This window comes from Chelonoidis abingdonii, chromosome 2, assembly GCF_003597395.2.
Source record: "Chelonoidis abingdonii isolate Lonesome George chromosome 2, CheloAbing_2.0, whole genome shotgun sequence".
In the NCBI taxonomy this organism is placed as follows: Eukaryota; Metazoa; Chordata; order Testudines; family Testudinidae; genus Chelonoidis; species Chelonoidis abingdonii.
The window spans coordinates 233775836-233847849 of NC_133770.1; the positions used below are offsets into that span (position 1 = coordinate 233775836).

Here is a 72014-nt window from a genome sequence, read left to right on the forward strand (position 1 = left end):
TGGACTGGGGCAGGGGGTTGGGGTGCAGACTCTTGGAAGGAGTTAGGGTGTGGAAGGGTGTTCCAACCTGGGGTTGGGTGCTGGAGGGGGTTTGGGGTGCCAGCTCCAGCTAGGCGGCACCTACCTCAGGTCACTCTCTGCCTGCCCTGGCTCCACATAGCTCCCAGAAGGCTCCTCCTAGGCAGATGGGCCAGGTGGCTCTGTGTGCTGCCTGTGCCAGCAGGTGCCACCTCACATTGGCCAATGAGAGTTGCGGAGCCAGGGCAGTGCGCGGAGCTTCCCTGATTGCCCCTCTGATTAGGGGTTGCAGGGAAATGCTGGCCGCTTCCGGGAGCCACGGCAGGCAGGGAGCCTGCCTTAGTTCCGCTGTGCCACTGACTGTACTTTTAACAGCCCAGTGGTCAGTGGTGATGACCAGAGCTGCCAGGGTCCCCTTTTGACAAGGCATTCCAGTCAAAAACGGGACACCTGGCAACCCTAATACACGGGCACACATACCCAAGAGGCAATCAGGCACACCCATGGGGTGAGCAGGCACGTCCACGGGTGGACAGATCTATACATACACACAGGGGTAGGCAGGTGCATACACCCATGCACACCATCCCCACAAAGGGGCAGATGCGTGCAAACACACGCGGGGACAGGCAGAAACATACATGGGTGCCTGTGCGCACACGCGCGAGTGCGCACACACACACAGAGGAGTGAGTGCTCATACATGAGCAGGGGGGCATATGCACAAGGGTGCTGGAACAATCTATATAGTGGGGCTGTTGAGAGCCATTGAACCACACTTTAAACGAGGGGTAGGCAACCTGCGGCACGCGAACTGATTTTCAGTAGCACTCACACAGCCCAGGTGCTGGCCACCGGTCCAGGGGGCTTTGCATTTTAAATGAAGCTTCTTAAACATTTTAAAAACCTTATTTACTTTATATACAACAATAGTTTGATTATATATTATAGACTTATAGAAAGAGCCCTTCTAATAACGTTAAAATGTATTACCAGCACATGAAACCTTAAATCAGAGTGACTAAAAGAAGACTCGGCACACCACCTCTGAAAGGTGGCCGACCCCTGCTTTAAACCCTGTATATAATGGAAACCACTCCAAGCCAGGGGTGCAGCAGGACCCCCAGTTCCAGCACCTATGCATCTGGATGCACGCCTACAACAGGCAGCTGCTCAATCACACACAGCAGCAGACAGGGATGTGCAAACACACCGCTGCAGGCAGGGTGGTGAACGCACACACACAAACGGGAGCAGGTGCGCGCGCAATCACACAAGGTTCGAGCGCGGGCAGCCCACACACACATTGGGCGGGTCCAGCGAAGGGGGCGGGGCTATGGGGGCTGGTCCAGTCCTGCTCCTGCCGTTGCCATGGCAGCCTGGCTGCGGAAGTGCTCTGCGGCGCTTCCCTCCAGCCGCAGGTCCGCGGGGAGCGGCTCCCTCCGCGCTGCTGACGATGGCGGACGGCGGGGAAGCCGCGGGCCAGCAGGCAGAGGCGGCGGTTGGCGGGGCTCGGCGGGATAAAGGGCCCCGGGCTAATGCCCGGCCACCCTCGGCCCGGGACTTACAGGTGCGGAAGGGCCGGGGCGATATTTGGGAATGATGACCGACAGCCCAGTGGCGCCTCCCCGACAGGTGCCGTGTTGTCCGGTCCCGTCCCGGCGGCTGCGGCGCTCCGGGCTGCTGGGCGGGGGAGGCTGGCCTGGGCAAGGCCGGTTTGTGCGGTGAGAGGCAGGGTGTCTGTCCTTTCCATGCACACCCCTGGCATCCTGCCCCACGGGGTTGTAACGTGCCACATGGTGTGGAGTGATCCGCCAGGCGGAGGCAGGTGGCTGGCTTTGTGTCACACTCCTTCCCTCACAAGACCCACATTTTTCAGGACTTAATAGCCCTGCCTGATGAGGCTGCCAGCTCTTGTTTGCAAGGCCAGAATAAAGCTGCTTAATGCAAAACCCCTCTTGTACCAATGAGCCTGGCTTTCAAACACTAGAGCAGAGGTTCCCAAACTTGGTTCGTGGCTTGTTCTGGGTAAGCCCCCGGCAGGCTGCGAGACACTTGGTTTACCTGAGTGTCTGCAGGTATGGCTGCTCGCAGCTCTCAGTGGCCGCAGTTTGCCTGGGAACCCCTGTGCTAGAGCAAGGGGTCAGCAACCTCTGGCACGCGGCTCGCCAGGTGCGAACCCTGGCGGGCCAGGCCAGTTTGTTTACGTGCTGCGTTGGCAGGTTTGGCTGATCGCAGCTCCCACTGGCCGCAGTTCACCATCCCAGGTCAATGTGGGTGGCAAGAAGCCGCAGCCAGCACATCCCGCACTGCTTTCGGCAGCCCCCATTAGCCTGGGACAGCGAACCGCGGCCAATGGGAGCTGCGATCGGCCAAACCTGCCGATGCGGCAGGTAAACAAACTGGCCTGGCCCGCCAGGATGCTTACCCTGGCGTGTCACATGCCAGAGATTGCTGACCCCTGTACTAGAGCAATGGAGAGGTCCCTCAGCCTGCAGAGAGTTTGGTTTCCATTGTTAGCTTCCTGCAAAGAAATGCTATAAAATCTCAGCTGTAACCATTTGTTTATCAGCATTAATTTTCCCCACCAACTTGAAAACTATGAAATGCTTCCAAATATTCTTTAAAACCATGTCTATGCTTTCCCATGCTTGCAGCAGCATGTAGGGTATGTGTAGCCAGGGGTCCTGGTGCTGGGTGCGCCAACAACCCTGGCTTGAAGTGGTTTTCTTGGTATACAGCTTTGTTCAATGGCTTTCAGCACCCCTACTACAAAAATTGTTCCAATGCCACTGCGTGTAGCTACATGCCACACACTCACTGGTGTATAGCTACATCTGGCAGTGAAAGTCTCCAGCAGAGAGCTGCTGGCATGTAAAGATCTTGGGCATGTAAAGAGCTGTGTAGGGTATATAGGGCCTTCTGCTCTACTCAGCCATTCCCCATTGTCTACACTGCTGTTTTATACCCATGCTAATTGGGCATGCTGTGTCTACTCTATGCAATACCAGAGTGTAGACCTACCTTTAGCTATCTATTATTTAAGTAAAAGAAAGGTGAAACTGTAGGCAGTGTTACTGTTTTTGTTTAATTACACATAAGGCCAATACATTGCTGGCCAGTCCTGACCATTTTTCCTTTTTACTTACTAATATTAGGTTTGCACATTAATTATTGTTGATAAAGTCTATGAGTCTATTGAGACTAACATTTTTAACTGAAGCATACAGTAGTTACATTCATCTTCAGTTTTCCAGACTGTTGATGATCGGACTTGTAGTTAAGCAGGCTTTTTGAGTAGATGGTCTTTCATGGTGTTAAATTTATCTGAAATAAAAGTTCCCTTTTTAACTAGCACAAATCTGTAGAATGCATATTAGGTTTGAGATACTGGATGTCTTTTAAAAGTTCTATTGCAATCTCACTACTCTGTGTATGATTTTCTTAATAGCCTCAGTTCTTCAACTAGTTTACTTTCCTGGATAACGAGTGGCTCATCACAATACTTATTCCAGTATTAAATACTGTGATTCTAAAACAGTTTGTCTTGCAAAGGGCTCTCTTTATTCAAATGTTTGTTTGTAAGACAAACTATAGTAGAATTGTAGCCCTGCACCACCGTGTGGTGAAATGTTAATATCACTCCAGAGAAAAGCAGAATCAAATTTTAGAACTCTGTTTTGAGATGAAAATTTTAATATTTACAAACACTAAATACAACTTCATTAAAGGCAGTAGAAATCAAGCTACCAAAAATGTCATATTTGGTATCCCTTCGCATACTGTTCTTAAAGCTGAATCTGCCAGAGAAATGGCAGCATCTAGGGCAAGGATAGGCAACCTATGGCACGTGAGTTGATTTTCAGTGGCACTCACACTGCCCGGGTCCTAGCCACCGGTCCGGGGGGCTCTGCATTTTAATTTAATTTTAAATGAAGCTTCTTGAACATTTTAAAAATCTTATTTACTTTACATACAACAATAATTTAGTTATATATTATAGACTTATAGAAAGAGACCTTCCAAAATGTTAAAATGTATTACTGGCACGCGAGACCTTAAATGAGAGTGAATAAATGAAGACTCGACTCGGCTCAGCACTTCTGAAAGGTTGCTGACCCCTGATCTAGGGCTATCCATGGGAAAAGCCTTTCTAATACAGGTTATTATGCTTGGGTGTAAGCCTTTAAGCATTTGCTGAAGGCAGTGTTAAACACATGCTTAAGTGCTTTGCTGAATTGGGATCTTAATATTAGTACATTCTGTCATGGTTGTAAACATGTTATATAAGAACTGAAAAATATAAATTAAAAGCTATTACTGTTATGTTCTCTAACAACCTTATTGAAAGTAATGTGGCCTATTGTTTCACATAAATATAGAATATCTTTGTCTTAACCTTTTACAAGTAATGTGAATGCTTTCTGTGTATTCTGAACAGATGCTTCTGTATAAAAATCTTGTCATTCTTTGCTAGTGTAGCCTTATTACATACTTAATGAGGTAATTCAGACTTGTGTTTAATATGTAAATAAATACATGTGTATATATTTCAGAGTACAGGTATCCAGACAAATATTTATGAGTATCTAAATAATGTCACTCGTGTTTCTAAAACAATGCATACAGTGTTTATTCTCTTGTTCTTTGTATAGTTTGTATCTCTAGTCTTATAGATTTTCTAAAAAATCTGGTATTGTATGTAGTTGGCTTTGGCTGGGTTATATGAAGATGAAGTTAAAGGCAAGTTATCCCATTCTGACACACCACCAGCTACAGTGTTCGGTAACCCAAGAGTACCAGTTCAGAGGTAAGAAGTGCTTTGTACATTATGATTAGTAATTTATTTGACCTCTGTAATATCTGTTTCAGTTTACTAACCCTGCTTTTGTCACAACATTCAGAAATTTGATCTCAAAGAGGTATTATATTCCAATGCTTATTTAAAAAGCTATAACAACACAGGAGAGTAAAGTGGGGAACCCTATAATACTACGTCCACTCTGCTTCCTTAGGAAGTGTTTGTAGCATATGTTTATTTATCGAGTGGTCTTCATTCTGCAGCTGTTCCCAACCACTTTATGTTTCTGTTAGATGCTGGCAAAAGGCTTAAAGTTAAATGCAGAAGTAGTTATGTTGTCACACAGATTTGGACATATGACCTGTGTTCTTTTGGGGGAACAACTGTTAGGAGCAGGAGCAATTCAGATGGAAGACTATGCCTAAGTACCTTTTCAGGGTCAGGAAATCACAGTGCTCATGTCAACATGAGGACTATGATCCATGACCGTTAAGTCCTATCCAAAATTATCCCTGAGCAGCATCTGCAATAGGAGAATTGGCAAGTATCCTCTAAGATTCTTGATGGGAACAAAGAACTTGGGTGGACAACCTCTGTGTGGTAGAGGAATTGAATATATTTTTCTCTGTTTTTCTGGCATGTTTAGGTGCCTATGGCCAACAAGAGTTTGCTTTAAGTACTTAGGGTTCACATAACAGAATATATGGAGACTCATAATAGCACTCTGAAATAAACTTTAAAAAAATCTTGCCAAGTTTAAATTAATCAAATACAAAACAACTGAACAGTAAGATGTGTTTGTTTTTTTTTAAATCCAGTCTATATGTGGCAAGTGACTGGGACATGATGAACCAAACACAAGGCTCGTGTGTCTTTCTAAAAAGGCCCCATCCATACAGATGTGTCAATGTGAATCCTGTTTTTAAAAAATGAGTATATACCAGCGGACATCTCCATGACTGATGACAAACCTACAGTCCATTTGTGCATATGGATCTCTGGAAAGATGAAATTCAGCCCAAGGCTGGATACTTGGGGGACAATAATAATTGTTTCTGGTTGAGATCACCAATCTAGGATGGTTAACCATCTACAGATATCACTATTAAAAAGCTGCTTGCTAATACATACCACAGTTATTATACTTACTTCCTATTCCATGTAGGGAATAGGTTGGTACTGTATCCTGAATGCTTCAGAATGGTATATATTGGCAAACTCTAGCTCTTTATTGGCAATCATATACCATGACTCAGATGAATCTCTTTTAGAAAGAAAAGATGCCCTCTTAACACATTGTTAAATAATTCCTAATTTGGATAGATTGTAGTCTACATCAATTGTCAAAGTTCCATTGAAGTCAGTGGAGCTATGGCTGTTTGCACCAGTAGTGGACCTATCCCATGGATGTGAAGTTAGTGCAGTGGTTCTGATTCCTTATTTCAAAGTATCTTTTAAATTCATTCTAAATGTTTACTGTAAACCTTTGTAATGTTGGCTTTAAGAATATTTTTGAATTCATGTAATAAACAGAAAGAAATAGGGGAAACTACTGCTTGTAAGCTCTTTGGGAGCAATGTCTGTCTTTTTGGTCTATGTACAGCACCTATCACAATGGGGTCCGGGTTCATGACTGGGGCTCCTAGCACTTTGGTAATACAAATAAATAATAATAATGCTGCTTGGTCCCATTGCAGGTTCAAGTACTACAAAGCCAGTTTTCAAATTTAATTGAAGGTTAAGGGCCAGATTCTGCAACCCTTATTCACATTGAATGTTACCTACTGATGTTAGTGAGGCCTCTTGTGGAGTAAATTGTTATTCAGCATGCATAAGGGCACTGCTGTACGGCCCTAAATGAGCTCCCCTCCATTCTTTCCTTGCTACATGATGAATATTTGGAACTATTTACTGTGGCCAAAAGAACATATGTCGTTACAGTGTGTCAGCAACTTAGAATTATTTTATAAAATACTTAAACAGTTAGCCTGAATGGAGCCCATCAGGTCAGAACTTTTGAGAGACCTTATTTTCACTCTTTTTTTTTTTTAAAGTGTATTAAAAAACTAGCTATTTTACATAGTCATAAAGTGTGACGTTCTTGTTACAATGGATATACTATGCAGTGTATATATCAGTAATGTTTTTAATAAAACTGAATTTTTTTAAAATATTTGTTGGCAGTCTAAAAATTGACTCTTTCAGAAGCTTGAGAAAACCAGAAAGAAGCATGAGTGATGATAAAGAAAACCAAAGGTACTGTAAAAACAGAGGCTTATTTATCTATAACAATTATGAATAGAATATTAATCTAGATTTTATTTTTTTTCATTCATACATTTTTTCTTTCTTCATAATGGTGTTGATCTTAGTCTTTGCTCTAAGTGGTAACATAAGGGCTGTTGCGTGACTCATTAGAGGGAAATGGTGACATGGGGTATGGAGGATAGCCTTCCCTATTTAAAATAAAATGCTTTGTCCAATTTTCAAACTGTAAACTGAATCTTTAAGAATGGAAGCCTACAGTTCAGAATCTCTTTGTTTTTACATGTAATAGAAACCCCGGAGCAGCGGCGGGCTCAGCCTGCCACCACTCTGGGGTTCCTGCTGCTGGCCCCTGCCAGCTGGGGTCCCACTCAGCACCTGCTGCTGGCCTGGGGGAAGGAACCCCAGGTTGGCAGCGGGCAGAGACCCTGGCTGGCAGGAGCCGGCGACCAAACCCCAGAGCAGCGGCGGGCTGAGCCACTCAGCCCACCACCACACTGGGCTTTCCACCGGTCCCTCTCGGGTCCTGCTGCTGGCCTGGGTGAAGGAACCCCAGATGGTAGCGGGCTGAGACCCCAGCTGGCAGGAGCTAGCAGCCAAAGCCCCAGAGCATGGTGGGCTGAGACGCTCAGCCTGCCACCGCTCTGGGGTTCCTGCTGCTGGCACCTTGCCAGCCGGGGTCCCGCCGCCGGTCCCTCTCAGTGCCCGCTGCTGGCCTGGGTGAAGGAATCCCAGTCTGGCAGCAGGTTGAGACCCTGGCTCGTAGGAGCCAGCGGCCAAACCCCAAAGCAGGGGCGGGCAGAGATGCTTAGTCCACCACCGAAACCCCAGAGCTGGGCGGGCTGACCTGCTCAGCCTGCCGTCGCTCTGGGGTTCCAGCTGCTGGCCCCTTACCAGCCATGGTCCCCGCCGCAGCCCTACTCACCTTGCTTCTGGTTGGAGTTCCAGCACAAGCCCCCTGCCAGACAAGGTCCAGGCCTCCGGCCCTGCTCAGCCCTACCAGCAGCCAGTTTCACTCACCTCAGCTGCTGATCTAGGGTTCCAGCCAGTTAACAACTGATCACTCAGAAGCCTGTGTGTAACTTAAAAGTATCCAAATACGTGCCATCAGACACTGGAAAACTCAGCAAGGAAAAGCAAGGGCAAGGATCACGCTAAACTAATAAGATCTGCATTTTAATTTAATTTTAAATAAAGCTTCTGAAACATTTTGAAAACCTTGTTTACTTTACATATAACAATAGTTTGGTTATATATTATAGACTTATAGAGAGACCTTGTAAAAACCGTTAAAATGTATTAACGCACGCGAAGCCTTAAATTAGAATGTATACATGAAGACTCGGGACACCACTGCTGAAAGGTTGCCGACCCCTGGTTTATAGACATCAGTGTTGAGATAGCAGAATCAGTTTTATTCTACTGAGCAGCAGCAGATTGACTTGTTTTATCCTGAGTCAACTCACCTTGCCTCCTATACTTAAATAGTATACCCAAAGAGAATAGGAAGCATTCAGCATTTTATTAGCTGTTTAAAATCAAATCAAACAGAACATAAATCAGAGATGCTACAGCTTGGCAATATGTCATATCTAGCTATCTAAATTTGGATAGCGTCCATCACCATGGTGTCTAAGCATATATTAGCCCCTAGTACTTCTAGTCTCTTAATCTTACTTTCTGACATTTATATAACTTCTGATTACAGATAATAAAACTACTAAATAATATACTCTATGAAATGGATCTCATGCAAGGGCTAGAAATTAGTCTATTTTGAAAATAAACTAGATGTTTAGTACTGTTTGTTTTATCCAATGGTTTTCTCTGAAGTTATTGCAGACTCTAAAGTGCCTCAGAATATAAATTAATTTTTGTTAAAAAAAAAAAAAAGAAAAAAAAAAAGAACTAACATTGTTAAAAATGTGACCATAATTGCCCATTAAGCCTAAGATCTCACTTTGGTGCTATTTTTAGTTGTTGTACATCAATTCTACAAAGGCAGTGTTAATTGTGCATCTGATTTTCAAATGCATTTGCATTTCATCAGACCAGCCATAGTCTCGTGCACAGAACCTCCCAGTGGAGATTATTCTTTCCAGGAGCTGGTGGAATCCACACAAGATAAGGAATGTAAAGTCACAGCTATTTCAGGACTGTGTTCGCTATAAAATATGATCGTGGCTCCTAACCTCTAGGAACCTCTATACCTTTGTAGGTCCACTGTAACAATTCTTTTAGTAATGCTTCTTTGTGTATTGAGAAAACCAGAACTGGGTGGAATGCTTCTGTGATCAAAGTGAAGAGGTTTTGTGCCAGAATTTGGCACTATTTGTTTACTGAGCTTTTTTTATTGAAAAATGGGTGTCCATCAATTACTTCAGAAGGATTCAAGTATCAGAGGGGTAGCCGTGTTAGTCTGGATCTGTAAAAGCAGCAGAGAATCCTGTGGCACCTTATAGACTAACAGACGTTTTGGAGCGTGAGCAGCAAGCTGCGTCCGACGAAGTGGGTATTCACCCACGAAAGCTCACGCTCCAAAACGTCTGTTAGTCTATAAGGTGCCACAGGATTCTCTGCTGCTTTTTCAGAAGGATTGTCACTGATGAACATTATTGTTTAAAGATTTTACTCAGGTGACTCAGAATATAGCGGACTACAGATTGTTGGGCCTTCTAATAATAGGAATCCCAGTAAAATTGTTGGTGAACTTTTCAAAGAGGCGAAAGAACATGGGGCAGTTCCACTGGATGAAGCTACAAGAGCCTCAGGTGATTTTAGTAAAGCTAAAGTAAGTATAAAAAAGATAGTTTGGTAAAAACCAAATCAATTAGTTATTTTTGCATAAAGGGCTTATTGTCTTGTAAATTATATTACTAATACTTGCAAATATTCAATTTCCAATCCTAACATTTCATAGTACACTGACTGCTTAGCATGGTTATAATTTCTAACTCCCTGATTTGCTAATTAGAAGGCATATCAATTAGAACATTGTGTGTTTGTGTTAACTAAAGAAGCAGGCTTGTTCACATTTTAATTTATATCCTGCACCCCATTAAATATCTTTGTAAATTGTTTCATGTATCTATTCAGACTGTTTAAATTTTTTAATTAAATTTCTTTTAAATATTTTATCAGTCATTTTCAGGTGGTGGATACAGATTGGGTGACTCATCCCGGACACGCTCTGAATATATATATGGAGAAAATCAGAATGGGCAAGATGTAAGTAAAATGTTGAATAGCAGAAAATAGTGTTACATATCCTGCAATGTTTGAAGCCCAAGTTGTCAAGATAATGTTTTTATATAACAATAGTATTATTTATAATGAATAGCTATAGAGCCATGTAATGTACATTTTAAGAATAATTTCTTAAAGCCAAAGGGTCTACATGGACAAGAATACATAGATTATGAAGTACATAAGCTCTGCTGGTAGAGGAAAGAAGTGTCTGACGAAGACTGACTGGGTCCAGTGTTGTGAAAAGAAAGGATTGTATTACTGTGAGTGCTCTGTGGCTCTAATCTGAGTTGCAAAGTACTCCTTTGAAATTAAACGCTTAATTTTGTGAGGAGGTGCCTACCATATTTCAAGGCTCTGTAGGCATTAGTTGTGTTGATTCAGCCCTATTAAGCATCTCACAACAATTCATAACTTGCAATTTTGTGTGTTGTCTTTATTCCCTGTGAAATAGAAAACTGAGTGTCATTGATGATAAGGTACTGGAATTCTCACTAGCTAGATAAGATCCTTCTAAAGTTGATATTGTGTAGGAAGAAAATAAATATTGTATTTGACTAATTTTAAGTCCAATTTAGGGTGAAGAGAAAACAACCGAAATAGTTCTACTTTATAAAAGTTTCTTTATAAAAGTGGCATCACAGTATGCTTTGTTGTAGCTCAGTGATTTCTGTGTCAATTTATAGTTAGAAAGATGTATCTTTTCCTCTCAGCTTTGCATATTATTTGCCCAGTGAGAGTCAAACAGGATTCTTTCCATATCATGCATCATCACCAATAATAAATGTTCTGACATCCAAATTGGGCCCTCACCTACACCTTTGAAAGTGCTGGGCTTGTTTGACAAATTGAGTAGAACAGAAGAGTTGTTTCCTGATCGCCATTGTTTTCAGCAGACTCAGATAGGTGTGACTGATAGGAGCTTAATAAACAACTTCGTTGATGCACAAGATGGACAAAACATCAGCAGTAATTGAATCTTAGCTGAGGTTGATCGGCAGTCCTAACAGGAATAAAGAATAGTAAAGCTTACTTTTGCCACCAAAGAGAGCAGACATGACTCTGAATATACACAGGGAATAGAATTGTGAACTAAGATGATGCCATTTTTATATAGTCACTTCAGAGTAAAACTACACTACAATATCATCAGTAAAACTAAATTAACACTAAAGCATCTTTCTCTCTCTGGTGCCATTCAGGCTCCTGTGCTAGGTCATCTCTTTGTCCTTTGGGCTCAAGATAGCTGCATATGATTTCAGCTAACACCTCTAACAAATCTAATTCTCTGCCTCTAATTTTCATCCCTCTGTCCATCTCTTCAACTATGTTTGATATACTTATGTGAATGTCCTCCTGCCATTTCAAACTCATTTCCTCCAACCCTGAACTTTTCTCCTAATCTTTCTTCTTTTTCTTTTCTTCTCTAACACCATTGTCAACTCCACAACTCTCCCATATTTGTAACCTCGGTGTTATCTTTGACTTCTCCTGCTCTTTCCGCACCCTAACTAGTGTTAAGTTCTGTCATTTCTTCCTTTCTAAGGGCTTGTCTACACGGAAAATTAGTGTGTGGCAAACCAGTGTGTGAATGAACAGCATACTAGCCTGTTGCACACTAAGTCCCAGTGTGGATCCTGCTACATCATACCAACAGTTCTGTAGTGTGCTTTGACGTACTGCTGTTTGAAACAGGTTGTATTAAGCAACAGTAAATCAAAGCACACGACAGAACTTTTAGTAAACAGTAGCAGGGTCCTCATGGCCTGCTGCTGTGCAGTGGGCTAGTGCACTCTGCATTCACACTCTGCATTTCTGAACAAGTCCTGTGTTTGCAAGTGCTAAAAAAACAAAATTCAGCTATAGCCAGTGTTAAAACCCTTGTCTGTGCGTTTGTCATATTCATCTTCCTTCCTGCAACCACTTCCTCTGTGGTCTTCGGAATTCTCACCTCTATCTCCCTCCCATCTATTCAAAACACCATTGCTAATGTCTTCTTTATCTGCATCTACTCTGCTTTTATAATTGTCCCCTTCAGTCCTTTTGCTGGATTTTCTTACTGCATCAGGTTTCTCATCCTTGCCTTTAAGGTTCTGCATAATTTTGCCCTGTCCTTATCTCTACTTTTCTTTCTTCCTATGCTCTTGCATGCTCCTTTTCTGCGCTATAAATCATTTCTCTCTGCTCCTCCCTCATTCTCCTTTTCTTGCTGTATGCCTCATCATTTATGCTTTTCCCAAGCTTGGGAGAAATCTCTTGCTTCTTCTTGTAAATCCAGACTTCCACATATTTCTTCTGTTAACCCTGAATTGTTCTTACCAACTTTCCCTGGCAGTAAGTCACACTCTCTCACCCAGACATTTTCCTGAATGTTTTCCTCATCTGTTTTAGAATGCAAGCTCTTCTGGGCAGGAATGTCTTCTTTTATGTTTTGTAAAGGATTGCATAATTGTTTTTAGTCTTGTATAAATACTTAAGTAATCTCAGCTCCCTACCTGTCATTTCTCATTCAGTATTGAAAGGCTGACTCCTACCTCCGGTAAATCCATGAGCCTAGCCTCGATCACTCACTTGTCTGAAAATTTAACAAGTACCTTCATGCTTTCTCTCATGGTGTCATTTTCCCTGTAAACATCTGCAAAACAAACTCATTATTATATTTCAAATCCCTCTTTAAAAATCTCCTTTGCCTTGAGGCCTACAGAAAATATGACAATGGTTAGGCTGCTGGGTATGCTGAGAATACACATCATACATACCTATCTTGCTGATCAATATGTCTCATTGTTTCCTTGTACTCTCCAGTCAGTTTGTCTGTACCCATCTATTGTTTCTTAGATTGTAAGGTCTTGGGGGCAGGCAGGGTCTGTATTTTTGTTCTGTATTTGTACAGTGTCTGTCACAGTGGGGTCCTAGTCCATGACTTGGGGCTACTAGGTGTTACAATAAAAATAACAATGATAAAGCTAGTTATGGGAATTAGTAACTGTAACTCTTGCAGATTACTATTACTATTCTAATCGTTTGTGGAATAAAGCAAGTTTATGGGCGCTAAGTCAATTTTAAACAAAAACAGTATTCACTATTTTGAAAGCTTTTCATCACCTGTTAAGCCTAGCATACTATTGTTAGCATATATTTTCTGTGTGCCTTGTATTTTATCTGTTAGCTATGTCACTGATAAAAGTCAAGGCTTATTATAAAGTTCAAGGTTCCCAGTCTGTCTGAGATCTCAGTACCACTAAGTTTGTAATCTCAACTGTAGCAACAGTGCAAATGTTACTAGAAGTCAATATCACTTTGTCTGAGGGAATCTAAAAATGACAGTCCAAAATCTCTCACAAAAACTAATACAGTGTTTTTATTTCTTTTGCCTTCTATCTTATGTTTCTGCGTTTTGCTACAAACTATGTTTTGTTTTAGATTCAGTTCTCTAATCTTTGCCAATATGTACAAAGCTAACAAAAAAGATCAGCAGATAATTGCTTTAGGAATTTTTTCATTTAGTTTTTTCTTATACTTTCTTTGTTCAATAGGTTCAAATTTTGCTTAAACTGTGGAGGAATGGTTTCAGTTTAGATGATGGAGAGTTGAGAACTTACACAGACCCAACAAATGCTCAGTTTCTTGAGTCTGTTAAAAGAGGGTAAGTTATAATGGTGGTTATTTTGCTGACTTTATCAGAGCAATCAGGTGGAGAGAGGGAAATAGTAATAAAACAGTGATGAATATTAAAAAAGTGTCTAACCTTTCTGCAGTGTAGAGCAACTGAGTACTGAAGCATTAAATAATCCTTCTACCAGAAACAAAATTGATGTTACTGCTGAGATACAGACAGTGTACAGTAAGTCCTCGCTTAACGTAGTTATGTTCCTGAAAAATACTACTTTAAGCGAAATGATGTTAAGCGAATCCAATTTCCCCATAAGAATTAATGGAAACTGCGGGGGAAAATGGGGAGTAGGGGGGTTAGGTTCGGTTCCAGGGAAATTTTTTTGCCAGACAAAAGGCTATATAGATATATCTTTCTGTATATATCTATATCTATCAGGGATCAGCAACCTTTGGCACGCAGCCTGCCAGGGTAAGCACTGGCCTGGAGTAGAAAACCACGCCCAGTGGGAGCTGCGATCGGCCGAACCTGTGGATGTGGCAGGTAAACAAACCAATCCGGCCTGCCAGGGTAAGCTCCAGGGTAAGCACCCTGGCAGGCCGGATTGGTTTGTTTACCTGCCACGTCCACAGATTCAGCCGATCACAGCTCCCACTGGCCGTGGTTTGCCACTCCAGGCCAATGGGGACTGCGGGAAGCAGTGAGGGATGTGCTGGCTGCCGCTTCCCATCAGCAGGTAAACAAACAGTCCCGACGTGCCAGGGTGCTTACCCTGGCAAGCTGCATGCCAAAGGTTGCCGATCCCTGATAGATATAGATATCTATACACACACAGTATAAGTTTTAAACAAACAATTTAATACTTTACACAGCAATGATGATTGTGAAGCTTGGTTGGGGTGGTGAAGTCAGAGGCTAGAAAAGGGTGAGATATTTCCCAGGGAATGCCTTACTGCGAAATGATGATGAACTAGCACTCTGCTGAGCCCTCTATGGTTAACACATTGTTCTTCATGTAGCCTCACAGTCTCCAAGGCTACATCTTCACTATCCGCCATATCGGCGGGTAGCAATCGATTGCTCGGGGATCGATATATCGTGTCTCATCTAGACGCAATATATCGATCCCCGAACGCGCTTATATCGATTCCGGAACTCCTCCAACTTGAATGGAGTTGCGGAATCAACAGGGGGAGCCGCGGACATCGATCCCGCGCCGTGAGGACGGTGAGTAATTCGATCTTAGATACTTCGACTTCAGCTACATTATTCACGTAGCTGAAGTTGCGTATCTAAGATCGATTTTTTTCCCCCGTAGTGTAGACCAGCCCCAAGGCAGCACAAATGGAGGGAGGGGAGACAGCATGGCAGAGAGAGAGAGAAACACACATGGTGTGTGTTTCTGAGAGAGAGAGAGAGACGGACGCACATTGCCCCTTTAAGTACACTGACCCCGCTCCAAGTACATTGCCTTTTTAAGTAGATCAGCAAGTTGAGGCAGCAGCTGCTGCCAGCAAGCTCCCTCCGTCCCCACCTGCTCTGGAGATAAGGTACAGGAGAGTAGGGGGACAGACACCCTGACATTAGCACCCCTCTTCCCCACCCCGCTTTGCACAGCAAACAGGAGGCTCCTGGGAGCAGCTCCAAAGCAGAGGGCAGGAGCAGCACAGGGCAGTGTGGGGAGGGACAGCAGAACTGCCCAGCAATTGATAGCCTGCCTGGCGGCTGCCACACAAAGAACTTAGGGGAGCAGGTAGCTGATGGGGGGCTGCTGGTTCACCCTGGTTTCAAGCCCCTACCAGCTCGCTCCAACAGGCTGCTCTTTCTGCAAGCAGTGGCCGAAGCAGGCGTCTGCCAAACAACGTTATAAGGGACCATTGTGCAACTTTAAACTAGCATGTTCTCTAATTGATCAGCAACATAACAATGAAACAACATTAACGAGGATGACTTTAAGTGAGGAGTTACTGTATATTGTCATAGGGACCTCTTTGCAATGGATCAAAAGGCATTTATGCCTCCTGGAATTTTATAAGGATTGATATCGTACGCTTTCTTAATTTCCTGCTATCCTGAAAACTTTTTTTGTGATGGGAGAAGGACTGCACTATGGGACTATTCCATAAACTGACTATTTATTATGCAGTAGCTGCACTGGGGACACCTCTGAAGCCTAAATGTTAGCGAGCATTATCTGCATATATACACACCCATTGCCACTCCATGCAAAGTATTTGTGTGCAAATATGCTCAGATAATCTACATAAGGGGTGTGCTTTTAGTTCCTGCTGTGCAGAATACAGGTGCACATCTGTGCTTTTTACAGTCAGAAGAAAATATCTGAAGTTTTATTATTAAAATATGATATTCACCATATTTTTATGATGGTTAAATACTATAAAAGCAAATTGTACATTAATTCAATCTCTTAGGGCTTATATACATAGCACTGGCAAAATGTGCCAGAGAGTGGAATTTATAAAATGCTCTAACTACTCCTTGGAAACCTACTGATTCGCTCTAAAAGGTGCCTAATTCTCATCGGACTATGATAATGTGAACTACATCTCTACCCCGATACAACTTGGTCCTCGAGAGACAAAAACATCTCACCATGGTATAGGTGAGACCACGTTATATTGAACTTGCTTTGGCCCTCCCTGCCCCTTGTTCCCTGCCTGACCCCTCCAGAGACTCCCATCCCTAATCACCCTCAGGGCCCCACCCCCTACCCAACCCCCCCCTGTTCCCTGACTGCTTCGACCCCTATCCTTGCACCCGACAGGCACTCTCTGGCAGCGGCGGGAAGCAGAGCAGCCCGGCCCCAGCCCACTCCACTCCGCTACCTCCCAGCCACGACGCTCTGCTTCCCGCTGTCAGGAAGTGCGGGGAGGTTGGGGAAAGAACGCCCCGCCGCACTCACCTGCAGCGGGAAGTGGAGCGATGCGGCCCCAGCCTGCTCCACTTTCCATGCCCTGGCCTCAGCCTTGTCGCTGGAGGTGGGGCAGAGGGGCGGAGTGGGGAAAGGTCCTGCACTCACTTGTGGCAAGAGGAGGAGCACTGTGGCTGGGAGCTGGCAGAGTGGAGCTGGCTGCGGCCAGGCTGCTCCACTTCCTGCCACCAGTGAGTGCGGGGGGGTTGGGGAAAGGATGCCCTCCACACTCACCTGCAGCGGGAAGTGGAGTGACGTGGCCCCTGCCTGCCCCGCTCTGCAAACTCCCAGCTGTGGCGCTCCGATTCCCATCACAGGTGAGTATGAGGGCCATCCTTTCCCCAACCACCCCACACTCACCTGTGGTGGGAAGCGGAGTGCCACGCCTGGGAGGTGGCAGAGTGGAACGGGCTGGGGCCGGGCTGCTCCACTTCCACTGCTACCGGTGAGTGTAGGGGGGATCCCTTCCTCCAAACCTCCTCCCTCGAGTGACATGGCTGTGGCTGTGGCGAGGAAAGCAGAATGGGCTGCTCCCGGCCCCCTGCTAATCCTCAGGGCCCCCAAAAGTGCCCCCCCCACAGCTCCTGCCTCCCAGACATTGGAGGGGGAGCCCCTGAGAGCCTGCAAGACCCTCTGCCCCTTATCCAACCCCTCAGCCCCGGCCTGACCAGGCACCCTTAACACGCTGCTCAGAGCAGCATGTCAGAGCTTTACCACATTATATGCGAACCCACGTTATATCGAGGTAGAGGTGTAATTTCCTTTTAGAGCATGCCAGCAGAGTTTACATGGAGCAGTTAGAGTGCAGCATGTTAGAGCACTCTACAAGTCACACACCCTATGATATGTAGTCAAATGCTAAGATTGGGTCTCCACCTGGCCTGTGCCACAAATAACATAATACTTCAGTATGATGGCCATCTCCAGCAGTAGGCTTAGAAGTGCCAACTGAGATTCAAAATAATTTACGGCTTATTCACTGCAACAAATGCCTCCTTCTTTTTGAATATTCATATTATGCCAGGCTGAGCAAAACAGGTGTGGTTATTCCTTAACATGAATAATATTTTAATTAGGACTGTCAAGCGATTAAAAAAATTGTGTGATTTAATAGCACTGTTAAACAATAATAGAATACCATTTATTTAAATATTTTAGATACACCGCTACCTCGATATAACACCACCCGATATAACATGAATTTGGATATAACACGGTAAAGCAGTGCTCCGGGGGGTGGGGTGGGGGGGCAGTGCTGTGCACTCCGGTGGATCAAAGCAAGTTCAATATAACACGGTTTCATCTAAAACGCGGTAAGATTTTTTGGCTCCCAAGGATAGCGTTATATCGAGGCAGAGGTGAATTTATACATTTTCAAATATATTGATTGCAATTACAACACAATATAAAGTGTACAGAGCTCACTTTATATTTTTGATTACAAGTATTTGCACTGTAAAAAAAACAAAAGAAATAGTATTTCTTAATTCACCTAATACAAGTACTGTAGTACAATCTCTTTATCATAAAAGATGAACTTACAAAAGTAGAATTATGTACAAAAAAACTGCATTCAGAAATAAAACTGTGTAAAATTTTAAAGCCTACAGGTCCTCTCAGTCCTTCTTCTTGTTCAGCCAATTGATAAGACAAACAAGTGTATTTACATTTACAGAGAGTAATGCTGCCCTCTTATTTACATCACCAGAAAGTGAGAATAGGCATTTGCATGGCTCTTTTGTAGCTAGCATTGCAAAGTATTTATGTGCCAGATTCGCTAAAGATTCATATGTCCCTTCATGCTTCAACCACCATTGCAGGGGACATGTGTCCATGCTGATGATGGATTCTGCTCGATAACAAGCCAAAGCAGTTTTTATGTCTGTTATTGTATATGTATATATTAGATTGCATCCCTTTTCCCTCCACCCTTTAGACACTGATTGTTATCTGAGATTGTAAGATCTTCAGGGTAGAGGTTGTGTCTTTGTATGTATTTGTACAGCAACTAGCACAGTGGGGCGATGTTACTAATGGAGGACCCTGGGTGCTACTGCAATATAATAATCAGTTGATTATTTCTCAAGGCGTTTTTCCTCACTTGAATTGGATTATGATTCCTGTTAACGACTATGATTGACAGGCAAAAAAAATGTATTGTATTAGAGTGGGGGGGGACCTCCAGCCCATACTTGATTTAATCCAGCCTGCAGCAAGTCTCCAACCCGAACCTCAGTGCCCTCTCCTCCCACACCCTGCAGCTCCTGGTCGGAGGGGTGATCAGGGAAGCTCCATATGCTGCCTCCAGCACCAGCTTCACAGCTCCCATTGGCCGGGAACCACAGCCAATGGGAGCTGTGGGCGCAGCACCTGCAGGCATGGACAGCATGCACCGCACAGAGCCCCCATCTGCCCCTCCGCCTAGGGACCGCACATGCCGGCCACTTCCGGGAGCAGTGTGGGGCTAGGGCAGGCAGGAAGCCTGCCTTAGCCCTGCTGCACAGCCAACCTTGAGCTGCCTCAGGTAAGTGCCACGTGGCCAGAGCCCGCACCCCAAGCCCCCTGCCACACCTTAACTCCCTCCCAGACTCTGCATCACAATCCCCAGGTCTCAACTCCCTCTCGTATCCAAACTCTCTCTCCCAGATCCTGCACCCCAACCCGTACCCCAGTTTGAAACCCCCCTTCCTGCACCCTGACTCCCTCCCCCAGGTCAAAACTGCCTCCCACACCCTAATTCCCTCTCAGGCCCCCAACTCCCTTCTCCTGCCCTGAGCTCCCTCCTGCACCCCAAACTCCTCATCCCCAGCCCCACTCCAGAGTCTGCATCCCCAGCTGGAACCTTCACTCCCTTCTGCACCCCAACCCCCTGTTCCAGGCTGTACCCTGAACCCCTCATTTCTGGCCCTATCCCGGAGCCTAGGGGAAGCCCAGAGGCCTCACCTCCCACTGTGGGGCTGTGTGTGGCCCACAACTGATTTTTTTTTTTCCTTGTAGGTCTGTGGCCCCTCAAAGAAAAAAGGTTCCCCACCCTTGCATTAGAGATTACTTGAGAAAACCTTAAAAATGTTTGATTTAATGAAGAATTATAATATTATAATTCCAGCAACTATTTTTAGACATTATTTCTAAATTCTGTTCCTCTTGATTATTTTTTAAATTCTCAAACAAAATATTAAAAATATCTATGTATGGGCAATATTCCATCTCACTTTTTTTAAAACACAGAACTCCCCAGTAACTTCATCTACTTGAACATCATTTGCAAAATGTAGCTATTAAGATTATACACTCATTCATTGTATTAGTGCACCCTAGATTTCAACTTGTGACTTAATAATGAACTACATGAATTATATATCCATTAGTCTTTATTTTTAACTCCAGCTCTATAAAAAGTAGGTGCAATTGGATTCCTCTGCATTTTGATACAGATAGGGCACTAGTTTCCACTCTTTATTAAAATATTGTTTAGGCTCTTGTAGGATCCATACTGAAATGTTTTACTGTACTGTAATTGGGAATTTCTACTGTGTACTTTAAGGAGACAGCTAAAATGATTTATTTTTATATTTAAGAGAGATTCCTTTGGAACTTCAACGGTTGGTGCATGGTGGCCAAGTTAACTTAGATATGGAAGACCACCAAGAACAAGAATATGTAAAGCCTAGATTGAAATTCAAAGCTTTCAGTGGAGAAGGACAAAAGCTTGGAAGGTAAAAATAAATTTAACAAATTAATGTTCTCTTCTGTCATGCACATGTGAAATTTGCAATTAAAGAGAAGCATAGGGCTCAGGATGACTGCAAAAATACATTTTATTTTTCTATTTTCTATATTTGTTTTCTATGATGCTATTTTAAATAGAGCTTTCAGACACTGATTTTAATTGAGTTATGGGAGACTTCTGGAGAAGGTAACTCAGTGCACTTTCCACTTAACAGCAGTTAGTACCAGAAGTGTTTACTGATCAGTCTTGGTCAGAGAATGTAGTGAATGAAAACCAATACTTTATGCACAAGTCAAATACATCAAAACTTAAGAGTTAGAAGATCGTAGAATTAAGCTTGCCTTTGCAATGTAATTCTGTCCCATTGTGCGTATGCCTTATTTTACAGTTTTCAAGGCTGCAGAGAGTGTTTTGGGGGTCTGAAACTGATGTCCCCATCCAGATAAAAAAACACTACCATGGAAATGAAAGAGTTTAAGAAGAGGAGAGAGGGTGGGGGTAGGGGTCAGCGAGGCCCCAGGCCTGTGTGGTTGCTGCCTTCCCCACAGGCAGGGATGCTCTTCTCTGCACATAGCCTGGTCTTGCCTCTCTCTGAACTCTAGCCCTGCCACTAGCGGGAGTAGTATCCCTGACCTTACTCCTTCCTTTGGGCTCTCAGCATGGTAGGGCGCCTGAAGCCTGCATGATGATGCCAACAATGGTGACTGTGGGTTCTGGGCCTGGCTGAGATGGTCAATTCGCTCCCTGCTTATTGATGGGAAGCATCACACCTGAGCGGCATTGCAATCCCGTTCACTATGTTGCAACTCCTCTTCACTCAAATTTGACTCGGCCGTCTCTTTGTCATTTTGTGGGCCCCCTCAAACAGGGGCCCTAGGACAAACTGCCTCTTCCCCCCTTCCCATCTATGGCAGCCCTCCTTAATTACATGATCACATACTCATTTTTTTTTGTTTGGGGGGGGATGTTCATGGGAACAGCAGAAGTTGCATCCTTGAAACCAGGGTGATACCCCTCCCAAATTTCAAATCCCTGCTTCAAAACATGGAGTTGCCATAGTTAACGTTTGTTTTTTGTTCTTTTTTTGTTTTTTTGTTTTTTAACACTGGCAAAACAACATATTTTACTCTTATCTTTATTCTCAGATGTGGCTCAACCATTTTTGCTAAAAGTTTACAAAAAATTCAGCCTGAAGTGGACACCCAGCATGGAACATATCACCCTGAATGCTTAACATTTGGCTAAGTTATAGGCAACTAAAAACAGGATCTTACAATGGATAGGGTGACCATATTTCCCAAAGGAAAAACAGGACATTACCTGGGGCTTGCCTGAGCCCTGCTGCCTGGGGTTGACAGCCGGAGCCTCTCTTCCCCTCTCCCATGTGGGGTTTGCCCTAACCTTTCCCTCCCAGGGCAGGGCTGACAGACCTAGCCCCACCACCCAGGGCTGGGGCTGAAGTCTGAGCCCTGCTGCCCAGGTCTGACATAGCGAGCCTTCCACCACCACTCCACACCCCCCATCCTCTCCCCCAGCCCCATGTGGGGCTCACCCAAGCCTTTTCCCCCTCTCCACAGCACAGGCCTGACAACCCTAGCCCCACCACCCAGGGCTGGGGCTGACAGCCCAAGGTCTGACGTCTGATGTCGTCACTTCCCCTCTCCCCGCCCCCCCCAAAAAACAAGAAAACAACTTTTCCTCTGCTTTGGCAAAACTGCATTTGTCCCATTAGCTTTCGTGACAAATGCACGTCTTTGCCACAAATGTCAGGACATGCTGGACAGGCTTAAAAAGGGGACTGTCCCAGCCAAAACTGGAACGTTTTGGGGCAACGTTAACAAAGAGTGGTGCTACCAATTCTGCCTATAATCACTGGGAAAAAATGTAAGCAGTATGTTAAGATTATTCAGATTTAAACTTGCTGTTTTATTACTGTTTCTAGAGTACAATGAAGTGGAATTTGACATTCATAGTGGAATGTCATTCTAATCTGCCAGATCAGTTTACCTAGACACTTGATAAATTAATTTATACATAGACTTGTCCTTCTGTTATTAAGGAAATGTAGCTGATTAAAAGTAATGGATTTATTGCCATGCAGATTAAAGCCCTTCTTTTATTGTTTGAATGGGTGGAATGGTGAGAGCCGCAGTATAGGATTCCGCGTGCCACCTTGCCACTATGCCTCAGCCCTGATCTGGAAGGACCACAGTTTGTACATTTAAAACAAAAAGAACGAGGAGTACTTGTGGTACCTTAGAGACTAACATATTTATTAGAGCATAAGCTTTCATGGGCTAAAATCCACTTCATCAGGTGCATGCAGTGGAAAATACAGTAGGAAGATAGAGAGAGAGAGAGAGAACATGGAAAAAATGGGGGTGTCATGCCAACTCTAACGAGACTAATCAATTAAGATGGGCTGTTATAAGCTGGAGAAAAAAAACTTTTGTAGTGATAATCAGGATGGCTCATTTCAAACAGTTGACAAGAAGGTGTGAGTAACAGTAAGGGGAAAATTAGCATGGGGAAAGAGTTTTTAATTTGTGTAATGACCCATCTACGCCCGGTCTTTGTTCAGGCCTAATTTAATGGTGTCCAGTTTGCAAATTAATTCCAGTTCTGCAGTTTCTTGTTGGAGTCTGTTTTTGAAGTTTTTTTGTTGAAGAATTTGCCACTTTTAGGTCTGTAATTGAGTATCCAGGGAGGCTGAAGTGTTCTCCAGCTGGTTTTTGAATGTTATATTTCTTGATGTCTGATTTGTATCCATTTATTCTTTTACGTAGAGACTGTCTGGTTTGGCCAATGTACATGGCAGAGGGGCACTGTTGGCACGTGATGGCATATATCACATTGGTAGATGTGCAGGTGAACGAGCCCCTGATGGTGTGGCTGATGTGATTAGGTCCTATGATGATGTCCCTTGAATAGATATGTGGACAGAGTTGGCAACGGGCTCTGTTGCAAGGATAGGTTCCTGGGTTAGTGTTTTTGTTGTGTGGTTGGTAGTGAGTATTTGCTTTAGGTTGGGGGCTGTCTATAAGCGAGGACTGGCCCGTCTCCCAAAATCTGTGAGAGTGAGGGATCGTCCTTCAGGATAGGTTGTAGATCCTTGATGATGCACTGGAGAGGTTTTAGTTGGGGGCTGTAGGTGACAGCTAGTGGCATTCTGCTACTTTCTTTGTTGGGCCTGTCTTGTAATAGGTGACTTCTGGGTATTCTTCCTGCTCTGTCAATCTGTTTCTTCACTTCAGCAGGTGGGTACTGTAGTTTTAAGAACGCTTGATAGAGATCTTGTAGGTGTTTATTTGTCTCTGTCTGAAGGATTGGAGCAGATGCAGTTGTATCTTAGAGCTTGGCTGTGGACAATGGATCGTGTGATGTGGTCTGGATGAAAGCTGGAGGCATGTAGGTAAGTATAGTGGTCAGTAGGTTTGTGGTATAGGGTGGTGTTTATGTGACCATAGCTTATGAGCACTATAGTGTCCAGGAAGTGGATTTCTTGTGTGGACTGGTCCAGGCTGAGGTTGATGGTGGGATGGAAAGTGTTGAAATCAGGGTGGAATTTCTCAAGGGCTTCTTTTTCATGAGTCCAGATGATGAAGATGTCATCAGTGTAGTGCAAGTAGAGATGAGGTGTTAGGGGACGAGAGCTGAGGAAACATTGTTCTAAGTCAGCCATAAAAATGTTTGGCATACTGTGGGGCCATGTGGATACTCATAGCAGTGCCACTGACTTGAAAGTATACATTGTCCCCAAATGTGAAATAATTGTGGGTGAGGACAAGTCCTTCACACTTAAGTCTTGATCATTGTTAATTCCTTGCTGTCTCACGTGAGACTGCCAAAAACTTTGCCTTCTTTGTTGTAGATTTTAAGGAAGGCACCAGTTCAATAGGAATTTGACGGAGACCATTAATTCATTCAACTTTATAGCTGTTAGTACTTGGTCTGTATTTGATCCAATGATCAGTATAAATAGCAAACTTTATATTCCATTACTAATTCCCTGAGCCATCCAACCTCCATCCTTCTCTATTACTTTCTGCTTTTAGTCTGATATTTCTCTATCACTTTTCATAGTCTGACACTTGACCAAGTTCCTGATGGGATTTCTTTATGGCAGCAATTAAAGCATCTATTGGCTGAAATGCCAGTGTCAGAAATATTGTGATATAATGTATGAACTGGTAACACCTTTGATTATAAGACTCCCAGCTACACTATTGACAGGTGTAGTTTCCTTAAACAGGAGAGAGAGTCATTTGAGAGTCCCACTTGATTTATTTGATACAAAATGAATATGAACAATAAATTGCATGATTTTAAAACCTGAATTCCAATGAAATCCTGGTGAGAGCTTCAAATGCTGCCACAAAAAGCTGAAGTACTTAGATAATAATAGTTGTTGAAACATAAGCAGTAATGTTAAAGCAGCTGACATGTGCCTTTGGATTGCTTAGTCTGGTATCTGGGGGCAAGAATATGTGGATGATAAAATTCTAAACAGTTACATAGTAGTGCAACTACAAAATATGTTCTAGTGACTGAGCTTCTGAGATGTGACAGTCAGCTTTCATCCCTAATCAGACTTGAGATATTATACCTTTTTAGACAAGGCTCTAAAACCTGTTCAAGGTAACTCAGCAAGAGTAAGCAGCAACAAATATACTTGTAACATTCTGTCATCAAGCTTTTCTGTAACACAGATTCATAGGCTCCAGAGCAACCTTGTAGACTAACTCAGTAATGTCTAGCAGTTGAATAGTAAACACCTCAACTGCTTGATGCTCACCAGGTTGTATAATGTGCATTAATTTTGTCAGCAAGGCAGTTCTGATACCTTTTTGGAAATAGCTTAATTCATTCTTAACTATGTAAAATAGATCTTATTACAGTATAAAATAAATATGTAACATATCTAAGATCACATAAGCAGATTTGTTTGATTACAACAGGCAATAGCTACATGTTGTTGTTGATTCAAAACTCCTCATCCGTTTCTCACTCTCCAAGTCTTCCTTCTTTGCACTTAACTGACATATTCAAATGAATTTGCTGAAAAACCTTTCATTTGCAGGTAAGATGTGTGGGATGTAAGTGTCAAAAGCTGGTTCCATTAATTGCATGGGTTTTTGATTTGGAGCTTTCAGTATAAACCAGTGGTAGGCAACCAGCGGCCCACGGACTGCATGCAGCCTGTCAGGGTAATCCACTAACGGGCCACCAGACAGTTTATTTACATTTGCACGGCCATCCGCAGCTCCCACTGGCCGCAGTTCGCCATTCCTGCAGCTCCCATTGGCTAGGAAGGGCAAACTGTGGCCACTAGGAGCTGTGGGCGGCCATGCAAATGTAAACAAACTGTCTTGCAGCCCACTAGCGGATTACCGTGACAGGCCACAGGTTGCCCACCACTGGTATAAGCTATAAGCCATGTCTGATTACTGACATGACAAACAGGGGTGGCTCCAGGGCCCAGCACGCCAAGTGCGAGCTTGGGGCGGCAAGCCGCTGGGGGCGCTCTGCTGGTGCCACGAGGACGGCAGGCAGGCTGCCTCCAGTGGTTTGCTTGCAGAGGGTCCGCTGGTCCTGCGGCTTCGGCAGACCTCCCACAGGCGTGCCTGCAGAGGGCCCGCTGATCCCGTGGTTTCGGTGGACCTCCCGTAGGCACGCCGCGAGAGGCAGCCTGCCTGCCATGCTTGGGGCTGCAAAATCCCTAGAGCCGCCCCTGATGACAAACTTGAGTAATGTTCTCTCTCGCTTTCTCTGTCCCCAGCATCTTTGCACATTTCATGCCACTCAGATATCTTAAACCAGAATGATTTTTCTTCCATTTTAGAAAATACTTTCATAATTTTCATCAAGACTGTCTTGAGCTCTGTGTGTTACCAGCTGTTGGCACCAGGAAGATTTTTATTCTTCCAAAAATTTCAGATCTGTTTTCCTCCTGCATTGCATCCCAGTTCTCTTAGCTTCCATAACTTGTTAAGCATTATGGGCCAAATTTATCATGTTGTAACCACGTTGACTTAAATGGAGTTCAATTTTGGACACAGGTTTTATTCAATATTGATCAGAAAAATATCTGTAGATAGAAAGGGAAAATTACCTAATGCTTAACACTCTTCATCACTTCCTAATCCCTGCTACTTCATTTAGTACCAAATTGTAGCTGGTCCTGTGCTCGAGGAGGAGAGGGAACCTCTTTGCAGTGCACCACTTTCTTCCCAAGGCAGGTAAATCTTTTAAGAGAAATAAATGGACCTGCAGTGTGGTGTTAGAAAAGCTACTTGTACTTTGGTCTCTAAAGACCACAGAACCCACACTAAATAATGTGTTGCTTATATGGTTCAACACATTTTTATTAGGCAGTAATATATAGCAGGAATCTGGGTTGTGCTTGCACAGTCCATTTTGTCATCTTAGTACTGAAGCAGGAGTGGAGGAAGAGGTGTGCTACAGGTGATCTCATTAAACCTCCAGGAAATATTCCATTATAAACACCTATTTCTACATTACAGAATTCCTTAAAATGCTGTCAAGTGAAATTTTTGTATATTGTCAATGGGTAAACAAAGTTTGAAAAGAATTGGGTGGGTACTTCTTAAAATTAGACAGGTATAAAATTATTACTTGAGTTAGCTATAGAATCATAGAAATGTAGGACTGGAAGGGACCTGTGCTGAGGCAGAACCAAATATACCAAACGAGCGTTTGTCTAACCTGTTAAAAACATCCTATGATGGGGATTCCACAAGCTGTGTCGATAACCTATTCCAGTACTGAACTATCCTTATAAATAGCTTTTCATAATATCTAACCTAAATCTCCCTTGCAGCAGATTAAGTCCGTTACTTCTTGCTCTGCTTTCAGTGGAGCTGGAGAACAACTGATCACCATGCTATTTATAACAGCCCTTAACATATTTGAAGACTGTTTTCAGGTCCCCCCCACTCAGTCTTCATTTCTCAAGACTAAACATTCCCAGTTTTATTAACCTGACCTCATAGGTCCAGTTTTCTAAACCTTTTATCATTTTTGTTGCTCTCTATTTTGTCCACATCTCTGCTAAAGTGAGGCCCCCGGAACTGGACACAGTGCTCCAGCTGAGACCTCACCAGTGCTGAGTAGAGCAGGAGAATTACCTCCTATGTTTTACACATCATTCCAGGGTGTGTTAACCGGAATGTCATATTAGCTTTTTTCACAACCGCATCACATTGTTGACTCATTCAGTTTGTGATCCAGTATAACCCCCAGATCCTTTTCAGCAGTACTAATGGCATGCCAGTTATTCCCCATTCTGTATATGTGCATTTGATTTTTCATTCCTAAGTGTAGTGCTTTGCACTTCTTTATTGAATTTCATCTTGGTGATTTCAGATGAATTCTTCAGTTTGTCAAGGTCATTTTTAATTCTAATCCTGTCCTCCAAAGTACAAGCAGCCACTGCCAGCTTGGAGTTACCTGCAAATTTTGCAAGCATACTCTCAAGTCATTAATAAAAATATTGACTAGTACTGGACCCATCGTCCCTGTAGTCCCCACTAGATATGTCCCTCCAGTTTGAGAGTAAACTACTGATAACTACTCTTTCAATACAGTATTTCAATTAGTTTTGCATCTACCTTATGGTAATTTCATCTAGACTACATTTCCCTTTTTGCTTTTGAGAACGTCACATGGGACAGTGTCAAAAGCCTTACTAAAATCAAGATCCAGAGGGGTAGCCGTGTTAGTCTGAATCTGTAAAAGCAGCAGAGAATCCTGTGGCACCTTATAGACTAACAGACGTTTTGGATCATGAGCTTTCGTGGGTGAATACCCCCTTTGTCAGATGAATGTAATGGAAATTTCCAGGGGCAGGTATATATATGCTAGCAAGCAAGCTAGAGATAACGAGGTTAGTTCAATCAGGTGATGACTGAGCCCGCGTTCAGCATTGAGGTTGAAACCAAGGGGAGAAACGTTCTGTAGTTGGCAGACCTATACCAGTCAGTCCCTCAGCCCGTGCCGTCTTCCGCGCTCCGATTGGCTGATACGCAAACCTACGTCGGGGGCCAGCATAGGCGGACCTGCGGACGGGCGCAGTAGACAACTGGACAACCCCAGGGCTTTCCTACACAGGCGTCCCGAAGTTTGGAACATGGTTTAAAGTCATTTATCGCATTTACCTAATGAAGACTAAGCAATATGCAAAACACGCCTTCAGCCTTCTGTTGTACCATACTCTCCTATTCCTGCAGTTAAGAAGGCAAGTACATGTACAGTTAGTGTGGAATGGTTCCCATGTGAACATTCAAAAATTTTTAACCGTGTCTTGCTCCTCACTACCTCCATCCCTGACTTAATTTACATTACAAACCTTACTCCACTAAATAGCTTTACTTTTTAAAATAAACCTGCCAGCCAAAGCATCCTCCTTCCTGCAAAATTACCTGCCCAAGCCTGGAAGCAAGATTAGTCCTAGGCATAACAACTTTCTCTCCATAAAAAGTATCTCACCCCAGCAGAGTTAGAACAAAGTATTACATGGAAAAGGGAAACTATCGCTAGCATTCTGCCTTAAAACTATTAGGTCACGTCAAAGATGCTCTTGCTAGACTTTGGCTTCCTCGACCCTGACACGTGGACATTGTAAAAGAATTTGGCTTCAGATGGAGGGAGTGAAAGGCCCTACGAGCCAAATTAACTGTGTAAATCGCATATCGTTGATTTGTAGCGTGAGCCAGTTGCACACAACGGAGAACGTCATGTTTAAAAATTGCACACAAGTATCACATGGATGAAAGTTTCCAACACTGAGGACAGCTTTTGAACCTCATCGCTACCTCTTCTGACATATAGCCCAGCCAAGTTCATGCAATAAACTTTCGTATCCACCATCATGTATTCCTACTATGGCCCATTGTAGATACACACACAAACGTATATAAGTATAGAAACACCACAGAGAAAAAATGATCTATAGCGTCCTTATTTTTGTTTTATGTTCTAATGAGTAGTTCCAGTCTTACAAAATTTCATCTCATCACTCAAATGTATAAATAGCTCTAATGTAGTACTTCCGATTGTAGCCCCTAAAGCTAACTCATAAACTGGGGAAAGTAATCTAATAGACAGAAATTCAATTAGAGAGTGATTAAAAGGTATTCTGTTTGTCACATACATTCATTCCCAGGTTCTTTAACGCAAGCATCATTTTAAACTTTTAAGTAAAACCATTAATGCTGAAGTAAGTACAAAATAAAGGCTATCCTTACCAAAGAGTACGAATAAATGAAGCCAAGCCAAATAACGCTAGGGAAAGAGAACAGTACTAAAAACAAATAAAAAATAGGATTATAATAATCATTATGTAATTATATACGAGTAAACCAAAGGGAAGAAGGAAATGCAATAAATTGCATTATGCCATCTCGTAGCACAGGCAGGTGTGAAAATAGTCCAGCGTAAAACATTAGCAGTTCTGAAAAAAGTGTTTTTTCTTTTAAGTATTCTACTCAGCCCGTCGCACAGAGATTAAAGATTCAAGACTCTAAGAAGGGACTGAGAAGACTCATCGAGTCCAGTCCCCTGCCCTCATGGCAGGACCAAATACTGTCTAGACCATCCCTGATAGACATTTATCTAACCTACTCTTAAATATCTCCAGAGATGGAGATTCCACAACCTCCCGAGGCAATTATAGCACTCTCAGATTCAGATCCTGACCAGGATGCAATCTCCAACCCAAAATCAAACCTTAGCTACACCTAACCAGAGCCAAAACACTTCCCTTCACCATCTTTACAATAGATTTACCAATCCCTATAGTAATCAGCATTCTTGTGCGTAAAAGCCCAAATTGAGAGGTGACTTAAATGGTGGTGTAAACTAAATATCAGTAAATCAGCATAAATAATATCCTGAGAGGGTGAAAAGACAAAGAGAGGCTGTAGCAGGCACAGTCAACAGGGTGTATGAAAGCATAACCTAAAGCACTTAGGATCAGCTGCCAATGTATAATTTACATAACCACTAACATTATCTCCAAATATGGCCCATAAGGTACAATGAATAAAATTAAAATCATGCACATGTTGTTTCATGCTCTAGTATTAACATACGCAAAAATGTTGTTTTATGATAATCTATCCATAGATATATATAATTATGCAACTGTATTAACCTTCCCTTTTATAGTAGTGATGTGCGTTAAATTAGGGATTTAAAATGTTTACCGGTTAACCTGCAAGCATTAGTCTTACCGGTTAACCCACCTTAACTGTTAACCTCTGCGCCTGCTCCAGCCCTTTAATCAGTTAACCATTTAAATGAAATATTTTTAAATCATTTAAATGGTTAACTTTTTAAACAATATTTATATCCCTACGTGAAATAGTCCTGTATAAAAAATCATGTACAAGGAACCTCATGTATGGAGAAAATGTTCTTGTGTAACTAAATGCATGTATATAAAATCTTATCCATATATTAATGCAAACAATTTTGACACTCTTTTCAATACTCAAGTCAATTTGTATACAGTGCCTGATACTGGTTTCAGATAGAAAAGAAAGATAAATGTTCTAGAATGCATCTTTTTCAGTTGTGCTTTCTTTCAGTAACACCTATACTTCAATCCTTTAGCCTCACACCTGAAATTGTCAGTACACCTTCTTCCCCAGAAGAAGAGGATAAATCCATTCTTAATGCAACTGTTCTGATTGATGACTCCATTGCAACAACTAAAATTCAGATCAGGCTAGCGGATGGAAGCCGTTTGATACAAAGATTCAATCAAACACACAGGTAAACTAATGCCATAGAGATTCAAGTAACTATGCTTCTTTCAGTAAGATTGTTTTGTATTTAGTAGATAGAAAAGGAACTAAAATAGCAGCTGGCATATAAAAAGGCAAGAATGATGGTAAAACAGGGTAAAGTGTATAAGCAGTTTATTAATTATGAATGTTTGAGGTAGAGGAACACTTGATGTAGAGTAACACTTTTGGAGGTGATCAGATTCAGGCATTTGGTAACTGTTAAATTCATATAATTTTGGGGAAGGATAGCTCAGTGGTTTGAGCATTGGCCTCTTAAACCCAGGGTTGTGAGTTCAGTCCTTGAGGGAGTCACTTAGGGATCTGGGGCAAAATCAGTACTTAGTCCTGCTAGTGATGGCAGGAGGCTGGACTCAATGATCTTTCAGGGTCCCTTCCAGTTCTATGAGATAGGTATATCTTCATATAGTATATTCATTGTCCATACTCATATTCTGGATATTGGTTTGAGAAGCACTTTTGTTTGGCTGGTTGATGTGTGGTGTTCTGCAATTACTGATCTGTTCTAAGGGTGCATTTGTTCAGAGTTTGGCAAAGTTATACTGTTGTCACATTTCCCTCTCTACATGTATGTAAGAGCTATGGTAGGAAGAGTGAGACAGTTTCGGCTATGGTGCAAAGGGCAGAGGGACTAGCAATGCTAGGGCTCTTTGTTTTAGCAGACATAAATAGTACAACTTCTCTTCTTTCCCAGTATTTGGTTGAGAGCAAAGTGGCTGATGCACAGTCCAATTAAAATAATGGTGATGCTGGGAACAGAGCTGTGCAGGAAACAGATTCCTGTTCTGTTAAAATTGTTGAGGTTTCAAAAACACTCCCATTCTGCATTTGGACAAAACAGTGACATTTTAGGTAGTTGCAAAGAGCCGGAGAGAGATGCACTCCAGAATAGTCAATGCCTGGTGCATAGGGCCTGGGATGTGGGAGGCTATGTTCAGGTCCCTGGTCTGAATCAGGCAGAGCAAGACTCGTACCTGGATCTCCCATGTCCAGCTGAGTGCCCTAACCAATGGGCTATTCTGGTCATGGTGGTGGAGGGAGTCTGTCTGTCTCATTTATACCAGAAATTCCGTCGTCAACCCAGGAAACCTTTCCTGACAAAAGTTTTGTTGAAACTGGCATGTTCCTGCAAAAAGTTTTGGCAGATCAGCATTTTGTGAAAAACAACTGCACTGAATGTTTATAGATTCATAGACTCTAGGACTGGAAGGGACCTCGAGAGGTCATCGAGTCCAGTCCCCTGCCCTCATGGCAGGACCAAATACTGTCTAGACCATCCCTGATAGACATTTATCTAACCTACTCTTAAATATCTCCAGAGATGGAGATTCCACAACCTCCCTAGGCAATTTATTCCAGTGTTTAACTACCCTGACAGTTAGGAACTTTTTCCTAATGTCCAACCTAAATCTCCCTTGCTGCAGTTTAAGCCCATTGCTTCTTGTTCTATCATTAGAGGCTAAGGTGAACAAGTTTTCTCCCTCCTCCTGATGACACCCTTTTAGATACCTGAAAACTGCTATCATGTCCCCTCTCAGTCTTCTCTTTTCCAAACTAAATAAACCCAATTCTTTCAGCCTTCCTTCATAGGTCATGTTCTCAAGACCTTTAATCATTCTTGTTGCTCTTCTCTGGACCCTCTCCAATTTCTCCACATCTTTCTTGAAATGCGGTGCCCAGAACTGGACATAATACTCCAGTTGAGGCCTAACCAGCGCAGAGTAGAGCGGAAGAATGACTTCTCGTGTCTTGTTTACAACACACCTGTTAATGCATCCCAGAATCATGTTTGCTTTTTTTGCAACAGTATCACACTGTTGACTCATATTTAGCTTGTGGTCCACTATGACCCCTAGATCTCTTTCTGCCATACTCCTTCCTAGACAGTCTCTTCCCATTCTGTATGTGTGAAACTGATTGTTCCTTCCTAAGTGGAGCACTTTGCATTTGTCTTTATTGAACTTCATCCGGTTTACCTCAGACCATTTCTCCAATTTGTCCAGATCATTTTGAATTTTGACCCTGTCCTCCAAAGCAGTTGCAATCCCTCCCAGTTTGGTATCGTCCGCAAACTTAATAAGCGTACTTTCTATGCCAACATCTAAGTCGTTGATGAAGATATTGAACAGAGCCGGTCCCAAAACAGACCCCTGCGGAACCCCACTTGTTATACCTTTCCAGCAGGATTGGGAGCCATTAATAACCACTCTCTGAGTACGGTTATCCAGCCAGTTATGCACCCACCTTATAGTAGCCCCATCTAAATTGTATTTGCCTAGTTTATCGATAAGGATATCATGCGAGACCGTATCAAATGCCTTACTAAAGTCTAGGTATACCACATCCACCGCTTCTCCCTTATCCACAAGACTCGTTATCCTATCAAAGAAAGCTATCAGATTGGTTTGACACGATTTGTTCTTTACAAATCCATGCTGGCTATTCCCTATCACCTTACCACCTTCCAAGTGTTTGCAGATGATTTCTTTAATTACTTGCTCCATTATCTTCCCAGGCACAGAAGTTAAACTAACTGGTCTGTAGTTTCCTGGGTTGTTTTTATTTCCCTTTTTATAGATGGGCACTATATTTGCCCTTTTCCAGTCTTCTGGAATCTCTCCCGTCTCCCATGACTTTCCAAAGATAATAGCTAGAGGCTCAGATACCTCCTCTATTAACTCCTTGAGTATTCTAGGATGCATTTCATCAGGCCCTGGTGACTTGCAGGCATCTAACTTTTCTAAGTGATTTTTAACTTGCTCTTTTTTTATTTTATCTTCTAAACCTACCCCCTTCCCATAAGCATTCACTATGTTAGACATTCCTTCAGACTTCTCAGTGAAGACCGAAACAAAGAAGTCATTAAGCATCTCTGCCATTTCCAAGTTTCCTGTTACTGTTTCTCCCTCCTCACTGAGCAGTGGGCCTACCCTGTCCTTGGTCTTCCTCTTGCTTCTAATGTATTGATAAAAAGTCTTCTTGTTTCCCTTTATTCCCATAGCTAGTTTGAGCTCATTTTGTGCCTTTGCCTTTCTAATCTTGCCCCTGCATTCCTGTGTTGTTTGCCTATATTCATCCTTTGTAATCTGACCTAGTTTCCATTTTTTATATGACTCCTTTTTATTTTGTAGGTCATGCAAGATCTCGTGGTTAAGCCAAGGTGGTCTTTTGCCACATTTTCTATCTTTCCTACCCATCGGAATAGCTTGCTTTTGGGCCCTTAATAGTGTCCCTTTGAAAAACTGCCAACTCTCCTCAGTTGTTTTTCCCCTCAGTCTTGATTCCCATGAGACCTTACCTATCAGCTCTCTGAGCTTACCAAAATCCGCCTTCCTGAAATCCATTGTCTCTATTTTGCTGTACTCCCTTCTACCCTTCCTTAGAATTGCAAACTCTATGATTTCATGATCACTTTCACCCAAGCTGCCTTCTACTTTCAAATTCTCAACAAGTTCCTCCCTATTTGTTAAAATCAAGTCTAGAACAGCTTCCCCCCTAGTAGCTTTTTCAACCTTCTGAAATAAAAAGTTGTCTGCAATGCAGTCCAAGAACTCATTGGATAGTCTGTGCCCCTCTGTGTTATTTTCCCCAAATATATCTGGATAGTTGAAGTCCCCCATCACCACCAAATCTTGGGCTTTGGATGATTTTGTTAGTTGTTTAAAAAAAGCCTCATCCACCTCTTCCACCTGGTTAGGTGGCCTGTAGTAGACTCCTAGCACGACATCACCCTTGTTTTTTACCCTTTTTAGCCTAACCCAGAGACTCTCAACACTTCCGTCTCCTATGTCCATCTCCACCTCAGTCCAAGTGTGTACATTTTTAATATATAAGGCAACACCTCCTCCCTTTTTCCCCTGTCTATCCTTCCTGAGCAAACTATACCCATCCACACCAACATTCCAATCATGTGTATTATCCCACCAAGTTTCAGTGATGCCAACAATGTCATAGTTGTATTTATTTATTAGCACTTCCAGTTCTTCCTGCTTATTACCCATACTTCTCGCATTTGTATATAGGCATCTAAGATACTGGTTTGATCTTGCCTCCCAGTTTTGCCCTGACCCTCCTTTCTCTCTGCCATTATAGCCCACGCTCCCTCTTGTTTCCGACCCATCTCCCAGGTCTTCATGTTCCCCACTTACCTGTGGGCTTTGCTGACCTGTCCCCGTCAAACCTAGTTTAAAGCCCTCCTCACTAGGTTAGCCAGTCTGTGTGCAAATAAGGTCTTCCCCCTCCTCGAAAGGTGAACGCCATCTCTGCCTAGCAGTCCTTCCTCGAATAGCATCCCGTGGTCGAGGAAGCCAAAGCCCTCCTGGTGACACCATCTTCACAGCCAGGCATTCACCTCCATGATGCATCTGTCTCTGCCCAGGCCCCTACCTTTGACAGGAAGAATCGAAGAGAATACGCTCCAAATGGTTTGGAGAATGCGCTCCAAACTCCTTCACTTGTGCTCCCAGAGCCCTGTAGTCACTCTTGATCCACTCAGCGTCACACCTCGCAGTATCATTTGTGCCCACATGGATGAGTAGCATGGGGTAGTAGTCAGAAGGCCGGATAATGCTCGACAATGCCTCTGTAACATTTCGGATACGGGCCCCCGGCAGGCAGCATACCTCCCGAGATGAAATGTCAGGGCGACAGATGGGCGCCTCCGTCCCCCTCAGCAGAGAGTCTCCGACCACCACTACCCTACGTTTCCTATTTTCAGTGGTGGCAGCAGACCTCCCAGCCTTAGGGGTACGAGGCTTCTCCTCCTTTACTGTAGGGGGTGATTCCTTCTCTCCTGTATCAAGAAGAGCATAACGGTTACCTATTACCACGGCGGGAGGGTTCGCAGCAGGGGTGGAGCACTGCCCGCTGCCAGAAGTAACCAGCTGCCAGTGTCCACCCTGAGCCATCTCCTCCTCCACCAGTGGTGTGTCAGCAGTCCTGTGAACTGGGACAGCTACCTCAGCTGTCTCCACATGGACACTGTCCAGGAATTGCTCGTGGATACGGATGCTCCTCAACCTAGCCACCTCCTCCTGTAGCTCTCCCACCTGCTGCCTGAGAGATTCCACCAGTAGGCACCTTTCACATTGGATGCCCCCCCCAGCCTGGATATCAGTAAGTGGAAATTGCAAGTTACAGTCTTTGCAGAACCACACCAGAATCTGGGTAGAAGCATCCATGCTCTGGTGCTCTGTCTGGCTACAGCCGCAGGTGAAGGAGACAGAAGCAGTGCTGGCACAGGTGTTGCAGGTCCTCCTAACCATCGTAAGCCTCCCTCTGTCGAACTCCCTCTCAAACTCCCCTGTCTGCAGCTCCCTGTCTGCTCTGCTTTAAAGAGAGAGGTTTTGGATTAGTTTGGTTTATATGTTTTCAAGGGACTAACGGGTCACAGATAGGACCGACAAGGGACCCCCGCTCCCTTCGTACTCCCCTTCCAAACTCCCTTGTGAAACTCCGTTAGCAGCCCCTGGTCGCTTGTGCACGGCTTTATAAAGCCAGGGCGTGAGTGAATGCCCCACCCACTGGTTAAGGCTCAGCCAATTACCAGAGGCTTCTAGCTTTCAAACCTTCCTTTGTAGCTCAGCCTCCAACTGCCAGCTACAGCACACGGTCCTTCAAACAACCCCACAAACAAACAGACTGACAAACACAAGCTCAGCACACAGCAAGTAACCTCCAAACACACACACACGCACACACACACTACAGACAGTCACTTACCACACAGATGCTGTATTTGCTCCTCCTTCACCTGGAGAACTCCCTTGCGAAACTCCCTGTTAGCAGCCTCTGTTCGCTGTTCCTGTTCGCTGTTCCCAGCTCAAGCTGGGAAACTGGTAGAACATTTAACCCAGGATGTTGCTTTTCCCCATTATTGAGGGAGTTTTTCCCAGTCGTGAAGGAGCTTTGCCATCCAGGAATGGAAGGGGGATTCTAGACCCCAACCTGCTCCTAGGCTCCCAGGTAACATCAATAGCCAGCAGCATTTGTTTCCATGTATTTTGTTACGCAATAGTGACCCTTTCTCTCACATAGTTGTTGTAGTTATCCAAGCACTGATAATGTCTGTATAGAGCACACTTCACTGGCCAATGTATGGTAGAGGATCAGTAAGGAACTACACCTACTGCACAGTGCTGCTGTCTGCTTGCTTAGTTGTTGCTTAAAGAGGACATCTTACACTAACTCTTCAAAGATTGCACAGGCTTATTATTTTCTTCTGGGAGAATTTTTCAGCATTAATTTTTTTCTCGAGCCCTATATAATTTGCATCTTGGCTGGCTTAAAGATGTCTTCTTCTGTGTGTTGATGCTACTTATGATGTCATACTTTTGCTGACAGTTTTTTAGATTGTGGCTGGTATATCCGGTATTCAGCAGAATACTTTGTTTTTGGAACATATTCCTGTCCCCAACCACCATTTTTCTGTCAGAGGTAGTCTGCTGACTTTCAGGGTAAATCAGGGGTGTAGACATGGGTGGGCCTGTGTGTATCGTAGCTCACTCAGACCTATCAGAATCAGTGTGTCTGAATGCCAAGTTTAAGTCAATTTATTCATGGTCTTTATTTTGGAACCATGCACCATGAAGGTGGGAGCTCAGGTATTGGACATTGCCCATCCACCATGATTTGGGGCCCACCCAAGTTTTGATGCCTAGCTATACCACAGGGGTACAGTATAATACTTCTCTTTTCATTCAGATTTGACCCTGTCTGGGAAGTAGGGACAGTGCTGATCACTGGGAATTGAAGCTGATTAAGGAACTGCCATAATTTAGTTTGGCTCTGTCATTCCATGTTGTGTATTGGATTTTATGCATGTACTCAAACTACTGAAGGAGTAAATTACATTGAAAAATAAAACGAGTTTATCTAGTGAACTTCTATGCCACCGCCTTCATTCTTCAAGATGTGTCCCTACGGGTGCTCCACTCCAGGTGCTCATGTGCCTTTTGAGCCTTTGATTGGAGATTTTCAGCTGGCAGTGCCTGTTCAGCTCTCGCATGTGCCCTGTGACGCCTTGTGTCTGACACCAAGGTTATATAGGAGTACGCAGGCAAACTGCCCTTAGCTTTTTCGCAACTACTTTGGCCTGAGACGGAGCCTTAGTGTATCTACCTTGGCCATTCTATTTTTCCTTAGTGTTAAGATACTTAGTTTAGTAGTATTGTTAGTTAAGTAGTATAGTTAGGGTGGTATAGTTAGAGCAAACACAGCCAGCGTCAAGGAAATGCTTTTGAGAGCACAACTTAGGTGAACTGGACATGTCATCAGAATGTAAGACCACCATGTCCCAAAACAGATCCTGTATGGGGAGCTGAGGCATGGCAAAACAAAGAAGTGTCGTCGGTATGATAACTAAAGATAATCTGAAATGCAGTCTGTAGTGGACTGGGATCAATCTCAAAGATCTTGAGCAAACAGCTCGGAACAGGACTCACTGTTAGTCTCCTACAAGATTAGCATGCCATGGCTTTGAGCGGGATTGACAAAATCATTTCCAGGCTGCATGTGAAAGACGCTATAGAGCTGCATTGTCAAATATCATGGACACAGACTTCCTGTGCCCTCAGTGTGGCCAACTCTGTGCATCAGGGTTTGGACTTCAGATTCATATGCGTATCCATAGATAAGAATTGTAATATCATCAGCAGCAGCAATGGATGACTACTATGGAGAGACCTAGTAGTAGTAGTTACAGTTAGTTTGTACAGATAGTTTGGAGGATTTGTTTTGTTCTCTGTACCCCTTTTTCCTTTAGGAGACTCATTTTCCTGGCAGGGCATGCCTGGCTCACCAGGCTTCAGATGCTGCCTCTCCTGCTGAGAGGCTGTTCTTGTAAATGATGACCCCTCTAAGTGTGGTCATTGCTTGTGGGAGTCCCATATCTCTCAAAAGTGCAACTTTTGCTTGGCCCTCAAGTCTAGGCCAAGGAAGAACAGGGAAACCAAACGAAGACTGTTCATGATGGAACACTCCCTGCAACCAGAACTGGGTCAAGAGACACCTGTCCTCAGACAAACCCAGAGCATGCCTTTTACACTGGGGCAAGCTTCCCCCAAGGAAGGGAAGATATTGGAGGCTTCTGGGAAGCCTCCCAAAAAGAGGAGTGTGGACTCTCACTCCAAGGAGCTAGCTCCAGAAAAGACCAAGTCTCCCCGCCAAGTCTGTGGTCTCTGAGGGTATGTTGAGGCCAAAGACTCCTCTCCTTTACTCACAAGGAGCACAGGCATGGGGCACTGTCGAGTTCAGCCCAGCAGTCAGTACCAGTGCATCCGACCCAGCCAGCAGTGCCATTACTCCCCTTAACCCAGCCATTGATACTGATCAGTTTATCCAGCTATCAGAGCCAGTGCATTTGGCATGGCCTCCCTCTTCACCTGGAGTGCAATCATCATCAGTACCATTGGCTTTGGCGCCCATGGCCTGGGCTACTGCTTCAGTACTGGATCCCTTCTCAGTATCATAGGAATTCCAGTATTCTGAGGACCTTATGGTATCTGATGGACCGGACTCCCTGCTTCTTATGGGTACTAAGTGCGTTTCGGTATCGAGACGCCAGTCTCTGGGCTACTGTCCTCTGGCACCGTAGGAATCGCCACCATTTTCAGTGGGTGCCCTCCACTCCCATGGAATGACATGGAGGAGAAAGAGGGAGACTTTCAATCAGTCTCCTCTGTCTTGATCAGGGGTTCACCAATCTGCCGCTTCAGGAATTCCTTTTTGACAAATCACAGGGAGGATTGTATTGGTCACCAAGGGTGTTGGAACCAACCCTGTATTCCAGCTTCACTTCCTCATCTGTGTCATCAGATCTGATACATCAATAGGTTCTACAGTATCATCTTCAGTTCTGGACTCTGTTTTGAACCTCCCTCCTCCTTCTGAGGATACTGCCCAGAAGTCACCTGAAGTGGAGCACCAATGGGGGGACACACAGAAAAGGAGGTTACTCAACTTGTGCAGTAACTACAGTCTGAGACATATCACCCTCTGGGTGCTCCAGCACCTGCCCTCCTTCCCCTCTGCTTCAGGCTGTTCCTTAGGGGACAATTGGGTAGAGAAGGAACTGAGGCCAGTTTTCCTGCACACACCTATATAGCCTTGGAGAGGCATAGACGAATGCATAGTTAAACAGACACGGCTAGCTGAAAATTTCTAATCAAGGACTCAAGAGGCACATGTGCACACGTGAAGTGGAGCACTTATAGAAGGACACAGCTCAAGGTTATTTTACAAGATGAGTAACTTTCTATTGTATGATAAGACAAACCATACATCCATTCTTCTTTTCAGTCCTTGTATTCAGAAAGCAAGAATCCCTAGATTATCACCCTAATCATTTGAAGAATATGATCAAAATATAGTATAACAGAGTCAAGCCAGATGGCTACAGGAAAGTGGTAGAAGATAGATACATTAGCCCCAGATTAAGCAGGTTCCTTTTCCCTGAGTAAGATAACAGGGACTATTCCAGAACAATCAGGAACCTGCTAGAACCAGTTAAGGCAGGCAGGCTAATTAGGACACCTGGAGCCAATTAGGAAGCTACTAGAACCAATTAAGGCAGGTAGGCTAATCAGGGCACCTGGTTAAAAGAAAGACCTCCCTTCAGTTAGTGAGAGGCGTGTAAGGAGCTGAGAGTGAGAGGATGTGCTGCTGGAGGATTGAGGAATACAAACAGCATCAGGAAGAAGGTCCTGCAGTGAGGACAAAGAAGGTGCTGGGGAGAGGTCATGGAGAAGTGGCCCAGGGAGTTGCAGTTGTCACACAGCTGTTACAGGAGACATTATAGACAGCTGCGATCCACACGGGCCTGGGCTGGAATCTGGAGTATAGGGCGTGCCTAGGATTCCCCCATTCCCCCAACTCTTTATTTGACGCAAGAGGAGTTGACCTGGACTCTGAGTCATATCAGAGGGGAAGGTCTCTGGCCTGTCCCCGACCCACTAGGTGGGATCACCAAGACTGCAGGGATTGTTTTGCTCCCTTTCCCCCATGCTGAACCTCTGAGGCAAGCAAATCCTCTGAAAAGTGCAGGACCCACCAAGGCAGAGGAGGGACTTTGTCACAATAGGTATACAATCAAAAGTGTGTTTGTAAATAGTACATGCTGTTTGTGCAGTATTCAAATTTTTTGCCTTTACTGGTGTTGGCAGCTGATTCCTGTATTAATTAAATAATTAGTAATTTTTCAGCGTTTATATAATACCATTCTATTTATTTCAACAGGATTATGGATATTCGAAACTTCATTATCCAGTCTCATCCTACATTTGCAGCAGCTGACTTTGTTCTTGTGACTACATTTCCAAATAAAGAGCTAACAGATGAAAGTCTGACACTACAAGAAGCAGATATACTTAACACTGTGATTCTTCAACAACTAAAGTAATCTTGCTCCTGTCAATGCAATAAAGCTTTTGGGGATAGGTATTGTGCCAAACTGTCATACAAGGATGCTTCCAGTGGTGCAGAGGGAGGGAATCAAATCAACATCTTCTTTCACTTGTACAGATCAGTTTTGTTTTTGTTCTGTCTTCCAATGATAGCATATTTGAATCAGATTTTAGAGTGATTTGTCACCAAATGTTTTTACAGTTTTAAAACTAAGCTTGTATAAATCGATATGTTCCAAAACTCAACAAAAACTAATAAGCTACTTGAGAAACACGGCTATCACTTTATTATTCATATATTTTTAGGGCAGAAAAGCAGTTTTTTCAGGGAGTCGGTGTCTTTTTACACACTTAGTAAAAGTCTTGCACTAAGGAAATGATTTATGCTGCAGTGACAAACAGCCTTTTGAACACTTAACTCAGTAGGTTGAGATATGTTTATTTCCCTTAGCACATAGATTTTCAAGTATTCTCTTTGTAAGTTGACATGTGTACATGCCCTAATATGATTTTAAAGTAATCTGTATGTAATGTTTTGTTGGTGCAGTATAATTATTTTATGTAATTAACCTATAAATATTTTTGCTGTAAATTATCTTATAACCTTCACTATGAATGGATCAGTAACAAAAAACAAATCTCAGCGTTTTCTGAGTATATTTAATATTGTTCTCATATTTAATATTTTTTCTCACTCATGCTCCAGTTGTAATTCTCATGTTGCAAAGAATTTACTTTAAACAGAAATGGTAGAGAGTAATAGCAACTAATGGACAAACATCAAGTTCCACATTTTCAAAAGAAATGGCTTGAGATCACATTCAAACACCCATGTTCAATCGAGAGCTATGCAGATACATAATTCCATGGGTAAGCAGTTATTTAGGTGTCCAAATAACATTTGAGTGCACAAACATAAGACTTGTTTATACAGTCACTTGAATACACAAAAGATGTTGTGCATGCAGTTTTGTACCTGGACTTCAGCTCTTCATATTTGGTATTTTGGCCAAAAGTATTATATTTTTAAAGTAGTGCAATGGTGATCTAGTTATGCAATTTTCTTTATTCTCACTGGCAGCTGTGTGATTAAACCATGGCAATTATTTGAAAATACATTCATTTCAAAGAGTTTAATCCTGCATTCTGCTATGCAGATAGAATAGTGTGAAATAGAAAATGGGTTTCTGTACTTACACAGCCACAGATATTATAAATCTGCGTACTGTGCATCAAGAGAGGATCAAACCTTAGATGAGGAGAATGGGTTGCATTGTATGTGCCAGTATGTGTAGAATGTTGTCTTTAATATTTCCCCAAAACTTGAAAACTTATTTCACTATACTTAGCTCACCATTGTCAGCAGAATTTATTTTAAATTCTTACCTCAAAGTAGGCATTTCCAACTATAAGTAATTTTCAATCATTTGCAACTATGAGGTCAAATGTTTTGTAAGACAAATATCTGCATAATTTAAACAATCACAAATACACTGTGTGTGCTAATCAATAAAGAAAAGATTTTAAGCTAAAAATGTCCCAGACAACTTTTTCATATTCTGTTGTTTTCTTTTACGTTGTGACAAAGAAGCAGTTGTTTGTGTGTTTTGCATGGTGAGTGTTGTGTATTTGGGGTGAGGGAAGAAGGAAATATGTTTTAAAACAATTTTAAATACTAGACCTAAATACTTGGTACATAAAATATAGATTTCCAAGTCAGAGTTCTGATATGAATCTGAACCACTCCAAATTTTGGGCATGTTTGGATTCAAGGAGTAGCTTCACGTCCATCCCTAATAAAATATAAGCAGTGCACAGGTAATGATAACAACTTAAACCGCTTACTTTGATGCATAAGGAACTGTGGTTACATAAAAGAAATAGGTTTTCATTTTCACAGTTGTTCAAAGACATAACTACATGTTGTCACCCTTTCTTTATTTTAAATAGCCAGGGAACTTCTAATGTAAGAGCTTCATAACATCTGGTAAAAGTCTTTACTTCAAGATTAAAGAGCTCAGAGAAAATACATTTGTATTTATTGATATCTTTGGAGGTATTCAGGCAGCAGTTTTTAAACTTTGAGCTAAGCTCCACCCCACCCCCCTTGACCTACAATTTTTGATTGCACTCCCAACCCAGGCAAAAATAGACACAATACCTGCCCCTCCCCCCTCAGGTTTTCAGGCTGGGGGAAGGTGCATCCGATGGTCTCTGGTCATGCTAACCATCTGTGCAGTCCCCTGCACACCACTTCAATTCTCTTTACCCTGGCTAGCAGTGAGCTTAGCAACGTGTGCTTAGCCAAGCTGCTAAGGAATCCAACCCCCTTTATTATTAGCCTCATGTACTTTTTGCTCTGAAACACATTTGGATTAAGTACTATGTGAGAAGTGCCATCTACAGAATCTCATTTTCTCAACCTTGCCTATTATAGCAACCAGGCCCTCTACATACACAAGGGAAAGCCTTGGCTGAAAGAAGCTCTTTTGAATTATTTTAAAAGGTGGCTGCCCAAAACATTTTTTAAATGTAATTTAAAAAGCTTTTTTGGTATTAAACCCTGTTAGATACATTTTGTACTCGACTGGTTTTCCACCCTGTTACAGCTCACTTGACAGCTGATACTTAATTTTGTTTTAGTTAATCCAGCAAATCTGGACTTTGATCCCCACAGGTGTGTAAGCAGGGCAAGAGCTTTGCTGATATAGTACTTATTAGATTTCTGTTGTTGCCGATCTAAGCAAACACTGTTCTCAGATCTCAGCCTTAGAGATGGTGAGGAAGGCTCTGCTTGGTTTTATATCTTCTTGTAAAACTATGTGGACTACATTAAAAAGATAGCTGTTCAGATCTGTTTTTATATAGGTCAGGGCACCTTTGACAGGAGACAAATTTAAGAGGCTTTTGAACACAATACAGGTAAGATATTTCACTAGAAGTTTTACTTTCCAAATCTCTTCTCCATTCCACACTGACTATTTCCAGATATGACAAATACTTTCTGGTGGATATTCAGCTATATCTGACTTTCTGAATAGGCTCGACATTGATTCTGTCTCCATAGATGTTGATCCTGCAAACACTTCTGCCCATATAAAAGTTGACACACGTGAGTAATCCCATTAAAATGGATGGGACCACTTCCATGCATAAGTCAGGCATGTTTGCAGGATTGGGAGTTTGGATTGTCAACTATATGGCCCCACCACCATTGATACCTTTGGGCCTTTCTACAGGTCTTTGTATGTGTTTGTACAGTACCTAGCACCCTGGCTCTGCTCTTCTGACTGGGACCTTGGGATGATACTAAAATATAATTATTAAACAATACAGTTTGATAAAAAAATTTATTTAGTTTCTCCATCTTTAGCTGTTAATGGACAAGCAAAATTAGCCAACCACAGTGTATATTATACTCCAAGAGTTGTCTCTGTGACGCTCTCCAATAAACCTAAATGTTTGTCCATTTGCTTTATTTATTTTTTACCCTTTTGAAGTGAATATTTAGCTGAGCCCATAAAAATTCAGAAAATGCCAACCTGGCAAGCTCTGTTTGCCTGAAAGCCTATGCAGGCAGCTATTACCCAATCCACTGTGCAAGCAGAGCAGGTAGTGATGACCTGGTGTTAGTGATTTCCAAATGACCTTCAGTAGTGGCCAAGACCAATTACAAACAAGTTTCATTTTCCTAGAACTGTGGCATATGAAGTAGAGTTCTTAAAGCCCCATCTGCTGCAAACTCAGATACTCTAACTGAATAATCTCTGAAAAGTATAGTAATTAAACCCTCACTAAATGTTGCTGCGATAGAGGTTTAGCTCTGTCATAGAAAAGTAGATTGCATAAAGATTTCAGTATTAGTAAAATACAGAGTATTAACAGATAACTTTTCCCATATAATAATGACATGACATTCAGTAATACTGTTTCTTGTACTGCATTCTGTATGTTGTATTTCTGTTTAAGGCAATCAAAACAGTATGCTGGTTTTGTAATAAAACTCTCAACCAGGCAAAACAAATCTAGATTAGGGTTTTGTTTCTAAACTCAGTCAGGATTTGCCAAGGCTTGTGCATGTGTTGTTGAAGTTTGCCTAGTTGTCATAAACACTGGGGCTGATTTATGGCTTTGGTTCAAAAAAAAAAAAGTTAAAATTTGGCTGTTTCGGCTGACTTTCCTTTGAGTTCATCTCTGTGATGGAGCATCTGGGTTCTATCAATAATTTATACTTCACAGCAATGGAAAAGTGATGGAGCCTTCAATAAGAGGCCTGGATAAAGTGGAGACAGGCAGACCAAATGAACTGCACAAGGCTGTACTTGAGTTTGGTGATTAAGCATTTGAAAGACCACCATTAGCACCATTAAAGTGTCCTCTTATCCTCAGTGATGCATCACTTAGACAATGAAGCTGTTCACCAATCCCTAAATTGCGTGTCTGTAGCTGGAGAAAACTGGTCTGGGTTGGGAGGGGAGTATCACTCCAGAATCAGCCATGCAAGGCTCTCAGTTTTGACCCAGGGTTGGGTCACAGATAAAACCTGCTTTCAGGACCATCTTCTATTTTCTTTTCTTTTTTAATGAAGCTAAGGCAATATTTCCTAAACTTGGGACGCTGCTTGTTTAGGGAAAGCCCCTGGCGGGCTGGGCCAGTTTGTTTACTTGCCCCATCCGCAGGTTCGGCTGATTGCGGTTCCCACTGGCCACAATTCGCCACTTCAGGCCAATGGGAGCTATGGGAAGTGGCTCGGGCTGAGAGACGTATTGGCTGCCACTTTCAGCAGCTCCCATTGACCTGGAGCAGAGAACCACAGCCAGTGGAAATTGCGATCGGATGGGGCAGGTAAACAAACCGGCCCAGCCCGCCAGGGGCTTTCCCTACACAAGCGGCGTCCCAAGTTTGGGAAACACTGAGCTAAGAGATGCAATATGTTATATGAATCATTTTTATTTTGATCTGCTTCTCTTTATCTAATAAATCTTGTTTTAAACAAGTGACCATTGTGTGGATGTTCCACATAATCCATCCCCCGAGAGAGCAAAGTCTTTTAACCACTAGGGGGAGGTAGAGAAGGTAAAAATTGTTCCTGGAACCTAACTCACTCGCTTCACTCATTCGTGGTCAAAACAGCATGAAAACCAAGGGCCTCTCCCAGTGAAGTGAGTTACAAAAGGCTACAGTGAGTATTAGAGGTAAGGAGGGGGCTTTTACAGACCCAAAAGGGAGACATGAGTTAGCATAGAAGCAGTTGGCAATCAGGCCTTCCCATAATGGAACAGTGCTGTGACCACAGCCCCCACACTAATATGAGTGGAGCTTGGGTAGTCAGGGCTAGTGGTTGGAGCAGTGGCAGTAAGAAGCCAGGAACAGCTTCTGTTCAGAGCTGGAGTCAGAAACAAAGAGTCTGAGAGCAAGGCAAGAGGCAGGTCCATTGCTATGCTTGGCAGGAAGTCCACCTTGTTGTACGGACACTTCCTGGAACTCTTCCTGGGCTTAAATAGAGTTCCTGGACCTATGAGAGACCACAAGGGAAGCTGTCAGTCCAGCCTTCTGAGGAAGTACTTCCTGTGGTGTTTCTCTCTACAGGGTCTATGTAGTAATGCATGCAACCCTACCTTGTCCAGTGGGTAGCAGTGTGGAGGGGTGAGCCACCCCACAGACCCAGGTTCCAGTCCTCTCCCTGTAGGACCTCACATCACCCTTCCCCCTTTCAGGGGCACCCCTAACTGCTGACCCAGGCTTGTATGAGTGTTTTCTGACGAAGTGGGTATTCACCCACGAAAGCTCATGCTCCAAAACGTCTGTTAGTCTATAAGGTGCCACAGGATTCTCTGCTGCTTTTACAGATCCAGACTAACACGGCTACCCCTCTGATATTTTTTATGAAAGGCATCCACACGGTCAGATGCTTGGATATGGGCAGCTGGTTCCCAGGACCATTCTTTGAGGCCATAACCTCACCAGTCAATGAGATAGAAATGTAGGACTGGAAGGAACCTCAATAGGTCATCCAGTCCAGTCCCCTGCACTCAAGGCAGAGCTATGTCATAACTTGGCGATTCCTGACAGGTATTTGTATAACCTGTTCTTAAAAACCTCCAGAGACAGAGATTCCACAATCTCTCTAGGCAATTTGTTCAAGTGCTTAATTACCCTTACTGTTAGGAAGTTTTTTCTAATGTCTAACCTAAAGCTCCCTTGCTGCAATTTAAGCCCATTGCTTCTTGTCATAGCTTCAGAGGTTAAGGAGAACAATTTTTCTCCCTCCTCCTTGTAACAACCATTTACATCCTTGAAAACTGTTGTTATGTCCTCCCCTCGGTCTTCTCTACTCCAGACTAAACAAACCCAGTTTTTTCAATCTTCCTTCAGAGGTCACGTTTTCTAGACCTTTAATAATTTTTTTTGCTCTCCTCTGGACTTTCTCCAATTTGTCTACATCTGTCCTAAAATGTTGTGCCCAGAACTGGACACAATACTCCAGCTGAGGCTTTATCAGGGCAAACACGTAGAAGACAAGACAACAAGTAACAGGCAGCATGAATTAGTCAAAAACAAATAATGTCAAACCTGACAAATTCATGCTGTTACTTATCACCTTATCTTCTAGGTGTTTCCAAAATGGATTGCTTGATTATTTGCTCCATTGTCTTTCTGGGTACTGAAGTTAAGATGACTGGTCTGTAATTCCCCGGGTTGTCCTTATTCTCCTTTTTATAGATGGGCATATATTTTCTCTCTTCCAGTCCTCTGGAATCTCTCCTGTCTTCCATGAGTTTTCATAGATAATCACTAATGGCTCTGATATCTCCTCAGTCAGCTCCTTGAGTATTCTAGGATGTATTTCATCAGACCCTGCTGACTTGAAGACATCTAACTTGTCTAAGTAATTTTTAACTTGTTCTTTCCCTATTTTATCATCAGATCCTACCAAGGGGCATATTTACACCTTACGCACCCCTAAGCACAACCTCCTCAGCTCCCCTCCTGCCTATAGCCGACCTTCGTGTTTTCCATAAAAAATGAAACTTTTAACCAATTTTTAACTTTTAGGCACCCCTAGAACACCAGTGCCCCTAGGCACATGCCTACTGTACCTGGAAATCTGGCCCTGATCCTACCTCATTTTCACTGGCATTCACTATGTTAGACACCCATTTGCCACTAACTTATTTGGTGAAAACTGAAACAAAAAAGTCATTTAGTACTTCTGCCATTTCCACATTTTCATAGAATCATAGAATATCAGGGTTGGAAGGGACCTCAGGAGGTCATCTAGTCCAACCCCCTGCTCAAAGCAGGGCCAAACCCCAACTAAATCATCCCAGCCAGGGCTTTGTCAAGCCTGACCTTAAAAACCTCTAAGGAAGGAGATTTCATCACCTCCCTAGCTAACCCATTCCAGTGCTTCACCACCCTCCTAGTGAAAAAGTTTTTTCTAATATCCAACCTAAACCTCCCCCACTGCAACTTGAGATCATTACTCCTTGTTCTGTCATCTGGTACCACTGAGATGAGTCTAGATCAGGGGTGGGCAACCTATGGCATGTGTGCCGAAGGTGGCACGCGAGCTGATTTTCAGTGGCACTCACGGTGCCCAGGTCCTGGCCACCAGTCCAGGAGGCTCTGCATTTTAATTTAATTTTAAATGAAGCTTCTTAAACATTTAAAAACCTTATTTACTTTACCTACAACAATAGTTTAGTTATATATTATAGACTTACGGAAAGAGACCTTCTAAAAACTTTAATCTATTACCGGCATGCGAAACCTTAAATTAGAGTGAATAAATGAAGACTCAGCACACCACTTCTGAAAGGTTGCCGACCCCTGGGCTAGATCTATCCTTTTTGGAACCCCCTTTCAGGTAGTTGAAAGCAGCTATCAAATCCTCCCTCATTCTTCTCTTCTGTAGACTAAATAATACCAGTTCCCTCAGCCTTTCCTCATAAATCATGTGCTCCAGCCTCCCAATCATTTTTGTTGCCCTTCTCTGGACTCTTTCCAATTTCTCCACATCTTTCCTGTAGCGTGGGGCCCTAAATTGGACACAGTGCTCCAGATGAGGTCTCACCAATGTTGAATAGAGGGGAATGATCACATCCCTCAATCTGCTGGCAATGCCCCTACTTATACAGCCCAAAATGCCATTAGCCGTCTTTGCAACAAGGGGACACTGTCGACTCACATCCAGCTTCTCGTCCACTATAACCCTTAGGTTCTTTTCTGCACAACTGCTGCCTAGCCATTGGGTCCCTAGTCCATAGCAGTGCATGGCATTCTTCCGTCCTACATGCAGGACTCTGCACTTGTCCTTGTTGAACCTCATCAGATGTCTTTTGGCCCAATCCTCTAATTTGTCTAGGTCCCTCTGTATGCTATCCCTACCCTCCAGTGTATCTACCACTCGTCCTAGTTCTGTGTCATCTGCAAACTTGCTGAGGGTGCAGTCCACGCCATCCTCCAGATCATTAATGACCTCCATTTTCTGTTGTTGTCTTTCCCTCCTCATTGAGTAATGGGCCTACCAGGACCTTGGTCTTCATCTTGCTTCTAATGTATGTGTAGAATGTTTGCTACTCTGTATGTCTCTGTGACAGGTTGGGTCACAGAAACTCCATCAGGACTGTCACTAGTTGTGCTGAGATACCACTGAGAAGAAACCCCTTGCCAGAAAAGGCTTCCCTCCACTCTGTCTTGCTGAGCTAGACACACCAGTCTACTCCAGCACAGACCAAGAGATTGGCCACGCCACCCTGCAGTTCACAAAAACTAAAATTCACTTAGCCCAGGGGCTTCTCAGTTAACAGGAACTTTCCCAGGGTCTTTCTGGGAGACTAAACCCTGAATACATCCGTTTTATTCTTTATAAAGCTTATACAGGGTAAACTCAAATTTTCCACCCTCTATAACACTTATAGAGAGATATGCACAGCTGTTTGCTCCCCCAGTATTACTTACTTACTCTGGCTTAATTAATAAACAAAAGTGATTTTATTAAGTATAAAAAGTAGGATTTAAGTGGGTTCAAGTAATAACAGACAGAACAAAGTAAGTCACCAAGTAAAATAAAGCAAAACATGCAAGGCTAAGACTAATATGTTTAAGAAACTGAATACAGTTAAATCTCACCCTCAGAGATGTTCCAATAAGCTTCTTTCACAGACTAGACTCCTTCCTAGTCCAGGCCCAATCCTTTTCAGACCAACATTGTAGTTTATGGCCTGGGTCCAGCAATTACTCACATCTCCATAGTTACAGGTTTTTGTTCCCGTTTCTTTCAGGCATCTCTTTGGGGTGGAGGGGCCATCCTTTGAGCCAGCTGAAGATAAAATGGAGACGCTTCCAGGGCCTTTTATATTCTGTCTCGTGAGCGGAAACACCTTTGTTCTTCTATGCAAAATCACAGTAGCAAGATGGAGTTTGTAGCCACCTGGGAAAGTCACATGTCCATGAATGATTCAGCTTTTTAAAGGTAGAGCAGCCACTGCTCACATGCTACCTTGAACATTCCCAGGAAGACTTTTCACATGTGAATTGGAGTCTCCCCGGGTCCATTGTCAGTTAAGTGTTTTGTGACTGGGCACTTAATCTGAAGAGCTCCTTCACAATAAACAGGCCAAATGCTTCACTAGTGCTACTTAGAATCAAACACATTGAGATATTGTATGCATGTATCATTTTTATATTTAAAGTTATTAATATTGGTATGTAACCAATATTAATAACTTTAAATATAAAAATGATACATGCATACAAATAGGATGAATATATTTAGTAGATCATAACCTTTGCAAAGATATGTTACATGGCATATCTAGCATAAAACATATTCCAGTTGTCATATTTACACTCATAAACATATTTCTATAAAGCATTATGGAGTGCAGCGTCACAGTCTCTAAGTAGTTTAATCTCTTTTTGTTCTTAGTTTCCACTTTTTTATAGGACTCTTTTTTGAGTTTCAGATCATTGAAGATCTCTTGGTTATGCTAGAGTGGTCTCTTGCCACACTTCCTAGCTTTCCTACACAGTGAGATAATTTGCTGTTGTGCCCTTAATAATGTCTCTTTGAAAAACTGCCAGCTCTCTCAAACTGTTTTTCCCCTTAGACTTGCTTCCCATAAAAGCTTACCTACCCACTCCCTGTGTTTGCTGAAGTCTGCCTTCTTGAAATCCATTATCTTTATTCTGCTTGTAGCAAGGAGGCGCAGCCTCCCACCCTGTCAGAAAGGGAGAGACTTGAAATCACCCCCTGGTGGGCAGACCCAGGCTCCCCACAGCTGCCGTGCTGGAAACAGAGGGTTGGGACAGGACGTGGGACTATAAAAGGCCCTCCTACCTAGCTCAGACGGGGGGAGAGCTGCCAGAGAAGCAGGATGTCCCTTCCTTGCTACTAGAGATGGCTGCCCAATCAGAGGAGTTACCTGAACTGCCGGGGCTACCATTGGCTGTTTACCCAGGAGAGACTGAGGATGGCCCAGGTACCCCAAGCTGGGGAGGGTAGGAAGGAGCCCAGGGAGCCAAATAGGGTTTGACTGTGGAATTATTGTGAACTGGCCAGTGTGTTGCAGGTGGATCCCTGCTGACCTAGTGGTGAACTGCGCTGCCACTAATAGCGCCCTGGCCTGGGATGCAGTGGAGTTGGAGGGCCTGCGTCCTGCTACCCTGAGCACCCCACCTGTGAAGGGTGGCCACCTCCCCACTAATAGACCAGAAGGCCTGAATTGATCTGGCACCTGCCCCAGCTAGGGTGCCAGGCGCATTTGCTGCTGCTCCAATTGGGAGCTAATTCCCCACCCTGAACTGCTGGGCTGTATCACACAGACTCAGCCTGAGATATAAACTATGAATCGCTCTGAGTGAAAGACTGGGGTGGAAAGACTAATTAAGACTGCCCTGATTGAGAGATTTGGCAGAAAGACTACCTGCTAATGGGATTAATCACCAGGTGGACTCACTGGCTGTGAGCTGTGCCCTGCTTGCGAAGCAGTGAGGAGGTGCGGCCTCCCACCTTCTCAGAAGGGGAGAGACACATGCACCTCCTTACATTGCTCTTTTCCCTTCCACTATTCCTTAGATCACTTTCACCCAAGCTGCCTTCCAATTTCAAATTCTCAGTCAGTTCCTCTCTATTTGTGAAAATCAAATCTAGAACAGCTTCTCGCCTTCTGTTGACAGATACAGTATGGCCCAAGGAACTGGTGGTTTTGTTTGTGGGATGGCCTATCTGCTCACAGGTGTTTTGTGGCAAGGCACATCTTTTGGCCTACTGAAAGTGTTGGTCTCTCCCTTCATCAATACTGTATATCACATGTAGGCTGTGTTTGCTTCCTCAAAGAGGCCTTTAACTCTTCTTGGACATGGTAAATCTGGCAGGCACTGACTGGATTCAACAGATTTGGGGAAGTAACACAATTGCTGGGTGAAACCCACAATTGGCCAAAGAAAAAAGAGATTTGGCCAAGTAGAGTTATGATCACTGTTTTATGTGAACTCTGTGCAGAGCAGGAGTGCAGACCAGTTGTTCTGATGGCAAATGATGAAGCATCGTAAGTATTGTAATATTTGGCTTACGCTGGCCATCTGTGTGTGGGTGGTATGCTGAAGAGGTTTAAACGTGGACTCCAAATAGCAGGAAGGCTTCCTGCCAAAAGCATAAGATGAACTGTGGGCCTCAATCCTAAATGACATGGTCCAGGAGCCCATGAAGGCAGATTACATGCTTCTCTGGAAGTTGAGCTGTTTCTTCAGAGAATGGTAGGTGGATGCAGGGAAGGAAGTGTGCCATCTTGGTAAGCTGGTCCACAGCAGTCAGGATTACTGTGAGGCCATTGGCTTGAGGAAGTTTGACAATGAATGATGGCCACCTAGGGCCTTGGCAGGGTCTCCAGCGGCAGGAGAAGGCCAAGCAGTTTGTGGTGTTGTCTTGGAGCGGATGCACAAGTAACAGGAGTCAATGTAAGTCTGTATTGTGGCTTGCATTTGAGGCCACCAGAAGAAATGGAAGGCTAGGCAATAGGTTTTAAGATGACCAAAATGCCCCACTGGGGGAGAGTCATGGTACAGATGCATCACCTCTATTTGGGGAAGTCACATATATTATCCTATCCTGCATAGTGTTGTCCCTTTCCCCCAGCCCTTAGCTCTTCAGGAGAAATCCTCCTCCTTGAGGCCAGACAGTTGAAAGTGATTAGATCTTGTTGAATGATGCTATCCAGGAAGTTATGGGGCTTGACAATGCAGGGTAGCTCCTGGCTAGGCGTTTTTCTGGGCCTGCATGATATTCTCCCTTTTGGGATAGTGCCTCAGCCTTACCATTTTGGCCCCCAGGAGATAGGTAGTGATAAAGTCAAAGCGTTAGAAGAATGTAGCCCACCTGAGTTGTCTCTGGTTTAGTGCTTTGGCCTTGCATAGATGTTCAAGGTTTTTGTGGAAGTTCCCGCCTTTGTGGTCCATATAGCCCTGTACTGGACATGGAATTCCTTCGAGGTAGTGACACCACTCTGCAAAACATCTTTGATTACGTGGAGTTCTGCATCCAAGACCTCATAATTTTGCTCTGTGGCAGTGAGTTTCCTGAAGTAGTAGGTGCACAGATGTAGAAACTGTTGGGGACTGTGCCTCTGAGAGGGCACTGCCTCGATTGCCATGTTGGATGCATCAGCTTACGCATGTGGGTGTACCAGGGCAGTGATGAAGGTGAGTCTGAGTTGTGCAAACACATGTTGGGCTTCAGGGGCCTGATAAATCTCCCATTTTTGTGGAGGAAGGTGGTCATAGCTCCTATTTGCCCAAAGTCTGTGATAAAACACTGATGGAAATTGGTGAAGCCTAAGAAGTGTTAGAGGTCTCGGGTGCACCATAGCATTGCCCAGTTGTGACTGGCCTCTGCCTCTTTCTGATCAATCTCAATACTTCTAGGGGGGTAGAATAAACCTAAGAATTCTTTGGAGGTTTGGTCAAAAATGCACTTCTCCAATTTCACGTTCAGGTTGCATTGATGCAATCTCTCTAGGATGGTTCTAACATGGAGAGTGTGCTGCTTCTTCAAGAGATGGGATCATGATCCATGCCTAGAGTGAAGTGTTTTCTTGGTGTGAGCAGGCCACTTGTTTCTGAAGTCCCTTATTCTCGGTCAACGGCTCTGCCACCTGAGCCTGCAGTGCATGGTTTTCAGCCTGGAGATGGGCAACCCACTCCTGCAGTTCTGTTGCCCTTTGGAGTACCCCGGTTAGTGGGAAGGTTGCCGCTTCCATTCCCCCAACTGGGGCCATTTCTATGGGGGAGGTTAGGTGTGGGGCTATGCAAACTGTCACTATTGGAGCTTGGGAGGTCAGACCTAGTGATCAGAGGGGTAGCAGTGAGAAGCCGGAAACAGACCTGAAGTCAGGAAGCAGGAGTTGGAATCAAGCGTCAGACCTGGAGTCAGGAACCGGCATTAGAGCCGAAGTCAGGATCCAGGAATCAGAGCTGGAGTCAGCACAAGGGGTCAGGAGCGATCCAAGAGGCAGGACCATTGCTACAGCTGACAGGAGAGTTTGCCTTTTTACACAGACACTTCCTAAAACTCCTCCTGGGCTTAAACAGGGTGCCTGGACCAATCAGGGCTGTCAGTCCAGCCTTCCAACACAGTACTTCCTGTGGTATTTATCTGCACAGGATCTATGTGGTAACAGGTGCAGGTTACCAGGACTGCTGAGTAGTGGTATGTAGGTACTGGCCATCCTGCACTGCACAGATCCAGGTTCCAGTCCTGTCCCCACAGAATCTCAGACCCAATGCTTTTCTGCCATTTGAGTTTCCCCAACCATCTGAATGCTTGAGGGGCCTCACTGCTTGGTTGCCATTTTGGTTTGGACAGGGCAGCCCAGAGTGGGGGGCAAGAGGGGCAATTTGTCCCAGGCCCCGGGCTCTGCAGGGGCCCCCATGAGAGTTTTTCGGGGCCCCTGGAGTGGAGTCCTTCACTCGCTCCAAGGGGCCCGGAAAACTCTTGCGGGGCCGGGCCCAGGAGCTTCTTCCGCTCCCGGTCTTCTCCGGTGGAAGGACCCCCCGCCAGCAAATTACCGCCGAAGCGGGCTGCACTTCGGCGGTGGGTCCCGCTTCGGCGGTAATTCGCCGGCAGGGGGCCCCCACTGCGGGTCTTCGGGGCACTTCGGCAGCGGGTCCCGGAACGGAAGGGCCCCCCGCCGCCGAACAGGGCTGGCTCTACACATTTTGCCGTGCAGAGGGCGCCCTGCTGCTTGCCGGTCCTGTGGCGCCTGCGGATGCTCCACCGGAGCCGCGGGACCAGCGGACCCTCCACAGCCACGCCTGCGGGAGGTCCACCGGAGCAGCCTGCCGCTCACGGCCCCAGGAATCCTCTGGGCACCCCTGGGTTTGGAAGGGTACAAGAAACCTTCAGCCTAAGGGAAGGGATCTCTCTTTCAGTATTACTGATCTGCACAATTTCATTGCAAGTAATGAGGTTTTGGCCCTCACTGATGCCAAAATCTCCCACTGATGTAAAATGCTCTAGCTCGTTGTATTTCAGCCCTGCCTGGGCAAAACTTCCTCAGATTGGCTGCTCTTGCCTGGCAGGTGGGGAAGGCAGCCAGTCAGGGCTTCTACATGAAACAAGCAGAGCTGTCATCCCACCTCAGGAACTGAGCGGAGGTGTCAGGGAGAGGGGTAGGGGGAGAAGGAGCAGCCAACACTATTCTCACAGAGCAGAAAGAGCCCAGCAATTCAGGGAGCTCTGCCCCTCCTTCCTCCCTCCCCTTCTGTGAACAATGGGTCAGACTGTTCTCTTCTCCCCACCCCATGACTGGGAAGGAGAAGATGGCGGTGAAGAAGCCCTAGTGCTGCAGGAGGAGTGGAGATGCACTGAGGGGCAAAGGACAAGGGTGGGGCTGCGGGTGCAGAATTAACTTCTGTGCTGGGGGATCACTAATGAGATGTGGGGCACAATATTAATTAATTAACTTTGGGGCAGCCAGCAAGCACACCTGCAGCGGGGCTGGAATCATGGTAGTCTCTGAATCTGTCACATGCACACACTGAAGCTGGACAGAGAGATGTCAGAAAGGAAACACAGTATAATATTTGGACCCCAAATCATAAGGTTTTTTTTTCTCATGATTTTGGGTGGGTGGGGTCTGATTCATGCTTGTTTTAGCCTTTGGGGCTGGCAATACTGCTCTTCTCCCTCACTGTTTTCTGTGCTAGAGTGAAATTGTCAGCCAGAGACTTCCTTAGTGTCTTCAGACTGGTTTAAAATTCTTCCCTACAATGTCTGATGTAATTCCTATGAGCTCAAAAGGGTGGAGTCAGAATGGGGATAGCTTCACCCATCTGTAAGACACTGGCTTTGATGGGGCTCCCAGATAGGGAGAAATTTCTATTCCTGTATAGCCCCAGGAAGCTTTTATGGGTCAGAAGCTACAGAGGCAATTTTATCAGCTAGGAGTACCTTATCTTTATAAACAGCAAACAAAAGCAGTAGCCTAATGAAATAACAATCATTGGCTTTGCTTTTTGATTAGGCCTTAATTTAACTTCTTTTCAGGTAAATTTCAAAGTAAACAAGAAAGATAGAGCCTTGCCTCTGAGCTGTTCCAACTTTTGCATAAAGGGGTTATCCAAGGTGCATCTCACCACTCCAACATTTGTTTTACTTGGACAATGGCTGCTGCAGTCATGTAACCTGTGCACCAAAGTGTAAAGTCAACTGAGTGGCCTGTTTTTGTGTGTTCTGACGAATCAAGGGCAGATACAAAATTATTAAAAGGATATTGCTCCCAAAAGAACCCGAGGGTGTTCCCCGCTGTCATTTTTCAAAGAATATAAATGCTACCTATGTTTTTCTGCTAAAGGTTAGAAGTGGCATTTGAAAGAGTGGTCAGTACTGGCCTTACTTTTCTACCATTGAAATCAATGGTAAAACTCCCATGTGGAGCTGAGTTAGGCCAACACAGAACACCCATGGAAAATCCTACCCTAAAGCAGCTCCAAAGCAATGGCCTGTAATACGTCCATGGAGAAATGTGATGCAGGATCTACATGTAATTCCATATAAAAAAAGGTGTTAAAAGAATGTTAAGGTTGCATGGTTAAACCTTCAGATCAGGATATGCCACATATCAGAGGGGTAGCCATGTTAGTCTGGATCTTTAAAAGCAGCAAAGAGTCCTGTGGCACCTTATAGACTAACAGATGTATTGGAGCATGAGCTTTCATGGGCGAATACCCACTTTGTTGGATGCATATCACAGTTAATCTTAACTCTCCCTTTGTGTGCACACATTATAATATAGAGTGACACTTTTTGAAAGCATCTAAGTGACTTAGGAACCAAAGTATCATCGAAAGCCCATCAGCCTGAGTCTCCTAAGTGTTTGTCATTTGCAGTGGTACAAGCAGAATTCATTTGTTACTGGCATGCTGCACCAACTAAAGAGGAGGGGGCATGTGACCTCCCCACGTGACTCCTTATGTGACCCCCACCCCCAGCCTGGGGCCCCACACTCTCCCTCACCCCTCCCTATGATCCATCCCATGTTATCTGGGGTCGGGGGCTCTGTTCTCCTCCTGCTATGCCAGAGACTTCTGAACCGCAGGGCTGTCTGGAACCTCAGTGGGGAAAGGAGCAGAACATGGGGCCACCGGGCAGCCCCACGCTGGCAGCTCCTGCAGCACAGTTATACCGCCCCCAGTCCTGTCCTCTGGCAGGGCTGCCTACACACCCCAGACAGGAGACACTAGATGCAGCTGTGTGGAAGGGCTGGGGGCAGTACAGCCACGCCAGAGGAGCTGCTTGAGTGGGGCCGTCCAGTGGGCCTACGTTCTGCTCCTCCTGTGTCTTTCCGGTATGGCGTACCAGCGTACTGGTATGGCACAACAGACGGGACTGCCCTACCTGCACTGCTGCTAACTTGTGAAAATGGGACTTTGGAAAATGTCCCATAGCTCTGAATTTCAACATCTTATACTATTTCTTAAATAATATCATGCAATATTTTTATCATATTACATATGAAGTATCTTAAAATATTTATTTTCATGCATGTATACTTATCCTATTTTCATCGCTGTACTCATGCATTCTATCGTTATTGGCTTAGCTTTGATAAGTTTATTACAATTGTACATAATATATACAATTCATATGCAAAAAACTATGCAAAAATGAAGTTAAAGCTGGATGTACATATCAGTAATTTTAAGAGGAGACAAAAATCATGAATGTTTTTGGGAAGAATTACAACAATCATTACAAAGGAAATTCAGAGTTAGGCTTAAATGTAAAAGAAATCCAAGCATGTCAATGTCTGGAAATGAACAGTTAAAGCACCCAGACAATCTTAACTCTGCCCTGTAATGATGCCATGAGGGTAAAAAAGATTTTAAAAAAACAACCCTAAATTGTTTTAAAATGTCAGGTTAATCTAATTTGGGACTATAAATATTAACATTCCTTTATCATAATCAGATGGTTATTGCATGTCATCTTATTTTATAGTTACCAGATACACTAAATATTAATGATAATACTTAGCTAAGCTGCTGCTGTTAGCTGTTATTTGATAGCCTTGAAATATAACATATTTTCTGGAATTATTTATTGGAAAACACCTGCACAAAGGTTCAAGGCTAATTGAAAGTACAGTTTGTTGTTTAGAAATAGCTGTAGTAGTGGAAGACCTTAACAAATGCTGTTCAAGGCTAAGTGCTCAAGGCTGAATGCTATCACCAAATAACTTTGATCCAGAGTGCTATTGCGTGTGTGTGTGTGTGCGTGTGTGCGCGCATGTGTGTGTGCATGCATACTCAGTCCGCTATGTTTTATTTAGCACGTGTAGATATTTTGTTTTCTTGACCTGAAAGATAAAGAGATCAGTTCTAACAAATTCTGCTTCACAATTACTAGCACCCTTGTTAGTGCTCTTGGAGTACTCACAGAGGCCAAGAAATGAATGTGCATGGAGACTAAGGGATAAATCTACAAAGGGACTCAGATGTTGCATGGTCAGCATTGCAATGCCTAATTTTTAGGCTGCTTGCTACCTAGTGAAATCCACAGCCCCCAAGTAGGCACCCAGGCTCCCTATACAATGCATGCGGAGAGTTGGGCACCTCAGAATGGGTTCCACAAAAGCCAGCACACTGAATGGAAGTTAGTGAAAAACAGATTCTGAGGGAAAGGATATGGCCTAAATCCCACCCCTCTCAGAACTGGGCATCTAAATCTGGGCTGGAGCAAGGTGCCTATCGCCAATCACAATTCACAGCTGTGAATCCTCTCCTGGAGTTAGGCGCTTATGCCATTTCTTGCAAAAAGATTGGTTAAACCCCCATAAAACAGCTGGAGTGGGGGAGGGAAAGGAGGCAGAGGGTATCCCTTTAGTCACCCAGGATGTAGAAACCCCCAGTTCAATGCTTACCTCTACCTCATGTGAATAAGGGATTTCCTCACCTCTTAGAGCGCTCTAATCACTAGACTCATTCTCACTCTGTCCCAACACATATTTAAACACAATGGAGAAACTTCTGCCGGAAAGATCAAGAGACCTACCCCAAAATATCCTGTAGTCCAATGTCAAGACACTCACCTGAGAGGTGGGAAACCCAAATTCAAATTCCTCCTTCACTTCTGGCAGAGAGGGGGTTCAGCCAGGATCTCCCACACCCTGGCTGAGTGCCCTAACCACTAGGTCAAAGGTTATAAGAGAAGTCACCTCTTCCTCCCTCCCGTCATTAGGTGTGGAGTTCAGTGTGCTTTGGGCATGCCTATCAGATCAGGCCCCACAGACAAGAGAGGCAGGAGAACACCTAGCTTGAGAATCCAGACTGCTCTTAGGTGTGAGGTTGGTGCCAGCCATCAGACTAGAGGCAGCTGTGCACGTGCCCGGTGGCAGAAACTTAGACACCTTTGGTGACTTTAAGAGCAGAAATGTAGGTGCCCTAGAGACTTTAAGCCCCTGCACGTTAGGCAGCAGCTGATATGGGGTTATAAGGATCTCAGTGTATGGATTTGGCAGCCTATAGTGGCAGTTAGGTGCCTAAATCCTTTTGTGGATCTGGTCCTAAATTAAATCCTAAAACCAAATGGGTGTCCCCCCAAAGAAGTCAAGCACCTTGTGGGGAAGTCTGGTGAAGGTGATATTATGCTGTCCTTTCTCCACAGAATCCACACACACAGCCAGATTTTCAGTTGTTGTGCATTGGCTTAGCCACATTGAAGGAAATAGAGCTATGCTGATGTATATTAGCGAAGGATCTGGCCATTGCATTGCATATACGCTTTTTTAGAACCCACTGGTAGTCAGTCTATCTGCCCTTTATTATCTCAGAAAAAAATCATTCGCCGAATGCTTCTGCACAAACATGGAGGAAAGCCTTTCAACTCTGGAGCTGTAGCTTTAAATCAGGATTCGATCATTGCCAGTTAAGAGTTTGATCTCAACCTTTGTTACAAGAGTGGTCTGTGTCTGTATATATGTAAACAGATAATGTGCCAGTTGAGGGCACTCAGGAATATGCAGCATTGTTTTTAAGGGGTTTGTAGGAGCAATAAAGGGTATTGCTGTTATGCACTACAAATGGCTTCCTTGGAGCTGCTCTTTACATCACCCCTTAAACAACCTTATTCTTAAATTATTTGTCCTTATTTCAAAGCACTCGTGTGGGAGTGGTGGAGGGGAGAGAGGTTTCTCTAAAGCTGCTGGATGGACTGATAGTTAATCTCTTTCCACTGTCTAGCTTCTGAGTCTCCAGGGCCCTACTCCTGCATGCTGCGTAGTATAAGACAAACATTCATGCACAGCATGGGAGAAGAAACAGAGAATGACATGCTGAGATTGATCTACCCATAGGCCATGCAAAAATGTCCACAATACAGATGGCACAAAGAAACTAGAGGGGAAACTGAGGATCGGGCCCTAAATAGTGTCTTGGGGGCCACTTTAGGCAATCTGTCACCCTGTAGTTCCATGAGAGGCCAGGGACCTATTCCAGACCACCAGGACTATCAGTCCATTGCTACAGAAGGATCAGGGTGTGCTCAGCACCTCTGAAAATGTGTACTGAGATTTGGCACTCCAGTTTGAGATTATTGGCCTCAGTTACTTCTGAATTGTCCTGATGTTGAAGCAGTGACCAAGAATTGAAAGCCTCCTTATCTCACTGTCAAGTTTCTGAGATATGTAGAGTATGTCTACACTGCAATGAAAGACTTGTGGCACAGTCATGGCTGGCCCGGGGTCAGCTGACTCCGGCTCAAGCTACGGTGCTGTAAAATTGCAGTGTAGATGTTTTGGCTCAGGCTGCAGCCCAGACTCCTGTGAAGTGGGAAGGTCCCAGAGCCCAGGCTCCAGCCCAAGCCTGAACATCTATAGTGCTATTTTATTGCCCCTCAGCCTGAGTCTCATGAGCCCAAGGCATCTGAGCCGGGCCAGCCGCTGGTCTTTTATTGCAGTGTAGACATAGCCTTAGTCTCCTTCCAATCTGCTTTTATACAATATGCTATGGAATTCTAATCACCTATCTCTACATACCAAAAGGTGATTTAATCAACTGATGTGCTAGCTTTTGAAATCTCTGCAGGCTTTTTCTACCTGCTGTAGAAAGTGAAGGCCCTGATAAAGGCCTAGTATGAGGCCTGAATTAAAGTAATGGTCAAGACTTAGCTAAAAAGCAAAGTCAAGCTATGAGCTGAAGGCCGGCTTGGTTCACAGAAGCTGGCATGGAAAGGGCTGATGTTGCATAAACATTTATTCACCTAGCATACCGAAGTATAAACATGGTACCAGAACACCTTATACCGGAACATTCCACAGATAAGAAAGAACAGGCCGACCCATCCCAATGACAGGGGCAAAAGGGTAAAATGATGGATAGAGTTGTTTTGATCAAACCAAGTTGTACAAGGTGAGAGGCGGCACCTTGCTACGTAGAGGGGTTGCACCTTGCTACGTAGAGGGGTTGCACCTTGCTACGTCAGGAGTGATGTGTAACTTGTTTGTACCTGTGTATAAGATGTATTCCCTGGGGCAATGTCTCTTGTCCGGCCTAGGGGGCAGTGGAAAGTCCGCCTGACTGAGCCGAGTCTATCCATCCATTGACTGTTGGCACCATATTAGTAATATGCCTTTTACTACAGTAACAATCTAGGGGAACTATCGTTGTGCCAATATGGTAATAAACCTGGCCGACGTGCCTTCGTACCTTACTATACTCTATGGTCATTGGGGTTCTCTCGGGTCTGTTGTGTCAGCTATCTGACGCAGAGCTGGGGCAGCACACAGAAGGAACACATTGCACGCAGCCGAGTGATACCAACAAGGAGAGAGCAGAGCACCACACGGTAGCATTGACAACACTCTGACAACACCTGCTGTGATTAAGTTCCAGAAATGAGTGTATCTTTTAAAAAACAAAAGAAATGCTGGAGGATAATTTGGTTTATTCTTAACTAACGACTACATTATGCCAGTTTTCATGTTTAAAAATAACATAAAATATGTAGCCTTTGTAGTAATCAAACTAGAGATGTACAATCAGACGAAGTTAACTTTGATTGACTAGATCAAAGTTAGCAGGAATAACAATACCAGGGTGAAAGCTGCAGCAGCACAAGTGGTGTGGATGGCTAACCCATCCCTCCAGAACCTTAGGTACATACTCAAGTGTCTATTGATCTAATTAGATCAAAGCTAACTCAGGAATGTCTTGAAAGTTGCTATTTCACACGTAACAATTTCATACCCTTATATGCACATGTCAGATGTGAACCATGAAGAACTTGTTTGAGTTTGTTTTATCCTGTAGGGTTGTCAGTCTTGGCAGAAAACAAGCTTGAGTCAACAATGGCCACTTGAAGTGTATGTTTACATTGATATTGGTCCATGTGACGAGGGGGCGCGGGGCTCAGCCCTCCTTGTGAGGAGCGGGAGCACACCGGCCTCGTTCTGTCCCCTCATCCTGTCTTCGGGTCGCGCGGTCCACCGTCCGGGGCGTTCGGTTCCCTGTGGAGCGGACTGAGGCACAGCAAAGTCAGTAGGGGTCCAGCCTTTGATGGCAGGCGCCAAACCAAACAGTTCAATTAAGCTCTGGCCCTTTGGGGCCGCGCATGGAAGCAGTAGCAGAGTCACTGGGCCCAGCCCTTGGTTTGGCGGGCACCCAACAACCGCGTCAATAAGCTCTGGCCCTTGGGGCAGCGGCAGAGCAGTAGCTGAGTCACTCGGCGTGACAGAGGGGTTTTGCCACCCGGCTACGGGTGGCAGGGGGATGCAGCCACCCACTTCCTCTGCGTTCCAGCCCGGGGCCTAGTAGCAGCTATCGTCGGTAGGCAGGTTCAGTGCGGGATCCGGGCCGAAAACACTGACGGAGGTGTTTCATGAGAGGATCCCGCCCGAGAGACCACAGCATAGGCTCGGGCGCTTCTGCGGCGACTATATAGTCAAGCCGCCCCCGGGCTATTCCATCCCCCCTTCACTTCCTACCTGGTCCGCAGGGTCGTCCACCCTCATGGGCTCCTCCCAGTCCGGGCTAGGTGGTAGATCCGGGAGCACCTCCGGGCAGCTGGGCCAGGTCTGGTCCGAGGGTTCCTCCGGGCCGTAGTAAGGGCTGGGCAGCTTTGGTAGTTCCGCATCATAGTGACGGTGGGTTAGTTCTGGTGGCTCCGCATCGTAGCTGCTGCGGGGTAGCTCCGGCAGCTCAGCGTCGTAGTTGCTGCGGGTTGGCTCCGGCAAGGCCTGATCCCTGTCTCTGAGCTCTGCAGCCTCCCAGGGATGAGGGTCAGCCGACACGCCTGCTCTGGCCGGCAGCTGAGCTGCAACTGAAGGCCGGCGCCCGGCTTTTATGCTTCTGAGTCGCTGCCTGACCCTTTGAGGGGCGGGGCTTCCGCCCGGAAGTTCCGCCCTGGGGAAAGATGGACGTGGCTCAACCCTCCCTGTGGAGGAGAGAAGCCACACCGCCTCGCTACAGTCCACTTAATATGTAACCTTTTCTACATCTTGCACCAAAAGCAAAAGTATTTAAATCTAAAGTTACTTAGGGGCAGTAGCTATTTTTGCCAGTGATCATCCTTGCTGAAGCCACCTGAACAGGTGCAATGAAGATTGTGGCAGACTATTCTGCTCAGGCCAGCGTGCATCCAGACAGAGGCGGTACTAGCCAACTGGGGGCTCTAAGCAGGAATATTTTTGCCCCTCCACACACAACACATAATAAAAACTGAATAGGGTCCCCCTTGAGCTGCTTGGGACCTTAAACAGTTACTTAGTCTATTTAAGCCGGGTCTGAATCCAGAATAACTTCAATTGCAGTTGCTGTAATGTAAATGAGAGCAGAATTTGGCTCTATGTCTAGCCTGCTAGTTGTGTATGTTACCCACTTTACAAATTGGATTGTTCATCTGGTTCACGGAGAGTGTGTATCTTTTTGCACTGCTATAGATATCTGTTTACTCTAAGATCATGGATGCAATTCTCAAATTTTCAAGTGGCCAAGTGACTTAAAAGCCTAAATCTCAAAGTAGATGGAGCTCAGATTTCTTAGTTACATTAAGTATTTCAGAAAATTTTACCCAATGTCTTTTCCTCATTCCTTCACCTCTGCTACTTGATTATAATGTCAGCATTTTCCTTCAGACACTATTGTATGAAACAGTTTACCAGTAAGAGACTGTTATCTTCAAAATGCATATATGCTAAGTGCACAACTTAAAATCCAAAATAGGCTCTAGAGAAACTAAGGGTATGTCTGTACTACCCGCCAGATCGGTGGGCAGCGAGCAATCCAGCGGGGGTCAATTTATCGCGTCTAGTCTAGATGCGATAAATCGACCCCTGAATGCTCTCCCGTCGACTCCTGTACTCCACCACCACAAGAGGCACAGGCAGAGTTAACGGGGGAGTGGCAGTGGTCAACTCACCGCAGTGAAGACACCACGGTAAGTAGATCTAAGTACATCAACTTCAGCTACATTATTCACATAGCTGAAGTTGCATAACTTAGATTTTTTTTTCCCCACTCAGTGTAGACAAGGCCTTAGACATTTGAAAGGCAAGTGAAAGATGTCCTCTATATGCTGTATCTGACTAACAGAAACTTAATGAATGACACCTCTGTAGAATGGCTCACCTCCTTAAGAAAATACACAACTGGGAATCAGATAAACCCTGAAAATGGACAGGACAGAAAACTCTTCCTTTACTGTTCCCTTCCCCTTCTCTCCCCCTCCCCCCTTTTTTTAACTGCTGGAATGAAGGTAAACAGATTCTATGCCTAACAAAGAGGTCACAGCAGATGAAGTTGAATTGTTTAAAGCCTACTGGTATATAGCCAGCAACATAGCTCTGACTGAAATTAAATGGAGGTAGATGGCTAAATACCCTAGACTATATCTCAACTTCATCAACTGTCACTTTCATTAACAATCTGAGGTGGACCCACTGCTCTTAAAAGAGGAAACACACAATTACATAAATTGTATTTACATATTGTGACAAAGTTCCTCCTCTACCTTGGCAGGTCCTGCGCTTATTGGCAGATTTGCTCACCTCAGTGATCTTCCCTTCTGGTGGAACCCACAGTCTGGGTCAACTCCTCCTGTATCTGATCAGGAGTTACGAGGTTTGGGGGGAACCTGGGCTCGCCCTCTACTTCGAGTTCCAGCCCAGGGCCCTATGGATTGCAGCTGTCTATAGTGCCTCCTGTAACAGCTGCATGACAGCTACAACTCCCTGGGCTACTTCCCCATGGCCTCCTCCAAACACCTTCTTTATCCTCACCACAGGACCTTCCTCCTCTGTCTATTAATGCTTTAATTGTCTGTAAATTCCTCAGATCCTCAGTAGCACACTCACATTCTCAGTCTCAGTCTTCAGGCTCCTTGTGCCTCTTAGCCCCAGTCCTTCTCTCTGCTCCTTCCCCTGCCTGATTGGATGTGAGCTTCTTTTTAAACTCAGGTGCCTAACTTAGCCGCCTTGATTGGGCTGCAGTGTTTCTATAAAAGTAGCTATCTCCACACTGCCTTCAGAAATCTTAATTGGCCCAGGTGCCTTGATTAATCTTGGGCAACTGCCATTTGGGTACCACCAGTACTACGGATTTGTTTAGCCTGGAGCTAAACATTACCTGTTCCTCAGTACTATTACTGTAGCCATCTGGCCTTTGCACCCATCACATATCTTCCCCCACCGCCCCCCCCCCGCCGCTCCAACCCATTAAGGGTGGGCAACTTTCGGACGCCAGGCCAGTGTGTCGTGAAGACCATCAGCGTTGCGTGGTAGGCATCCAGCCCTGTTCCGTAATGTGGAACTGGAATGCAGATTTGAGGGATAAGACCACCTGGTGACTCTTGCATTCTTTTCCTTATTTATCTGCATCCTTGGAGGGGTGCATGGTCCATCACAAGAGTAAATCGCCGAGCCTAAGAGGTTAATATTGAGTGTCTCCATGGACCCATTTGACAGCAAGGCATTCCTCTCTCGACTACTGCATACTTCCTGATTTCTACTTGGAGCAGCTTTCTTGCTTGGATGAGATTGGATGTTCTTTCTTCTTCCAATCATTGTGACAGAACAGCCCCAACCCCATTCAGGGCAATCGTGTCTGTAAAATAAATTCCTGTAAAGCCGGGGCTATGAGTACGGGAGTCATTTACAGAGAGGCCATTTCGAAAGTCTAAAAAATGCCCCACTCTGCTGCAGTCGGCCAATTCATCATGTCTGGCCTCGGGCCACTTCACCAGTTCCATTAAGAGGACATGCTACTGGGCGAAGTGGGGAAATTAAATAGTCAGTAGTAGCCTAACCGCCTACCATGCCAAGCAGGAATGCACGAGACCTGCTTCTTTTCGGGCCAGGCAGTTTTGAATCGCCTCTTTAGGCTTATTTGTTTGGGGCTTCACATATTACTCCTTCCATACATATATCCAGAATACCTAAGACCTTCTGCTAGTCCTATTGCACATTTAGCAGGATTAGCGGTGAGGCCAGCCACGCCTTAAAGTGCATTAGTACTGCCTCAACTTTCTCCAAGTGGTCCCCGAGTACTGAGCGTAATGGATTGTGATGACATATCATAGGTATGCAGCTGGCAAACTAGATATGGGGGCGGAGCAGACTTATCATGAGGCGCAGGATGTGGCTGGGGCCCATGTAAACCAAAGGGAGGACGTGTGTATGACCAGCCCATCTGGGGTTGCAGACGCTTGTCTTTTCTTTAGCTTCTTTGGTCAGAGGAAATCTCGCCAATACCTTTTGTCAAATCCAGTGTGTCAAGACATCGGCCACTACCACGTCTGGTCAACAGCTTCGTCGATGCGTGGTATGGGGGTATGCATCAAATTCGGGTACTTCATTCGTGCGGCGAAAGTCATTACCGAACCATGGTCTTGGCACTAGAACGATTGACTGCACACTGACTGTTAGGTTCTCAATAACGCCTAATTCTAACATTTTCCTTTACCTTTGGCCCTTGATTTTCTCTTTTGGCTGCCTGGGATTTGTAGAGGCTCAAGCTGTTACCTCTGCTCCAAAGGATCTGTGCAGACATAGGTGATACGTCTCAGTCATCCGACCCGTTTTGTAGGACACATCTCTACATGCAATTAACTCATGTCGGCTGCCTCAACCTTTTGATTTGGCGTCAAGTCGGGTGATATCCTCACTTGCTCGTGTAAGTTATCCTTCTGGGGAAGGGTCTCCTGGGTGACTAAGCATGCCTCTCGATCATGCCAAGGTTTTAGAAGATTGATGTGGTAAATTTGCTCAGGTTTCCTGCGGCCTGGCTGCCGCACCTTATAGTTTACCTCTCCCATGGCTTCAATCACTTTGTAGGGTCCCTGCCACTGGGCCAACAGCTTGCTTTCTGCTGTGGGCACCAGGACCATTACTCGATCCCCTGGTTGGAACCATCGAAGCTTTGCTTGGTGGTTATAATGGGTCCATTGGGTCTCCTGTGCATTCTCCAGGTGTTCCCATACAATGGGTGTAAGTCGGGCTATCCGATCCCTCATCTGTAGTACTTGCTCGACTATGTTCGTTCCAAGATTTGGCTCCTCTTCCCAGGCTTCTCTGGCTGTCATGCATCTTTCTACCAGCATGATCATCTCGTCATAGGTGGACGGATCGTTCTGACCTACCCATTTGCAGAGATCTGGCGTCAGTCCCCTCATGTACCGGTCAATGACCAGAACCTCTAGTAGCTCTTCTGGACTCTGGGACTCTGTTTGCAACCACTTTCGTGCGAGATGGACGAGGTCATACAATTGGGACCACTGGGTTTTGTCTTCCTGGTACGTCCACTCATGATACCACTGGGCCTGCACTGCGGTCGTTACCCCAGATCTGGCCAGGATCTCTGCCTTCAGCTGGGAGTAGTCTGCTGCAGCCTCTTCAGGCAGATCATGGTAGGCCTTCTGGGCCTCTCCACACAGGAATGGGGCAAGGATGCCAGACCACTGATCTCGAGGCAAGGCTTCCCGTAGGGCTGTCCTTTCAAAGGCCAGAAGGTATGCCTCTACATCATCCTCCTGTGTCATTTTCTGCAGCCAATGGCTAGCCCATATGAGCCATGTCCCATCATGGCCACGGTTCAGCTCTGTAAGGGTCTTTACCTGGTTTACCAGTTCCCGCAACATAGCTCGGTCTTGAGCAGCTTGGTCCATCAGCAGGCGATTAGTCTCTTGCTGCAGCTGCACTGCTTCTTGCTGGGCGGCTGCCTGGACACAAGTAGCCTCCTGTTGGGCCTCTGTGGCTTGTATCAGTGCCTGCACTACGTCATCCATTGTGGTGACAAAAAAATTAACCCTCTCTCTTTTTTTTTTTTAAATCACCCTCTTTCTTCCGCCACTCTCTGCACACCAAAAATCCCACTATTGACACCAGTTGTGACAAAGTTCCTCCTCTACCTTGGTGGGTTCTGCGCTTATTGGCGGATTTGCTCACCTCAGTGATCTTCCCCTCTGGTGGAACCCACAGTCTGGGTCAACTCCTCCTGTGTCTGATCAGGAGTTGCGAGGTTTGGGGGGAACCCAGGCCCACCCTCTACTCCAGGTGCCCTAATTAGCCTGCCTTGATTGGCTGCAGGTGTTCTAATCAAAGTAGCTATCTCCACTGCCTTCTAGAAAGACCTTAATTGGCCCCAGGTGTCTTGATTAACCTGGAGCAACTGCCATTTGGTTACCACGGTACTACAGATTTGTTTAGCCTGGGGCTAGCATACCTGTTCCTCAGTACTTTACTGTAGCCATCTGGCCTTGCCCCATCACAATATACGTAAAAATGAATATTTTTGAATATTTGAAAAAGCTACAGATGAAGATTTGTCTCAGTTTGCTAACAAATAGAATCTGTCTGGTTTTTTTGCTGATTTTATAGTCTTTAATTATCCCCGAGAGAGATACTTGTCCACTACAGTAATTCAAATACTTTGTTTAGAAAAACCTACTAGTTGGACTACAAGTGAACAAAACTCCCCTGTCAACCTTGCAATGTCATCTGACCGTAGCAAAAAAAGTGCTTATTGATTGCTGAAGTATTTGGTTACATTAGCAAGTTGTAGCAGCTACAGACTTTGGACCAGTTTCTGCCCTCGCATCTGTATGACCTCACTTCTCAGAGGCACTGGTGTAACTCAGTCCAGAGTTTTCTCAGCTGCTGGAGTAAACCAAAACACAGATGTATCCCTACCCTCTTAGAACAACTCTCCATTTCTTCTTCTTGAAAGTAGCAAACAAGGAGAGAGAATCTCTTCCTCTGTCCTATCGCCAGCAATGCATTGCACAAACTAGAGGGTGCTTTTTAAAGTATCTTTATCTGGGCAGGGTAGGGCGACCAGACAGCAAGTGTGAAAAATCGGGATGGGGGTGGAGGGTAATAGGCACCTATATAAGAAAAGACCCAAAAATCAAGACTGTCCCTATAAAATCAGGACATCTGGTCACCCTAGGGTAGGGTCATGATTGGAGAGGGAATGCAAAGGTAAAAGGGAGTGAAATGTTTTATTAATGAAAATAATGTGGAATTTAATAGGGTTAAAATTACACAATTCTGAAGTCTAAGGCACACTTTCCCCCTCCCTGGCCCGTTCTCCCCTATGTCTGAGCTGTGCTCTGATGTAGTGGGCAGTGGAGGCTGCCAGGAACTAGCTGTCCCTCCTTGATCCCTAGCCCTAGCCAAAGCCTTAGAAGCAGGGGCCCTACTCTAACTTCTGCACTGAGGAATCGGGCATACTGGAGTTCAGCTCTACTACACTTTTCCAAACCCAAGCTTGCTCCCAGCCTGAATCTGACATGTGCACACACACCTCAGTGCACACACCCACGTAGGGGGCAGCAGTGCAAAATGTATTTAGCAGACAACTGAATTCAGCCCTGTAGTTTTTCTTTTCGTAAATTCATTCTAACCTAAAAATAATAAAAGTGAAGTGAGAAATGTAATTTGGTTTTTTAACTATATTTCAGTTTCTTATCTAGCAGTATTGTTAAAAGCAGACAGTATAGCTTTATTTTTTTAGACTCTAGGACTGGAAGAGACCTCGAGAGGTCATCAGGTCCAGTCCCCTGCCCTCTTGGCAGGACCAAAGACTGTCTAGACCATCCCTGATAGACATTTATCTAACCTACTCTTAAATATCGCCAGAGATGGAGATTCCACAACCTCCCTAGGCAATTTATTCCAGTGTTTAACTACTCTGACACATTTAGGAAAAACTTTTTTCTAATGTCCAACCTAAAATCTCACCTTGCTGCAGTTTACGCCCATTAGCTATCTTGTTCTATCATAGAGGCTAAAGTGAACAAGCTTCTTCCCTACACCTTTCCTTGGAAGACACCCTTTTAGAATACCTGAAAACTGCTAATCATGTCCCCCTCTCAGTCTTCTCTTTTCCAAAACTAAAAAACCCAGTTTCTTTCAGCCTTCCTTCATAGGTCATGTCTTCAAGACCTTTACATCATTCTTGTTGCTCTTCTTGGACCCTCTCCAGTATTCTTCCACACTTTCTCATGAATGCATGCCCAGAACTGGACACAATACTCCAGTTAGCCTACCAGCGCAGGTAGAGTAGAAGAATAGCTTCTCGGTAGTCTTTGATTACCAACAATACCTGTAATGCATCCCAGAATCACAGTTTTGCCTTTTTGCACAGGATCACACTGTTTGACTCATCTTAGCTTCTCTCTCTTGT

At 44.4% G+C, this 72014-nt stretch overlaps 1 protein-coding gene across 1 annotated transcript; it reads left to right on the top strand.

Annotated features, from left to right (window-relative positions):
* The first annotated feature begins 1373 nt into the window (after positions 1 to 1373).
* Positions 1374 to 43369, top strand: UBXN2B (UBX domain protein 2B). The gene is made up of 9 exons (XM_032802193.2): positions 1374 to 1588; positions 4725 to 4828; positions 7004 to 7075; positions 9710 to 9875; positions 10226 to 10312; positions 13867 to 13976; positions 20454 to 20591; positions 31241 to 31402; positions 41668 to 43369. The coding sequence occupies exons 1-9, from the start codon at positions 1475 to 1477 to the stop codon at positions 41828 to 41830; spliced, it is 1116 nt and encodes a 371-aa protein (XP_032658084.1). The 5' UTR covers positions 1374 to 1474; the 3' UTR covers positions 41831 to 43369.
* The last annotated feature ends 28645 nt before the right edge of the window (positions 43370 to 72014 follow it).

What these genes read in the sequence shown, in the direction of transcription:
- UBXN2B (XM_032802193.2), top strand. Translation starts at nt 1,475, where the DNA reads ATGGCGGACGGCGGGGAAGCCGCGGGCCAGCAGGCAGAGGCGGCGGTT. An exon ending in AAAATCAGAATGGGCAAGAT is followed by an intron (nt 10,313 to 13,866) that starts GTAAGTAAAATG and finishes TTTGTTCAATAG; the next exon opens with GTTCAAATTTTGCTTAAACT. An exon ending in CTTGAGTCTGTTAAAAGAGG is followed by an intron (nt 13,977 to 20,453) that starts GTAAGTTATAAT and finishes TTTATATTTAAG; the next exon opens with AGAGATTCCTTTGGAACTTC.